Source organism: Macaca fascicularis, chromosome 7, assembly GCF_037993035.2.
Source record: "Macaca fascicularis isolate 582-1 chromosome 7, T2T-MFA8v1.1".
Classification (NCBI taxonomy): domain Eukaryota; kingdom Metazoa; phylum Chordata; class Mammalia; order Primates; family Cercopithecidae; genus Macaca; species Macaca fascicularis.
Window position 1 is genome coordinate 93958948 of NC_088381.1, and position 72089 is coordinate 94031036.

Sequence of the window (72089 nt, forward strand, 5' to 3'; positions counted from 1 at the left end):
TTGATTGTTTCCTTTGGTGGATAGAAGCTTTTTAGTTTGACACAATTTTATTTGGTGATTCCCTGCTTCTCTTGACCATGCTTTTGGAATCATGTCAAAAAATATTGTTGTTCAGACCAATGCCATGGAATTTTCCTCTATGTTTACTTCTAGTAGTTTTACAGGTTCATATGTTACATTTAAGTCTTTTATCCATTTTGAGTTGATTTTTGTATATCAAGTGATATAATGGCCTAATTTCATTCTTCTACATGTGGATATCCAGTGTTCCCACCACAATTTATTGCCCTTTCTTCATTGTGTGTTCTTGGTGACCTTGTTGCAAATCAGATGACCACAAACTTCTGGATTTATTTATCGATCAACTATTTTGTTCCACTGGTCTCCGTGTTTCTTTTTTCGGTCAGTACCATGTTCTTGTGATTACTTTATCTCTATAGTAAATTTTGAGATCAGGTAGTATGATTCCTCCACCTTTACTCTTTTTATAAAAGACTGCTTTGGCTACTAAGGGTCTTTTGTAGTGCCATAGACATTTTAGGATTATTTTTTCTATATTTCTATTTTCCTTCAAATTTTGTTAAGGATTACACTGGATCTGTAGATCATTTTGGATTGTATGGACATTTAACCAACATTAACTCTTTCAATCAATGAACACATTATATCTTTGTATTTATTTCTTCTTCAGTTTATTAATTTTTAAAATAATTTCAACTTTTATTTTAGATTCAGGGAGTAGATGTGCAGGTTTTCTACGTGGGTACGTTGTGTGATGTTGATGTTTGGGATATGACAGATCCTGTAACTCATGTAGCGAGCGTAGTACGCAATAGTGAGATTTTCAACACTTGTCACTCTCCCTCCCTTCCCAATCTAGGAGGTCCCAGTGTGCATTGTTGCCATCTTTCTGTCCATGTTTTCCCAATGTTTAGCTTCCACTTATAAGTCAGGCCATGCAGCATTTTGGTTTCTTTTCCTGCATTAATTCACTTGGGATGCATCCATGTTCCACTCCAGCTGTGTCCACGTTGCATCAAAGAACATGATTTCATTCTTTTTTATGGCTGTGTGGTATTTAATAGTTTATATGTACCACATTTTCTTTATCCACTCCACCATCGATGGGCACCTAGATTTATTCCGTGTCTTCGCTACTGTGAGTAGTGCTGCAATAAACATATGAATGCCTGTGTGTTTTGGTAGAATAATTTATTATTACTATTGGATATATACCCAGTAGTGGAATTGCTGGGTTGAATGGTAGTTCTGTTGTAACTTCTTTAAGAAATCTCCAAACTGCTTTTCACAGGGGCCAAACTAATTTATATTCCCACCAACAGTGTATAAACATTCCCTTTTCTCTACAGCCTCACCAACATCTGCTGTTTTTTAATGCTGGGTGATGCTGGTATCAGGCTTCATAGAATGATTTAGTAAGAAGTCCCTTCTTTATTTTCTGGAATAGTTTCAGTAGAATTGGTACCAGCTTCTCTTTGTACATCTCTACCAGACTTTGGCTATGATTTCATTTGGTCTAGTGCTTTTATTAGTTGGTAGGTCTTTTATTACTGATTCAATTTTGGAACTCAGTATTGGTCTATTCAGGGTTTCCATTTCTTCTCATTCAATCTTGGAAGATCGTGTGTTTCCAGGAATTTATTCATCTTTAGTTTGTGTGCATAGAGGTGTTCGTAATAGTTTCTGAGATTCTTTTTTGTTTCCGTGGAATCAGTTGTAATGTCACTTTTGTCATTCCTAATTGTGCTTATTTAGATTGATTTTTTCTTCTTTGTTATCTAGCTAGCAGTTTATCAATCTTGTTTATGCTTTAAAGGAACCAAGTTTTGGTTTCATTAATTCTTTTATGGATTTTGGGGTCTCAAATTCATTCTGTTCTGCTCTGATTTTAGTTATTTCTTTTCTTTCATTAGCTTTGGAGTTAGTTTGCTCTTGTTTTTCTAGTTCCTCTAGGCATGTTTTAGATTGTTAATTTGAGATCTTTCTAACTTTCTGAAGTGTGTGTTTAGTGCTACAAACTTTTTTCTTAACTTTGCTTTTGCTGCATCATAGAGATTTTGGTAGGTTGTGTCTCCATTTTTATTTATTTCAAATAATTTTTTGATTTCTGCTCTAACTTTGTTCTTTACCCAAAAGTCATTCAGGAACAAGTTGAGTTTTTTTGTGTGTGGGTTTTTTTTTTTTTTTTTTTTTTTTGAGAGATCTCTTTGGTATTGATTTCTATTTTTATTCCACTGTGGTGTAAGAGTATAATTTTGATTTTTCTGAATCTATTGAGATTTGCTTTATGGCTGAGCACGCAGTCAATCTTACAGTCTATTCTGTGTGCAGAAGGGAAGAATGTATATTCTGTGCTTGATGAATGGAGAGCTCTGTAGAAGTCTACTAGGTCTGATTGCTCAAGTGTCTAATTCAATCCCAAATATCTTTGTGGATTTTCTACCTTAATGATCTGTTTAATGCTCTCAACAATGTGTTGAAGTCCCCTACTTTTATTGTGTCACTATCTAAATATTTTCCTTGATCTGGAAGTACTTGTTTTTTGAATCTAGGTGCTCCAATGTAGGGTACATATATATTTAATATAATTAATCTTGTTGTTGAATTGAACCCTTTATTATTTAGTACTATTCTTTGTCCTTTTTTTACTGTTGTTGTTTTAACGTCTTTTATCTGATGTCAAAATAGTGATTCTATTCTTTTTTCCATTTGTATGATAGATCTTTCTTCAACTCTTTCCTTTGAATTAATGGGTGTCATTACACGTGAGATGAATCTCTTGAAGAGAGCAGACAAAAGGGTCTTGTCTATCATAACAAACTTGCCACTGTGTTTCTTTTATGTGGGGCATGTAGACCATTTATATTCAAGATTAATACTAATACGTGAGGTTTTGATCCTACCATGAAGTTGTTAGCTGGTTGCTTTGTAGCTTCTATTCTGCAGTCGCTTTATAAGGTTTGGGGGTTATATAATTAAGTGTGTTTTTGTGGTAGTGGGTATTGTTCCTGTTTCCATGTCTAGGACTCCCTTAAGGATCTCTTATAAGCCTCCCTTAGTGGTAACAAATTCCCTTAACACTTGCTTGTCTGGAAACAATTATTTTTTTCTCCTTTACTTTTGCAGCTTAACTTAGCAGTGTGTGAAATTGCTTATTGGAATTCCTTTTCTTAGAGAATGCTGGAAATAGGCCCCCAATCTGTCCTGGCCTGTAAGGTTTCTGCCAAGAAGGCTGATGTTGACCTTATGGGGTTCACTTTTTATGTGATCGAGCTACCTTTAAGATTTTTTCTTTAGCATCTATACTGGATTGTCTGGTAACTATAGGCCTTGGTGATACTCATTTTGTATAGTGTCTCACAGGTGTTGTCTGGATTTTTTGTATCTGGATATTTACCTCTCTAGCAAAAGTAGGGAATTTTTTTGAATTATTCCCTCAAATATGTTTTCTAGGTTCTTTACTTTTCTCTTTCTCTCTTAGTAGTGCCAATAATTCATAGGTTTGATCACTTTCCATAATCCCACATTTCTTGAAGATTGTGTTCATTTTTTTAAACTTTTTTTTTCTTTATTTTTATCTGACTGGGTTAGTTCAGAAGACCTTTCTTCAAGCTCTGAAATTCATTCTTCTACCTGGTCTAGTCCATTGATAAAGTTGTTTGTTTGTTTGTTTTTTGAGACAGGGTCTCCACTCTGTTGCCCAGGCTGATGTGCAGTGGCATGATCACAGCCCACTGCAGCCTTGACCTAACCTCCCTGACCTCCCAGGATCAGGTGATTCTGCCACCTTAGTCACTCGAGTAGCTGGGACCACAGGCATATGCCACCAGTCCTAGCTATTTTTTTTTTTTTTTTTTTTTTGTAGAGACAAGGTTTTGTCATGTTACTAAGGCTAGTCTCAAACTCTTGAGCTCAAGCAGTACACCCACCTTCAACCTCCCAAAGTGTCGAGATTATAAGCCAATGTGCCTGGCCAATTGTATTTTGAAATTCCTTAAATGAGATTTTCAATTTCAGAAGCTCTGATTGATTTCTTTTTTAAGATGTTTATCTCTTCCTTCATCTTCTGGATTGCTTTGGAAGTTTCTTTGTGTTGATTTTCAACTTTGCACTGGATTTCGTTGAGCTTCTTTGCAATCCATGCTTTGAGTTCCTTATCTGTCATTTCCAAGTTTCCATTTTGGTTAGGGACCATTGCTGGAGAGCTAGTGTGATCCTTTGCTGGTGTCACTGCATTAAGATTTTTCATGGAGCCAGAATTCCTGTGCTGGTTCCTTCTCATCAGGAGATTCTGGCACTTCTAATTTTTGTAATTATTTTCCCGCAAGTATGATTTTTTTTTCCTTCTTTTCCAATAAAGTTTTTTTTTTTTTTTCTTTCCCTTCCCCTTTCCCCTCCTCTCTAGTGGGTGGGACTGTAGAGAATGTTTGGCAGGGTCTTTTGGCTTTGCTTATATAGCCTTACACACTTCTGTCAGCTTTATATTGGTCTGTGCAGTTTGACCTGCAAGCCACTAGATGGAGCTTAGAGGTAAGAGCCAGCTGTGGCCAATGGAACTGGGTATATACTTGATCCTTATTTACTGGGATAAGCTCTCTGTTGCCCCAGGCAATAAGCTGATCTGTGAAGTATACAGTGGTCTGAGCTCCCTGCTCAGCCCTAGCGGTTGGGGGACAAGGTGGGTGCTGCCAGATCAGGCAGATCCACCTCATGTCTCCATATGGCTAGCACAAGCACCAGTGCCAAGGGACAATCCAGTGCGTGGCCAGCAAGCACCCAGAGGTGTGCCTTGGTGTGAAGCTGAGAAACTGCTTCAGCCACGAGTTTTCTGCAAGGGGAAGGGAAGCAGCCTAAACTCCTAAACCAGCAGAGTGAGATGCCTGAAAATATGCCTGGGCATGGAGTATATTGAGCCCCATTACATCACAATCTCTGCACAGCAAGGGTTGGGTGGCTCAGGCTGCTGTTCCTAGTGAACAGGTGTTCTGGCTGCCTGGAGATCTGCCTGGGTGTGGAGTGTAGAGGGTCCAACTTCACCATGATCTCTACACAAAATGGGTAGAGTAGCTGAAGCTGCTGATCTGGGCAAGCAGACTTGCCGGGACTTCCCGGAGATCTGCCTGGACACAGAACATAGTGGGTCCCCCTGCACCAAGATCTCTGCACAGAACGGGTGGAGAAACTCAGGCTACTTGCCCAAGCAAGTAGATAGTCCAAAAGCCTGGAGTTCTGCCTGGGGATGGAGCAGAGAGGGCCTCTCTGTATGACAATCTTAGGGGAGCAGGCTGGGGTACTCAGCAGTGATACACACAAGACTAGTTCCAGGTTGTCAAACTAGCCCTGGCTGCTAGCCTCTTTGCCCAGGAGAAACCATAGCTCTAGGAGCTTTCCGCCTATCCTAGGCCTGCGGCTGGGGCGAGCAAAATTCCAGTGCCTATTGCTGAGGTACTTTCCCCCAGTTCTGGCTGTTGAGGTCCCTACTTTGCTCCAGAACAAACAGTCCAGCCTCTGGCCCAAGACTAAAATGCTTGTATGGCCCATGCTGCTAGGTCACCAGAGAATGACTGACTCTATATGTGCCCCAGTTATAAATGGTATCCTATCTCAGTCTCAGGTCTGGGATAGTTTTCCCCAGTGTCTTTCCCTCTCAGTGTCTCCAAGCCTCTCCCTAGATTAGTTCCAGGGCTTGGAAGAAACAAAGTGCAACTCCCTCTGGGTTGCTTGTATCGCCTGTGGAAAAGTGAGTCACAGAGGGAGGCTCTTTGTCTCTGACATGTACTGTTCTGTTACATATTTTGATGCTATGTTTGTAAGTGCATGCAAGTTATTGACTGTTATACCTACTCTTCAGGTTGTTCCTTTAAATGTCACATATAATACAACTTCCTTTTCATATTGTTTTTAACTTTAGTTTATTATTTCAAATTACAAATATTACAACATGCTTTATTTTGATTAATAAAGAAATAATAGAGCTTTTTAATCATTTAATTTGTCTTTTTCATAGTTTCTTTTCATATTTACCTTTACTTGAAACTCCTTTAGTATTTTGACTGTATTAATTTCTATTAAATTATTTTCCTCTCTCCTGATTTAGAAGCTATACAATTTAGCTACACTTACTTATGGTAATATTTTTTAAAAGTATACAGAGTTAACTATGAATTAATGTTACATTTGTCTACCTCTTTTCTGAATATAATAAGAAACTATGACAGGGCCTAACCTGTTATTGTACAAACTCATTCATGATCTTAATATTACTACTAGATATTAAATTTCTATTTAAAGGTGTTTGAAATTTCTTAATTAGTTTTCTTATATTACAGTATACAGTTAATTAAATTTACTAATTTTTAATCAAATATCTTGGTTCCCTATTTTTGTTATAAGTTCATATATTTAACAGCAATTATATTGAGAGTCTATAGTTGATAAAATTCTTACTTTTGTATATGTTATGGGTCTTTTTTCACCACATTGTATTGTTTTACATATATAGAAGTTATATAATGAAATGTGTACATTTTCAATTTGAATTTGATCTTGCAAAATCTAAGATGCTTTAAAAGGCAATCTGTCTTGGTCTAAATGTCACAATCATAATATATGGCATAAAAGTCTAGAAATGGATACAAAATTATTTTTCCCAAGGATATACTACTTATATTCTATGGCAATGGCAATTCTGATTTGAGCTATGGTTTATCAGTTGTAAAAATCTCCAAAGGAGACTCTTTTGGCTGATTTAAATAAATCTAAAGAGTATATGTATGAATATGAATGCAATATGTTTTCTACAGAAAATATCTAGAAAGTTTCTTGTTTTACCTCCAATATTGGATAGTAGTTGAGTATTAAAATATGTAACACACACACACACACAGAGACAGACACACGCATAAAATTTGTAAGTTATTTCTTCTCAGCCTGTTGAAGATTCTTTTTAATTGCCTTCTGATTTAGTTCATTTTAAACTGCAATAAATTAATATTTTTTAAAAATAAATCTCAATTTCTAAGTAGTTGCACTAGTCATATGTTGAGTACCCAACAGCCACATGTGGCTAGTGACACTAGGCAATGAAGACAAAACATGTTTGTTATTGCAGAAAATTCTATTAGACAATGTTTCTCTGGAAGCATTTAATATTTTTGATTTATTGTTGTTATTCTTTAGTTTCACTCTGTCTAGTGTGAACTTACCTTTATTTGTCTTAGTTTATCACACAAAATGTTCTCAGTGACGCATATCTTTAATTCACGGAAATTCTTGAAGCTTTTTTCAAAAAACATATATAAAAATGTCTTCATTCTCCTTTTTTGAAAACTCCAATTAGATGTTTGAGCTCCTCAGTCTAAACTTCATATTCTATAAATGGCCTTTTTTCCTCTTTGTCACTCAGTAGTGAAATTCATTTAAGTAGTCAGTCTTCAACTCTATTCAGTTTATAGTTTACACTTTATATAGGTTTCCAAAATTTTAAAATACTACGCTTTTTATTTTCAAGAATTATAATATTTTTCTCTCCTAATCTGTTTTATTTCTGCCTGCTTTGTTTTTAAAATGTCTTGTTTTTGCTTAATAAACTGTACCAGAATACCATACCCTGCATGGCTTATAAACAACACAAATGTATTTCTCACAGTTCTAAAGGCTGGGAAGTCTAGGATCAAGGCCCTTTAACGAGTGGTGAGGGCCCCTATTCTGTTTTGTAAATGTCTTCTTGCTATGTTCTCATATGAAGGAAGGGGCAAAGGGGCTGTCTGTGAAAGAGACCTTTCACAAAAGCATTTATTTCATTCATGAGGGCTCCACCCTCATAGCTTAATTACCTCCCTAGTGCCCCACCTCTAAATGCCATTATGTTGGGATTTAGGTTTAAATATGTTAAATTTGGGGGTACACAAAGGTTTAGTCCATGACAAGCATCCTAAGATAATAATTTTAAAGGCTTTGTCAGATTTTCAGAAATGTAATTTCATCAGAAGTTAATTGATTTTCCAAACTTTTACTTTCTCCCATGTCCTTGTTAACATTACATGCATTTGTAGATTCCACATATATTTTAGATGTTTGGGTTTCATTCATTTTATGTAGGATTCTAAAAAATTATTTGTATTTTTTATTAGAGTATTTAGCTATAACCATAATCATATTCAGTAATAAAATACCACAAACCTCAGTGGTTTAAAATGACAATTATTCATCATCTCTCACGGATCTACAGGTCAGAAGTTGGGTATCCAGAATCTAAAACGTGTTTGGGCTTAGCCTTATGCTGACATTTTTCTCCATGTCTACCTCACATTTCTTTCCTTTTCCTTGGACCAGCAGGTAAGACTACACATGTTCTCATGGCAATGATGGAAGCTCAAAGACAGTCCAACCTAACAAGCACAGTTCATATTGTTAATATTTCACGGGCCTAAAGAAAATCACAAAGCCATGCCCTATATGTAGATGGTGGGGAGGTGAGGAAATATATTTCTTAAATGTTGTGAGAAAGATAGTAAATATTATTAAAGAATAATGTAGTCTGCCAGTTCATTTGGTTCCTCTTTTTGTTTATCTTTTCCTTCAGATCTGTAGTTTTGTGATTGCCTGATACATTGGGCTCCCACTTCCTACTCAAGTTTTACAATGGCATTTTGGGGTTCCTGTTTTTGGTAGTATTGGTAATATTAGCAGAACCAGTCAGTAAGCCATTGATTGACTTGAATCAGTTTGTCATCCTGAGGCTCTTTCTCTTTCTGCCTCCCTAAGCCTAAAGCTTTCCATAAAGCCCTAACTACAAGCAGTAAGTCAGCAATTTCTTAGCCTTCTTTCATAAGCAGGAGTGCATTTCAGGCTCCAGAGTCTACTTACTCTGGCACATTTTGCACCTACTAAACTTCCAGCTGCTGCTCCCTTCATCTATACCAGAGGGCCTACGATTCACCCTACTCACCACTTTATATGTATTTGATACTGAATTGCTTATGACATTTTAAGGCAAGCTATGAATTTGCAGTTTTATCCTTATTATTTCATCTAGTATTATTATGTGTCTAAAGAATGGGGGAGGGGAATTGTATTTACGATAAATTATGTTATCCTCATTGAAACTCCAACTTAAAAAGAAAACCCTAATCTTACTTGATTTACTACTTACAGGTCTCCCTAGGACAGAGATGATCAGTGTGAACAACAGGGTTACTAAGTAGAGAGAATCTGACACCACGATCCAAGTGTTGAGGCCAAGGAAAATCAGATAAGTTTATGTCTCCTTATAATTTGACTTCATCACCAACACAATGCCAATCCTCCTAGTTGACTTAATTTTCTATTATCAATTGAAAATTATCCTGCAATGAAGTGTAATATTTCTCAAAATATAATCTTTAATAATATTTAAAAATGTGTGACTTGATTTTAATAATAATCATAAAAGTTAAAATAAGTATACTCTGAATTATACAACTGCTTACTTTATAATTAAATACCACCATGTGATTCCAATGGACATGTTTGCAGGTATGTGTACAATTGTATATGTGTGCCAAGGAAAGTCTAAATGAAGTTGGACTAAATTTCTAAAGTAATTTGGATAAAAGAATTTGTAGAATAATTGAAGTATCACAGGCATATAGTTTTGTCAACATGCCAAGATCAAAAGGACCTGCACATAGGACAATTAATCTTATTCTTGTAATTACCAACAATTCATTAGCACTTAGAATAGTGCTAACTACTAAGTAAATGTATGCTTCATTTCTGTTTCTGATACTACAAATAAAGTAGAACTTTATCAAATGTTATTTTCAATAATGCTCAAAGATCACCATATCTTCACATGAATGAGAATGCTTTACAACATTATCAAGTGATACATCATCAAAACTACTATGCAAGAATCTCTCAAAGATGAATTTAAATGGTACTGAAATATCCCTCTCCCTATGCCTTCTGTCTCAGTCCATGTGTGTTGCTATAAAGGAATATCTGAGACTGAGTAATTTATAAAGAAAATAGGTTTATTTGGCTCATAATTCTGCAGGCTGTACAAGAAGCATGGTACCAGCATCTGAGGACCTGAGAAAGCTTCCACTCACAGTGGAAGGGGAAGGAGAGCTGACAAGTAGAGATCACATGGCAAGAGAGGTAGCCAGAAAGACAGAAGTGGGACGTGACAGGCTCTTTTTAACAACCAGCTCTCCTGGGAACTGGGAGTGAGAATTTACCCACCCTCCCTGCAGTAAGGGCATTAATCTTCTCATGAGGGATCTCCTCATGACCCAAACACATTTCACTAGACCCTGCCTCCAACACTGGGGATCCAATTTCAACATGAGGTTTGGAGGGGCAAATATCCGAACTACAGCATCTTCCCACAAAAATGCATAAAGTCCAGATCATTACACATATGGAGTTCACCAAAATCTACAAGAAAGAGATACTTCCTATCTTAAAATGTTCTAGATAATATAAGAAAGAAAGCTACAAAAGTTATTAATGAGGTTAATATATCCTTAATATTGAAACAACAGAAGGAAGAACAGTATAGGAATAGGAAACAAAAAGCCAATCTTATTCATGAGTATAGATGCAAAAATCTCAAATAAATTATTAGCAAAGTAATTCTAATAAGAGATTGAAAGTTAATAACATATATGCATATAATCTATATGCATACATACATACATATACTTTATAATTTAAAAACAGTGGGTCATTTGTGTAACCTGATAAAAATATTTATCAAAACCTTAAAGCAAACTTTATACAAACTGATGAAGCATTAGAAGCATTCCCATTAAAGTTGAACACGAAACAGCTATATTCATTTCCACTACTAATATTCAAGAAACTGATAAAATTAGAACTATACAATGAAGATAAAATTTATACTATTAAGTATAACATTACTGCTTTACATTCAATGAGACAAAAATATTTCAATTTTAATTACTGTTATTGATTTTATTACTCTTTTGCACAATTTGTAAATTTTTTGCTTTATATATGTATAATTGTTGTACATATAAATGTGTTTGCCTATACCTACCTAATCAATAATTATAAAAACTTAAGTAAATGCTAAGGATAAATAATTTTTTATCTTAAAAATGTTAGTTTAATCATTAAGTTTAACAAACATCATTCTAGAGGGATCATATTTAGTAATATTCCCCAGATGCCTATCTTTTTCATATTCTGTTAGATAATTGTATCAATATTTAATATTCATGAATAATTTAGATGGAGACATGAAAATCATCTTGATCACATTTACGTATACTCTAAAGTTGGTAGGGAGAGCTAAGGCTAAATGAAGAAATGAGAATTTTAAAAATCTCTTTTAGCTAGAATTCTGAATTTGAATCTCCACAATGAAAATAACAAATGTAATTTTCAAATTCTCTGTTAAGGTTAAAATAACCTTAAAAATATAACACTTGAATTGAAAGCAGTTTCTGTGCAAAGACTTTTAAGTGAACTGAACATATGCTCAATAATATTTAATAAGAATCTCAGCTTGTGAAGGACCCAAAAACCGTATCACAAATAACAGCTGATCATGTCTTAACCTGAGCAAGAAAACTTAGAAAGGAATATGCTAGCTCTTGTCATATATTTAAAGAACCTCTTATGAAACAGGTTTTTAAACAATGTTATAAATACCATTCACAAGAATAAATCATTGACTCATATGTCTTGAGGCTGGAGGAAATCATACTGAACCTCATGCATGTTAACCAATAAATTGGGTTTTCTTTTCTATGCTCTTATCAGAATGTGCTATAGATAGAAACTGGATCTACTGTTTTGACTGAATTGAAATATCAATTCATAAAATTTGAGAGTTTAAGACCTTATTAATTTTCACCACTTACAAAAATTCAGCAGCTATAATAAGACAATCCATCCAATCTTTGAAAACACTTATGAAAAAGGTATTCTTATCATTAAAGGAGGGAAAAAATACCTCAATGTAATAGTCAGTTCATTCAGATAATCAGATTATCAAATAGTAACTTATTAGTGTTTGATTTTTTGACTAGTCAGTTTGATTCACATGGTTAAATTGCTTGGGACTTGTAAGAAAATGTTGTAGACAGCTAGCTGTGGAACTGTATTCCCTTAACCAAGAGATTCAGGGAACACTAGACTAAGGAGGGGAAGATCACCTCTTTCTGAGGGTTGAAAGAGAAATACTTAGGGTATAACATTGCCAGGTTCAATGCAAATTTTGTAGCCAAAAAAAAAATATGGCACAAATTGCATAATTTTTGTCAACTGGTCTCCTGGCTGACATCAATCAAAAAAAAGGAAAGAAGATATTTTAGGAAACGAGGGGGTAGAGGAGCACTCTCTAAATGTCTTCTTCTCTAGATATTCAAGAGCAGAATAAAGCATTCCTTTCCTAACAAACAAAACATCACTGTTCTTATAGCATGTTGTCTCTCAGATTACTTAGAAAGTAAAGGCCACAGTTCAGGACCTGCACTTAACATTCTGTGACCAGTAAATGCAGTCATTTCCATATTCCATTTTCTTTCTAATGCAAGGTGGCTAAGAAGAAAGCATGCCATCAAGCCTGGAGCACACAATCTACCACCCTTCATTCTCATCCTATTAGCTAGGTAATGGTGTTTGTTATGTTACTTTTATGATCCTACATGCTTTATTCTTCCCATTCCATCATATAAAATTGAGGTAATTACTGTACTTACATTTTTTATCTCATTTTTCTCATTATTAGGTTGGTGCAAAAGTAATTGTGGTTTTTTTCCATTACTTTAAATGGCAAGAACAGCAATTACTTTTGCACCAACCTAATAGATATTATAAATGTTCCCATTGGGATAACAACTAGATTTTGAGGCCTATTGAAGAATTTTGTCCTTTTCTGTGACCTGATTGGAAGATGGGAGATGAAAGGATGCTGATTTGAAAGAGAGCAATGCACCTGGTATGCAAAAAGAAGAAAGGGGGGAAAAGTACTTTTTGTTAAAAAAATATATATATATTGTTCTGTTCTTGTGCTTGTCTTTGCTGTCCAGCATGCTACACGCAAAAATCATATAAAACAAAGTATCTCCAAAACACCAGTCTCCATTGCCCACGTGACTCTTCATGGCAGTTCTTAAAAAATTAGACTTTAATGGAGAATAAAATACTTCACTTTGCAATGCATGAGGTAGAGTGTAGATGGACTGAGTAAAGATGTAATAAATCTGTGTAATTTGTTCTGCCCTTGGAAGGAAAGCTCTCTATTGAAAGTAGAAGATATTAAGTCCCTAATCTCAGAGAAACTTCACTATTTTTCATCAAGAACAAAGATATGTAAAGGACAAAGTAGGGTGCTTACATCAAGAGATGGACTATTTGTTCCTTGTTAATTGTATTGCTCATTCCATCAGCATAATTAGGCACCTTTCAAAATGCTGTGGCTGAGCCTGTTTTGGTCTCATGATGACCGAAAGGAAAATATGGAAAGAAAAGGCTGAGGGAGAAGATAGAATTGCTATGTCAAGCTGGAGAGAGAGAATGAGAATGATACCATGATTTCAAGATATTGAGCACTGATTATTTTTTAATATTCCAGGTCATTTGGCAACACTTGTCCTAGCACTACCAATTGGCTGCTGCTACCTTGCTTTTATTAAATAGTAGCTATATAGAGGGAAGTTCTTAAAGAGAGATGCAATGGATCCTAGCATATTACATACCATGCAGTGCCTAACATCATCGGAGAGCATTATCCTCCAAACAAAACACATTCCTAGACATGTCACTTTGCATGTGGAGAACTTGATTTTGTTATTTTTAATGGAGTAAAATTTTGATAATGAAGTTACCTCTCTCATATTCATCTGCTTGCTATTTTCCTTTTGTTTTGAAGCTTTTAAGTGAACTTTTTCTTTTTGTAGAATCTTATCAAAGTGGAAAATATGGCAGTGAAGGAGTCAGAAGATATGGGTCTGAACGGGGCAACATGCACCGAAATCTCTTCATGATGGAGAATTTCCCTCCCCGTTGAAGTTACTTCCCACTAATAAAAGAAAGGAGGATGTAAGGTCATTGAAAAGTTGATTCACAAGAAAACATTTTACTTTTAGTCACTACCACATGGGTCACACGAAGAAGTGGAAGAAGAAAGTCTGCATTCCCTGAGTGCCCTATAACTTTCACAGAACTGTTTTCCAAGTGTCTGTTATGTAAATAAACTCAAATTAACTAAATTGATCCAATGATGCATATATCATAAACAGAAAGAGTACAGGAAAATGTCCCATTCTGTGCCCTGTGTTTCCCCATCTCGGAGGCCAAACTTTGCCCTTGAATGAGCACAAACACCTCATATCTAAATGACTCACTGTCAGATGCTGGCTCCAAGTCTATTAGATTATCATCATGTCGTCTTTGTTTTTGGCAGTGTTTGAAAGCACCTCTAGCAGCTTTATTTGAACACTGTTTTCATACCTAAAAGCTTGAATCTATAAAACAAACACACAAACATTTATAGACATCTTTATATCACTTCAAATTGTTGTGATTAGTGTACACACTTTGAATATTATTACTTAACCTCCAGCTGATGTTTAAAAAGTAACACTTTGGAACAAGGCATTCTCCAAATGTTCTATTAAGGATGCTGTTTATTTATATCAGTGTATAGAAAAGTACAGCTGTACAAAACATAAATCAATGTCAAAAGTAAAAGGCATTAAAATTCATAAGGTTCATTTTCCGACATCCAGAGCAAACTGTAGCTGAGAGTTTGTCACAGACTTAACATCAGCAATAAAATTATATAACTGCTGATGTCACATTCTTTGAGGTACACTCAAAGGCATCTAAAATTTTATAGCTTAGTTTTGCTTATTTTAAAAATGAACATATATTACTCTCAATTTTGTTTCTTATGATACCTAGAAGACCTGAATATAAAAACAGCATCAGAGGAGAAATAATTTGCAGTCCACAGAGTTTTAACCAACATTAAAAAAATACATACATATGCATCCATTTTGCTATTGATCAGCAAACCACAGGAATTAGTGTTGGTTTAACATCTATTAAGGGAAACAGTACTTTCTATCGCCAAATTAAGAAGGGTTATTACTGAGTAAGGAAGAACTAAAAATGAGTCTTGCAGCTACTGATATACACTCTTGGTTAGCTAATATTTTGTGTTGGCTTTCAGTTAGGAAAGCTAGTGCCATTTGCCTCGTGATTTCTGAGATCTTGATTTCTTTTTAAATATTTCTCTTGTTTGGGAGGGTATTTGTTTTTCCTGTTATCTGAAAATGTTATTTTTTCCCTTCAGGTTCAAATTTCCTTGAAGGCAAGGACCATATAGCCACATCTGCATGTTCCCAAGAACCTGGAACACACTTGTTATTGTTTTCTTAAGAGGTGGAATGCTGACATTTGAACAAACACAGACAGTGAATAACAGTGAGCTGTTACTGTGGAGGTAGTCTAAGGTATATCAGCACATTTTCGAGTTCAAAAAAAATAGCCACCACTGCTTACACTGTCACTGTGGACCAGATACTGTTCAAAACAAGTTACTCATGGAAACTCTAACCATCTCAGCAGTTTTACAAGGTAGGGACTATTATAATTCCCATTTTACAGAAGCAGAAACTGAAGCAGAAGGAGCTTTTGTAGCTTGTCCAAGCCACACCGCTGGTATGTGGTGCAGCTGGGATTTGAGCCAGACATTGTGGTTCAAGAGTTCATTCTCTTAAGCACCACTTTATATTACCTTGCTCAAAGATTCACGAGTGTCCAATATGAGGCAGGAATTAAGCATTTTGATCTCCAATGTCTTTTCCTAAGACAAAAATCTAGCATACATTTTGTAATATACTAAAAAGTATATGTTCTTGCACTGGAAAGAACTGCAGAATAATTTTTCCTTTGGAAGATGCACATACTATACCCATTTCCTTTTCTCATGGGACTGTTAATATTTTTGTGAGAGGTTTTATGTAAACACATTATACACATACTTGAAAAGCTATATTTCAGTGGCAAAAACTTCGACTTTATGTGTGAAATTACTAAGGCCTCACAAAGAACCTGAATTCAAACGCCTTTCTTAAGCACGTAAGAGAGACAATAGAATTTTGGAGGAGAGAGAGGCAATTCACCCACAGTCATTACATAATTAGCCAAAGCAGGTTTCAGTTTTTTGTTTCCTCCATTTACTATGTAGCATTCACAACATACAGCTCTGTGATTATTAATGTAGTCATAACGCTCCGTTTCTTATTCTCCTTGGCTCACATCTTCATAAAAATGACAACGAAGGAAGACTGCACAAAGCACAATTCCCTTGTACTAGGGCGCATCCTGCGGCTGCATCCTGCGCAGGAGATGGACATGAAGGGAACTCAGCTCCACCAAGATCCGCCTGCATGACCAGACCCCGATGCGGGCATTAGAGACGCGTCCGTGGAATGCAGCCTAGTCTGACTGAGAACAACGCTGTGAATACAAATGTGTCTAAAATGGCTGACTCTGTACAAGAGTAAATAAGAACCTTTCCAGCTTTTCATTTAGTCACAAGATCAGGAGGTCTCGTCACCCCAAACAGAGTAGAGAATTGAGGTAGTTTTCCAGCTGAGCCAGGCAAAGTAGGAAGATGGGGGAAGGTGACTTTCCCAGCAAAGACCTTCCTTTTTAATGTTCTTTTTAAAAGAATAGAGCTCAGACTGAACTAATCCCCCGTGAATATATGCCTTAGGAAATAGTTTTTATTAATAGCTGAATATTTTTACTTTCCTACCCAGGCACCCAAATATTAGGCTTATGGTATTTAGTTGCATGCATATATCATTGTGTCAAAGAAAAGGGGGGAATCCAGCCGTAATAAAAAATAATTTATTAACTTTTCCAGGTCCTATAAATGTAATAAGCTACGGGTTTCTGCTCTCATTGCAGATTTCTTTTAGAAGTATATTTATAAATATGAGCTTATAATATTTGTGAATAGTTTATCGGTAAATACAAAACAAAACATCTCTGATGCACATAATCCACAGAAACATGGTTCGGGTGACTACATGTCAGTTAGCCATGCTATTTGTTTTGTATCATTTTACTCTCAACCAGTTCATTTCTTTCCCCAAGAGAAATAGCTGAAGCTGGTTTATACTGCTCCATAAATGTTAAGCATTGATGTATTCATTTTCTGAACACAAAATAACAATGATTTTTTGTCACCCTCCTTTTAAATCATACTCCCTGTTCTTAACAGTATGTTTTATGTTGTTGTTGTTGTTGTTAGGATGCAAGCTTATTTTATTCTTTTTCTCAATAATAATAACCACAAAGTATAATCTCTGTATAAATATAATATTTCTTCTCCATAATTGCGCATAAACTCTATCCTACCTGGAAACTGCAGCAAGCAGAAGAATCACTATAAATGCTGGCCTCAGGGAATCTACGATTTCTACAAGATTTAAGGTAGAAATATTCAGAGGCCACGTTACTCAAACAAGACCAACCATTTTTTTGTTAGTTTTTTATTTTTCTTTTCTGCAAAATATTACCTAAAGGTAGCTCTAAGCACTAAGGGATTGAGGTTTCTATTTAGTCTACAACTGAACTAACAGGTTTTTGCTACCTGTGGGTATCAATTTGGGATTTCAGTTAGTTAAGCAGTTTTGGATCTAAAATAAAACACTTAAAGGACCAGTGAAAATGTAGATGGCAAGAAATCTGCAGACTGTGGACCTTATTTATTTATTTATAAAATTTACTTTTATTAGAACAATTTTAGGCTTACAGAAAAACTGTCAAGATAGTATAGAGAATTCCCATATATTCTGTACTTAGTTTCCCCTTCCTGTCTGGCTCAAACCCTATCTGTGTCCCTCCTTTTACATAAATGTAATAAAACCTAGACATTGTTATATTTCCGTGTTTCCTACTGTGTCTATAGGTGCTCATTGATGCTATGCCCTAACAATTATATATGTATTCTATATATATACACATTACATGCATAATATACATGTATATATTACATGTATGTATGTGAATGTGTTGTAGATATGAAAATTGATATTTTGTATTTTAAACTGGGGAATAGAAATCTATAGCACTGCCCTAATAATGCCATCCCACTTGGCTTAAGAAACCAAGAACGGCTTTGAGAGGTGAGAGAGCCCAAGGAAAGCTGGAATCTGTCCAACTTCTGATGAAATTTGACCCTCTAGGGGGAACCACTGATAGGGTAAAGGATACCACCTCTACTATGAAACCTACACTACAGGCTGCTCTCTTTGCATTAATTCTGTACGTATTTCTAAGGATCAAGGATAGTGGAGCATGGTAGAAAGAATTTTATGATATTATGAAATGTTTCAGCCTCTTATCTTTGAAATATAGGGCGGGGACTAAATAATCTTTAAAGTCCCTTCTCAGTCATAATATCGTATGGGGCAGAGGTAAAAGGAGTGCTTTATATGGATAAAGAAAAATTCTCATCAATCTGGATCCTTTTGTCCTGTGCATTATCAAAAGAAAGACAAAAATATAGAATTTGCTCTAAGCCATGTTGATTCTAAGCTAATATAAAATTGAGAAGTTTGATTAAAAATCAAACATGTTGAAAATACTTAAAAGTATAATGGGCTGTGGAGAAACATTAGAGATTTTTTCCTTAAAAAGAGATAAAAGTCTTTGAATAACATTTACTTAATAAATGATTTGATGTTTCTTTCATCAAAATTATTGTTTACGCAATTGTCTTTTCACTATGCTGTTCTTATATTTCTTCAAACATTTTTTGCCTATTGAGGCACTTTAATACGAAACGTCTTTGAAGACTTTTCTGAAAACATCATGGTTTATATGCAAGAGACAAATTTAAACATTTTCTTGCCTTTTCTTCAACCTTACTGAAGACAATAGCTCTGAGTAATATCAGCCAGAGGGTGTTCTATTTCTCCCTCACCATTTGTCTGTGTTATTTTCCTATTAGGAAAATAAACAAATTCCAAAACTTTTGTTTCTGTGTCCAAGACCCTGACTGTGCAACAGGGAGCGTTAAAAAAATAATTAAAAAACAAACAAACAAACAAAAACAAAAAACCTAACTGACAAACAAAGTTACCCTGAGGATGTTTGCCCACTTTTATTTTGTCCTTAGTCTGGTTTTACGGATCTGTAGTCTGAGCTTCCACAATATAGTTAGAGGCAGCAGAGGTACTATATGCATGATTTTTACTTGTACCTATTTCCCAATTCCAACTGTTTTTAATATATTCTCTTGATAAAAGTTTATCCCTTCTTTTCAGTCAGGCTTTTGCCTGATTTGATAGAGAGTCCCTCTGGCTCATGTTGAAATTGAAATGTATATCTTATTGTTTGCCTATATACCCAGATGTCCAGGCATCGAGTTTACTTTAATAAGTGAAATATTGAAAATAAACATAAAGCTTTGGGGATGCAGTTGCAAGGGACAGGATCAACATTACTACATTGGAAATGGTCAACATAGGACAGGAAATTGCTGTATCTCAGGAGCAGATCCATGGGCTTCCCTGAACACATCTCTAGTGATTTTTTTTTTTCTCATTTCATAAACTTTTGACAGGCTCTAGGCAGCAAATGTTCAGTATAATAAAGTAGCACAGCAGTGTTGTAAAGAAGAAAAAACGTAGACTTTGGGGTCAGATTTGAATTTTAATTCAGGTTCTGCCATTTGTAAGACTTTGTGATTTAACCTCCCTGAACTTAACTTTTCTTACCTGAATTTTAATGTGCACCTTGTGGAAACATGGTAAACATGAAACCAAACAACGCACTGCGGAGATATTAGTAAGATGCAGGCAATATGGTAGGCCTTAGGACTCTAACAATGAGTAAGAAAGACACTGTCTCTGTCTTCGTGGTATTACAGTCCAATGGGGGGGTTATAATTCATAAACAGGCAATTATACATTGTGATCTACAGGAGCTGAGGTAGGAGTATATGGGAACGTAAAATAGGGTTAACTAACCCAGACCTGAGTGATTAGCAAGGTTTGTTGAATGCAGGCAGTGATAGCTAAGCTGCTAATTAAGAGAAAGTAAGAAATACCCATGTATTTATATAAAGTCCAGCATTGTACTTGGTTCATTATAATAGTTCCATTGACATTTCTCTTTACCTTCCCTTTTTCTATGTTCCCTGAAGCCCTCTTAACAGATCCTACATAATGAGTTCCATTCATTGATTTTAAAAATATTTGTTGAGCACCAATCTACTGAGCCTAGTACTAGTGACTAGGGATGTGCCTGTAGACAAGGAAGCAATGCTGCCCTTTGGGAGTTTACTATCTGATGGAGTCAATACACCAAACCCTAGAGACAATTACCATTCATCTGGAATGTGTAAATAAGGTTAATCTACTGGGTTCCTTAGAAAGTACCCAAAGACATCCATAATTTGAGAGCCACTCTAAGAACCACCAGTGATGGAACATGACTTAATGCACTGACAACAAAGATTTTGATCTATGTTTTAAAAATATCTATTCTAATTTTTTTAAAGAACAATGTTAGAAGGCTTAGAAATAGTAGCATCCTATACTTCATTGCTTTCTTGGCAAACATGGGTACAATTCAGCCATTTCCTGGAATCATACTCATTTTAAGGGGAAAGTTAAAAATAAAATTAGGGTAGTGGGTAATTTTTTATTATAGAACCTTTTTTTTTTTTTGTACAGATACAGCTAAAAAAGGAAAGAAAGACTATTTTCTTTCTTTTTTTTTTTTTTGAGGAATAACTATTCTGATTTTCTAGGTATATTAATTTGCTGCAATTCACTGCAGAAGCTAATTTTTATTTTTTGGAATTAATTGAGCTGAAAGCTGGACTCATGACAGCCTATCCCCTCAGTGGCCAGCACAGAAGCTGAGGACAGACGGCCATTTCAACTTTACTAGCCTGACATCCTGCATAATCAATGCATGTCAGCCACAAAGACTGGCTGCCTATGCTTCTGCCCATTTGCAAGTTGGCTGAATGCCCACTCACAAATTGGGATGCCAGTTCCACTAGGGCACAAGTGTCAACAAAAGATCACTTCAGACAAGAAGCCTGCTCAGTTTTGCCAGAGCCATCATTTTGTTTAGGAAACAAAGAAAAAGATTTAAGGTGGTTAATCCCATATTGCTGACAAATGGCTATACACATCCCATCATACCTTTGGCCTTAAGGGACGTTTTATTTAATGACTTAATGTAATCTTCTATATCCTTTAAATTTGATTTTCAATGTCTGCATTTCAAACGAGGCAAGAAGGAGACAGTATGTCAATCCTGAGAGTCTTTGGCAATGTCCATTTTCTTTATTCCCATTATATGCATTAGAGATAGAAAGAGTAAGCAAAGCATTATTACATGCAAAATGTCTCTAGACACTAATTAGAATGGTGAATAGTGCACCTAACAAAATGCAAATATATTCTTTAATATTCAATTAATACAGCAAATATTAGTAAAGTGCCAGGCACTCAGTAGGGATTGGTGTCTCTGCCTAGAATCTCTTCTCTTCCAATCAAGCCTGCACACTTGCTGTCTTATTAATCAGTCTCACTAAAGCATGGTTTCCATAGTATTAAACCCACACTCAAAATACTTTCAAGGTTTGCCACTGACTATGAAATAATTTCAAACATTTGACAGAGAAGTAAAGACCCCTTGTTGAAGACCCCTCATATTCTGGCCGAAATCAAAGTGTTTATTTTCATAAATTCTTGTAGGCTCCCATAAAACTAAACTGATTATTCCAAAATTTTCTCCATCTGTGTCTTGACCTCATTGCATCTTTGTATTACCCTATCCTCTCTCTAAATGTCGAAATTCTTATCATCTTGGCAAAGATCAAAAGTCCCCTCAGCTTCCCCTAAGTTTTTTTCAAGTTATATTACGAGGCAGCACCAACCAGGTGCTTTTACAAAAGTTTCCTTATTTAATCCTCAATTAAAACTAAAAAAGTAGACATTATTATCCTTAATTTTCATATAAGCAACCAAATACTGAGAGAAGCAGAGGACTCACAAGGTATCCAATTGATCATTGGCCATGTTTATGCCTGAACACAGGTTGTCAGAGTTCTGTGATCTTCCACTATCAGGCTTCCATCTTCCTTACGGAGCCTTCCCTATCTTCATCCCCTACAACATGTCCTTCTTCTGAACATTTATAAGATTTAATTCATGCCATTCTTGAGATTTTAATTGCTTTATAACTTGTATTATTCAACAGTTCATTAAAGATTTAGTGAGCAACTCAATCATTTTAATGGAAACTGAGGATGATAATAATGGCAAGAAAAAAAAAGAGAAGGGAAAGGAAGAGAAGAACAGCTAGTCGTTTCTCATCTCAATATATGTGTCAGAGCTGTACTGAGTACTTTCATAGACTGTCACCTTGTATCAGTATAACAAACCTCAAAGAAGGTATTATTATCTTCAAAATAAATATGAGTTGCTGCCTTATACTAGAAGTGGAAAAAAATTAGTTGGAGCTGAGGGAACTTTCCAACTTTACCAAGATGATAAGAATTTCAGCATTTAGAGAGAGGATAGAGAAATATAGAGATGCAATGAGATCAAAGCATAGATGGAGAAAATTTTGAGTAATCAGGTTAGCTTTTATGAGATAAGAAAACTGAGGCTCAACAAGGACAAGCAAATTTCCCGTTTGTGTAAGTCACATAGTTATTGGGTGATGATTCAAATCTATTCATTCTTTAATTCATTCAACAAAATATCTGACTGCCTGCTCTGTGTCAGGCTCTCTTCTAAGTGCTCAGTACCCAAAAGTGAACAAAATAAGCAAAACTCAGTCTTAACGAGGAAAGTGATCCTAGTAGGGAGGATCAGCCAGTGAAATTGAATATACAGTATGCAAAATGACGAGAGGGGGCATAAAAGTTGAGCAGAGTAAGTGAAGTCAGAGGTGGAGATTGGATTTGCAGTTCTAAATGTCATGGTCATTGAAGGCTTCACTGAAAAATGAAGTTTGAGAAAAGATATGAGGAACTAAGTGTAAAAAGGAGAAGGGCATTCAAGCAGAAGGAAGAGTCACTACAAAGGCACAAGGTGGGAGCAAATTCACCAAAAGTAAAATGGATAAAAATAACACAACCTGGAAATGTATTAATTTGCATGAGGAACAGGTTTCCTCAGCATCCAAAAACCAACAAACAGACAAACAAAAGCTTGCTAAAATGTTAAATACTATTTGACAGCTATGTGTCAAGTACTCTTATAAGGGATTGACATGTATTTATGTTTAAGGCTTACAAGAAACAATGAGGGAGGTACTATTATTATTACCACTTGGGATGAGAAAATGTGGTAAGGCACGATTAAGTAGCTTACTCTTGGTCACACAAGTTTTACAAGCTGGAGGTGAAATGCAGATGGAGTTTATTTTGCATATTGATCAATATATAAATATATTGCTTATATATTGATCAATATATAAACATATTGATTGTATTTATATTGATCAGTATACAAACATATTGATTATATATTGATCAATATATAAACATTGATTATATATTGATCAATACATAAAACCTATTGATAATATTGATTATATAAGATATAATTATCAGTACATGTTTATACATGAACACATAACTAAATGCATATTTTATGTATATACATTTTAATAACCTTTTATTACATTTACATTGCCAAGTCATATCTAAATTTACATGTAAATACTTATACCCATATATATAAATGTAAAGGAGCTGTAGCAAATTGATTATAAAAATTGTCCCAATAGTCCACCCTTCCCTTTGCAATATGACTTCAGAACTTCTACCAACAATAAGGAAAGTCGAGCTTTCCTGCTCTTTGGTACGTGCTTTGATAAACATAATTCAGTGAAATTGACATTGTGCTATTTCCAAGTCTAGAACTCAGGAGACCTTACACACTTTTCCTTTGTCTCTTGGAATGCTGGTTCTGATATGAGAAGAATAAACTTTGGTTAGCTTGCTGCAATATGAGAGATCATGAGAAATGAGACAAGTCATCCAATCGGAGGTCATCCTAGACCAGCCAGGCTACAGGAAGCTGACCCCAAAAGCCCTGTCCATTAAGGACAGATACAAAAATTAGCTAAGCCCTGCTCACATGAGAAGTATTGTTTCATTGTTGGAAAATGAGATCAGCCAAGTCCAGCGCACATGAGAAGTATTGTTCAGTTGTTCTGTAGACCCATAAACATGAATAAATTATTATGTTTATGTCATTAGATTTTGAGAGGTTAGCAAGAACTAATTAATATAGGAATTTTTTTGAATATTGGAATTAGAGGGATTTTAGCATCATATCTGTTTTTTTATTTGCTTATATTTTCATCAATGAACATTTATTATATCTCTGAGAAAAGCTGAATAAAATTCCACAGATACGTTCCAGTGGTGGGAACAATAAATAATTTCTTAAAATATACTTTAAATAAATATGTACTATTTTGAAAATATATTCACATCTCTACAAATATTAATCATGCAGCTTCTATGCACAAGCATTATGCTAAATGATGGGACTAAATAGTTAAAAAACAGCTCCCTGAAAAATTATTATCATGGCAATGAGTGTAACCACAAAAATACACGTTTCTTCCCCCCCACCACCACCCCCACAAAAAGAAAAGTCACCTTATAAGAAACCCAACCCAGTCTTGGGGATTCCGATTTAAAAATTAATTTTTAAAAAATATGTGTGGTGGGAATAGTGAGGTGATGGTGTCTTAGAGAATGTTGATGGAGAGGCTACTGTAAAACAAACAAACAAAAACAAAGAAACAGGGAGTGGGTAAGGATGGAAAAAAAACTTTGAGTAGACAGTAGGATATTTGGAGGAATTCATTTCAGATGACATAGATTTCAATAAAAATCTTCAGGGTGCAGAACTTCAAAAACAGCATATTAATAACAGTATCTGAAGAAGAAAAGAGAATGTGGAAGGATGGTATTTGACTAGAACTCTAGATCAAAATGTTGACAGATATTTTATGTGATTTTGTCAGTATGGCTAGAAACTTTTGCCAAAAAAAAAAAAAAAAGCGTACAAGCTCAGACCATCTCTCAGACAGACCAGACCAGGAATGCACTTGAGTCCAGACTTTGGTACAATCATTCCCTGGTACCACCTTTCCCACATTATAGAGCCCTTTCATCGAGTGTCCAGCAGTCCTCTTGGTCTCTTTTCTTCTTTCTTTTCTTCCACCTCACCCTTCCCAGTGTCTCAGCTTCAGCCTGATGCTGTATGTACCATGTGCAGACATTCAGTTTCTACTTCATGCTGCTGGCCCTTGAATTCAAGTTAGTTAATCATATTAGTACTATATCTTCCTTCACATTTTCCCAAGGAATGGAGTTTGCAGGGGGCAGTTTCCTCTTCCTACTGTTATGTGCTACTGCTAGCATACTTCTGAAGCAATGTTACAACATTCGCATCACACTTGGAGAGAGAGTAATGACGGGGAAGGGTGACAATAGAAGCAGAGAAACAAGTATTATTCCTCTTGTGGGAATGATTAAAGTGGTCAACAGAGAAGAGCACCCTATCTTTCCATGCCTATTAAAGGAAGACTTGGGACATGTCCTCTCCTGGTTATGGGTGAATCCTATACATTTTTATTTGCTTCTCCTTTTTGTGCCCACATACAACATTATGAAAACGGGCGAATCTCCTTTGAGTAAATCATTGTTTATATTATTGGTATCCAAAAACTGGTCTAGAACTAGAGTGGAGCGAATTCACTTTCCCAGGTGCATAGCAAATAATACTTATACTAATTTTTTTTTCAGCTTGCGTTTTATCTTTCACCGTTTTCCCCTCTGTAACGCAGTAGTGAGAGTAATAATGGAGTGTGCCTACTCAAGATTATGTCAGGGACTATTCAGAGCTAAACACAGACAGTGGGTGCTATGGTTTGACTACGTCCTAGCCAAAATTCATGTTGAAATTTAATACCCAATACAACAGTATTAAGAGGGGGTGCCTTGATTAGGATTAGGCCATGATTGGGATTAGCACCTCGAAAAAGACCTAGAAAGAACTAGCTAAGCCTTTTTTGCCCTTCCACCTTCTACCATGGGAAAGCGCAGCAACAAGAAACTATCTTGGCAGCAGAGAGCCTTCAACAGACATCAGTCTGCCAGCACTTTTATCATGGATTTCCCAGCCTCCAAAACTGTGAGAAAAAAAATTTCTGATCTTTATAAATTACCCAGTCTCTGGTATTTCATTATAGCAGCACCAACAAACTTTAAACAAGTCACTAAACTGGGTTAACCTCAGATTCATGTGAACAGAAGGAGAGAAGCAGAATGCATATGAACAGCAAGAGAAAATGGACATCTGGACCACTTCTACTGTGGTGAGTAACCTCTGGTGATAACTGGATGCCACAGATTTAAAATAGCCAGAAGCTCCATTGGCATGTGTAAACTCTAAGCTGCCATAAGGCACAAAAGAGTTGTACCAACCAGACAACAACAATCAAATGGGGGTTGGAGGTGGAACAACTGAAAGCGACTGGAAGATCACTTTTATTAAGAGCTGGGTGGCCACGAAGAAGGAATCTAATTAGTGGTGATGGATTCACTTCTTTTAGGGCTGTTTGATGGGAAAGAAGCTTCTAAAGAACTCTTGAAAACTTACAATTATACAGTAAGATGGACAAATATGAAGGTTTGGATGGAGTGGCTCATTCTTGTAATCTCAGCACTTTGGGAGGCTGAGGTGGGGAAACCGTTTGAATCCAGGAGTTTGAGACCAGCCTGGGCAATATAGTGAGACTCAGTCTCACTATTAATTAGCCAGGTATGGTAGTGAATGCCTGTAGTCCCAGCTACTCAGGAGGCTGAGTGAGCCCAGGAGGTTTAGGCTGCAGTGAACCATGTTTGTAACACTGCACTTCAGCCTAGGCAACAGAGAGAGGACCTTTCTCAAAAAAAAAAAAAAAAAAAGACAAATATTAGATTCAATCCCACTGGCAAAATTAGATCCTAAGTGCAAGTACATGCAGTTTCATTTTACTATTCTCTCTACTCTCTTGTGTGTTTGAAAGTTTTCACAAAATGTAAATGAAAAATAAACAAATTATTAATCAATAGTAGCTAACAATAGCAAAGAAAATCTGTCAGTTTCAAAATGTTCTCAGTGGGGCATCAAGTGGACAGATGTACTCCTCAAATCCCCACCGAAGTGGTATTTTTTTCTTAAAATAATATTCATTGAGAAATACAAAAGCAGCCCCCATTTTGAGTGGACCCACTTCTATAATAGAGTATTGCTGCTTTTTCTGTTAAACTGGAGGGTTTTTTATACATTTTAGCATATTCTCTGCAAATATATTCATAATTTTTTCATAAAGAAATAGCATGAGCAATACTGGTTTTCAGATGAGCTATCTATGGAATTAATCTCTCAGCCTTTTAGAAACCTATCGTGAGAGGCCTGCTTCCTCTTTTTAATTTGTGATCTTTCCTGAGACTCTTATACAGAATGTAACTCACTTGTGTACACTTATATGGAGTGATAAAGAAAGGATTGTTACACAACTAGATATAATTTTGCATCCACTAAGTCAAAAGGTGAGACATTTCAGATTGCTGGCAAATTTATCATTGCTCCTGACATTGTACATAGTTTGAATAAGAAGGCTCTTTTTGCTTCAAACTGTTTAAAAAATGAAAAAGGAGTTAGCAAGACCAAAGCAAATATTAATTCTTTTCTGTTTCAAATCTTTTTCAGGCATGTATTGATTCTAAACCAACTCAGCAATTTAATTAGAAATACAAGATTTTCTCTTTCCCTTAGGTTCAGATCAAATTTACCATTTTTTCCCTTATATTTTCTTATGCTGAAACTATAAACATCAGCAAAGGCCTGAACTCCCAGGTATCCTTTAATTTAATTCTGGTGTAGTTATGATCTAAATATCAGAGATGATAACCCAGCTACTTTGCTCCACCTCAACTTGCCCCAGGGCAAATGATTGGTGAGAATGTGTGCACAAGGGGAATAAATAAAGCTGAAACCCCACAGACTCCACAACCATCGCCACTCCCAGTCATTTACCGGTATTTTCTTAGAAAATCTACCTGGGGAATGATGAATGAAGGCATTTAGAATAATTTCTATTCATCAGTCCCAATAGATCATTTTTGTTTCTTTGTAAACACAATTCAATTTTTTTTAGAACTCTTAATTAACAGAAAAAGAAAGGAAAAAAGTTGATGAAATGAATTCAAACAGATATTCAATTTTGAAGCAAAATATAAAAACATACTTGATTGTATTTGGGGGTGCTCTAACTAAAGCTGGGCTAATTACTGTGGGTTTTTGTTCAAAGGCAAAACATTTTATTTATCATAGCCTAGGAATTCATAAATAGTAGAGCAGGGAACATATTTATCTAGTGACTTGAAATGGCAGAAGGAACTCATGGTCAAGGAAGGCAAGGGACTCTTGGGTTGCTGCCAATAGGAGGCTGTGAAAGGCCGGAAAATACATTGGTAACTGGGCGTTTGCATCCCCTGGATTCAACACGACCAGATAAAAGCATATGACTATCCACAGCAGTCAGGCCAAGAGACCGGAAAAGGGGAAGAAGGTTCCAAGTACAAATTGTACTCATTTATTTAATCCAGTAAGCCAATCAGACTATAATATGTAGTGCATCTTTATTACTTCCAGATGTGCATGTATTCTTCCCCACGTTGTCAACATGATGTCAGATCACAGAGGATTCCAGTCTAGTGACTGCTTCTTGCTTGTAGTAAACAGTAACTGCATAAGACTGTTTCACCAGCAAGTACAAAGAGGAGAAAAGGACATTGCTCAGAATCCTACAACACATTAAATATTAATCCTATAGCCTCACGGTTAAGAAAGCAGACTCTGAAACCACATTTCCTGGTCCCACGTCAGAACTCCAAAATGTCCTACACTTAAGCAAGTTAACCAAGGTCTCTTTGTCTCAGCCTCCTCATCCGTACAGCAGGAAAAGTCCTACGAATACACCAACAGGACTGTTCTGTGGGTTGAATGAGCTGTTACAAACAAGGCCCTTAGAAGTGCCTGACTTACAGTGAAATTTCAATAATCGTCTTTATGGTTATTGCAAATCCTCCTCATCACTTTTGTTCTCCTGCCTCTTCCTTTCAGATATCAAACTAGGGAGGTGAAATGCATGAGACCTCCTTCCCCAGCAAAGATGAATTTCACAAACTTTAAAACATCTAAGTAGATATTATGGTTCTCCAGGATTAGGCATAAAGAAAAAGAGCCTAAGAAATAATAGAGACTTGAAAAAGCACAAAGAAAGCCTCAGGGAGCAGAGAAGCCTGGAGGCAGAGAGAGAGAGACATCCTGAATGCCAGCAGGAATTAGAAAATAATATAAGGAGAGAAACAACTGCCTAACCAGGAGCAATGTGGAAGGAAACCTGAACCATCCGCATGGCACCAAAGCAAAGGCAGTTGTTATTTTTGCTTGTTTATTTTGAAGACAGTTTTTTTTTTTTTAAGTATGAGTGAGAATGGGAAGGGGTGAAGTAAATTACTAACTTTTGGGTTTTTTCTTACTCTTATTTATTTCTGTTTGAGAATTTGCTCCCCATTATAATTTTTCAGGAAAATAATGGCCACCCTCCAAAAAAACCCAAACAAACAATTCCCAAACCTGAAGAATGTTTGCAATTGACATATGGACAAGACAATAGAAGAAACAGCACAGGAGGTCACAAAGCTGGAATTTCTCTCTTATTAAGCCATAACTTAAAAAGTAAATGAAAATTGAGCTCACATTGCTCTTCCTCTATTAGTTATTTTCTGGAAAGCACTAGGGCAGGAAATTTTAGCAACTAGTTTTTTTTCTATGTCAGAGAATATTCAAAAAAGTTTATTATTACTTGCTTTACTTCTCTGTTGAACAATAACCAATGATATTTACATCCTTCCAAATAATTACCAAATATCTCACAGAACATCTGGAATTCTGCAAAACATGACAAAATGAACGATAAACTCAGAAAACTTCCCTAAAATGAATCAAGCCCCTCCACTCCTGTCACAACTGTTTACAAAATCTGACTTTCCACCAGACATAGCATCTCTTTTCATTTTGTTTTCCTTAAAAGAAGAATTTTAGAATACCTTTAGCCAGTGTGTTTTCCATGTTTTGAAACAGAATTCCAAATAAATTTCTCATGAACTAGAACCTTTATCAGGCACTTGTAAACACTCCACGTGTTGACTGATCTAGTAATTCACCCATGACTGATGGGCCGTTCTCTACAGTTCATTTGTAGCTTTTCTATAGTTAAATTAATACTAACTACAAACTTAGCAGTTACTTGTAATGCACGTTATCTTTTCTCTACTATGCCCTCAATACCTTTGAAAATCTCACACACGGGATAGAATTATATAAGAGGTTCAGGACTGTAACTCCAGAAAGTATGCATTCAATTGTCTGAATTATGCCCTAATTCTCTTTCTTTCCTAATGCTCTATAAATACTACATCCCTGTGAAACCAATCATTTTTTAAAATACAAATGAAAAGACATGTGAGGAATGTTTTGTATTTGTGTACTTAAATAAAATATTTCTCCTTATCATCCTGCATTCTTTCATCAAGAAAAGTATTTAGTCAAAATAAAATTTTACATCACTAACTCCCTCAGCAAATAAACTACTTTTAGATCCCCAAAGTGACTTTTACTACCTATTTTTAAAAATACTCTTTGACGTGATAAAAACTGTATCTCAAAGGAGCAAGGGCAAATTAGCCTTTGATTAGAAAGCAAATAAATCATCATTCTTTCTTTAAATCCTCGTCCGTAAGTAAAAATTGATGTATAAATTAAGATTTTTAATGTATTTTTCTTGAAAATAATAACAATAATGTGAAACATATATTTTATAGTTATGTTTATCCATTGAATCCACTGTGTCCCAAACACTGTATGAGGCATGGAGTCTCAAGAAATGAATAAGATCCAGTTCTAGGCACTGGTGAGTTTCCAGTATCACAGGAGAGAGAAAGAAAATCAACCATCACCATATGGTTTGATTAATTCTGTGCTAGGGGAACATGTGGGACATCATAGAAGTGGGGCACTCAGTTCAGCTTCAGGAAGAATTGGGGGTGATTCAGACCAGTTATACAGTCAACAATTACTCAGCACTTACTGAAATATTTTCCTGGAAACAGGAAAATGTTCTTTAAGCAGAGCCCAGCAGGCTTTTATTTAGTTATCTACATAAAAGGTAACTATATTGATAATGAGGGAGTACAGAGATTGAGAGAAAATTATATGCAAAGGCATAGAGGAGAGAATATGCAATGTTTAGGAGACTCTAAAAATATTATCATGGCTGGATAATAAAGTGGTATATACAAGAAGAGTCACTGTATGCATGTTCTTTGATGTCATCCTAAGGATTCTGAAGTTCATCTTGAAGGAGAAGGTCCAGATAAGCCACTTATCAATTTATTGCTGTTCAGCTCCAAATCCACCCTTCTTTTCCCTGCTTGTGATATTGGAGCATTTTTCTTATGCTTTATTACTAGAGGATGCTAGAGGGTGATAAAGGGACCCCGTTCCCACATTCTGGTGTACATTTTTATGGCAGGATTCTGACTACTTCCGAGAATGGCTGTCTGTAGAGTCCAGCCAGAACATCTCAGTGAACTTCTCTGTCATGCAGTGGCCCAAGTTCACACCCTTCTCAGTGAAGACTGAATATCAGTCATGGTAGGGGCACAGGAGCTCTTCCAGATTTGTTCTTATTCTACTTGAATCTTCTTAGCAGTGGCCACTCCCTATCCTCTCTAGATATCCTAGTCCAATAACTCTAATCCTCTGTTATGGTTAATAAGTCTTAATATTGGACTATTTTTGTTCAAATTACTGTATTTATGTTTCCTAATTAGTTTCTGAATTGACTCAGAATTGGTACTGAGAGAGGTCCCAGGAGATAGATCTGCAAGGATATGATCTGGGAATTGGTTTGGTTTTGCCTCTGGTCTTGAGCTGAGTGCTGAGCTCCTCAACAATGGGAAGTGGATGTTACTAATCTACGGCATGCAGTGGCATCACAAGTACTCAAGTTGTCACCTGTGGTTGCTTGTGATGAGGTGCCAACTGAAGCATGTGCATTGGGAGTCCAAATAACTGCAGCACTTGACCCTATGACAGTAATCCAAGGATTACTAAAGAATTAGGGTGTGTGATGAATTCTCCTGAGTGCACTAGAGTGCTTAGAGAAAGACAATGACAAGCTCAGGTCCTTTAACTGTCAGTCAAGGTTTGCGAACCAGAATCCCTTCTTAATTATAGGTATTAGATGCTATCACTGAAAATCAAAGGTAACATTTATTTGTGTATGGTTTTATTAATATTATTTACAACAACAGTTGAATTCACAATATCACAAATTTCTTTTGTGAATGTTAGGATATTGGTTGGGAAAGCATGAGACCTTAAAAGTCTGACTTGTGATATATGGTTGGACTCAAATGAAACTGACATTCTCTAATCCCAAATCGCTTTGAATCTTCTTTGCCGGTGAAAGTAATTGCCCTACCTCGTCAGAGGAGACTAGCTTTTCTGTGCTTAAAAGTCCTGTGATCATCCCACCTGGATCAGATATATTAAAAGGGGATACTCATTCTCCTAAATACCCTCCACCTTGCAAATTTCTCATGCTGCCACTGGACCCACAAGTAGGTTGAAATCTCAGCATGCTCAAGGTGGGAGAGGTACATGCTATGATTGAGGATAAAATAGCTTACAAACCAAATATGTTACTAGACTTTGCTTACATATATTGGCAGAAACCTGAAGAGTATGGGAGTAGATTCTAAGGGTGTTAGAAAAGACCAAGGAGAGTGAAAGGTAATGCTAGATCTAACTGAATTAATTGATATATCTGTACTTACTAGAGACTATGGATTTAATGTGTTAGCTCTCAAGCTGAAGATGGCTCTAACAGCTTAATTGGCTGGTTAGCTAAAATTTGGACTCAATGATGACCAGCTGTTAATGAGCTCAGACTGCTCTGGTATAAAGTATAGGAGGGAATCTAAAGTCTTGAAGATACATGTGCAACCTGCATACCCATCGGCAGCTACATTCCACAAGAAGACCCGGGAAACATTTCTTCATTGAAGCATTGAGAAATACATTAGAAAAGAGAGAATCTGCATCATGTAGAACTCTATGGATGTTCTTTTTTATAGAATAGGTATGACCCTAAGGGTGGGACTCTGATTAATCCCTCAAGTTTGAGGGAAGATATTGGTGTAAGAATGTAGGATAGAATGTAAGTGGTAAGAATAGAAAGAAATCAAATAGTAAGTTAGGCCTGTAATGCAAGTGAAAAATTTACAAAAGCTTAAACTAAGGTAGGAAAAGTGAGGATGGAAAGAAAGAAATGGATGCAGAAAGTAATTGGTCAGTAGACTACATACTACTTAGACTTCCATCTAACATAGGAATGAGAAAGAATGAGTCCAATCTACTTCCACTTTTCTCATTGTCATTAGATGATGATGGGAATCATGTTATGATTCAGAATAATTTGAAACAAAAGAAGCAGAGTGTTTTAGAAGAAAATTTGTTTTGGGATATTTTGAGCTTACAAATTTAGGTAGAGTTGGGCAATTGTATATGCAGATCTGGACATGAGAGAAATCTGAGCTCAAAAAAGAGTTGTAAGCATAACTACTGTGTAAGTCAAAGCCTTAAATAGATGTGAGATCATTTGGATAGACTGTGTAGAAAGGACAGAAGAGAGGGCAGAGAAGAAACACCAAGGAAACTTGTATTTAGCGGGTGGGTAGAGAACAAGAAAACCAAGAAACACGGAGAAGGGGCAACCAGAAATGCAACTGAAGAAACACGAGAGAGCTCAACATGGGGTCACCAACAGTGAAAGCACCACAGAGATGCCTTGAAAGAATATTGATGACCTTAGCAGGTCACAGAGGACAGGGGACTAAAGACAGATTTTACTGGGTGAGAAGTGACCAAAAGGTGAAGAAGTAGAAATGCTGTGGTAGACACCGTGCCCACACTAAAACTATTCTCAACCTTCTTCTCCCTTACCCATCTCCACACTATAAGCTATAACACCAAATATCTACTCTCAGAATCTCCTTTGCAAATAGGGATCATTGCTTATAGGCAATAAACTCTAAAGAGAAATCTGCTGTGAGTCTTTAGGGATATTTATTTTTTCTCTTAAAGATAGTCACTGAAGAGGAAAGGGGACAAGGTATGGAGGGTGAAGAGCACTGGCTATATTCCTACTTGTGTATTTGAATTCAGCTGTGATGTTGATGCTGTGGCAGCCGTGTAGCATTATGAGGTAACAAATTTACATAGTAAACGAATCATGTTAAGGATGGCAAAATTGTAAGATGGAAAAAGAGTGTCAATCCTTAAGGACACAAGAGGCCAATACAAGCAAAAATTTAACTCCAGATTTTTTGGTTTGTGAAAAGGTAATAAATCCTTATTTGTTTTGCCTTGGCTGTTCAGGTTTTTGACAATTTGCAGTACAAAGCATTCCTAGAGACCCTCTTAAAAATCTTTTTTTGTGAGAGTAAACAGGACAGTAACTGGGACATAGGACTTGAAATTATGGGAAGGTGTTTTGCCTTTTTTGTTTGAAGATTTGGGTATTTGTTTACATTTTATTTTTTATTTTAGGAAGAAATGTATCTGGGCTAACTTGTAAGCTGAAGAGAAGAAATCAACAGAGAGGAAGAAAATGAATGTATAGGAAAGCAAGATAATGCATGATGGAGAAAAGTCTCAGATAAGACTAAGTGATGGACAGTAAAGGTAAAGAGATTAGCCTCATATAGATGGAGAGAAACATCTCTTCCTCTAGGGTACAGAGATAAATTTGGGGAAAAAGTAGGAAAGAAAGGCAAAGGGAAGCTGAGAGAATTGTCATTTTATTACCCTGTAATAGTTCCCAGATCAGCCAACCTTGCTATTCAGTTCTACTCACCCTGCCTAGAAAGTCTTTTCCACTCTGCCCAGGATCCAAACCAGTTCCAAAAAATCAAAGCTCAGTTAGACTAGGGATGGATTAATTTCTCACACCTCCCTCCTCCCCACAAGCTACTTTGCAGTTTAGTACAGGATTTAGTACAAAAGAATAAATCTACTAGTAGAAATGAAGGCAGGCATTGGGAAAAGTAATTTCAAGGACCTTCAATCCAGGCCTATAATAGGCAGTGACCTACTTACCCTGCAGGTAAGACGAGTCCTGCCAAAAGACTCAGCATGTGCTTCTGTACTGTCCAGGAATTTAGAAAGGTGATGTGAGATCCCTGGGCAAAAGATGCAGTGTCAGAACAAGTTTGACTTTCATTATTTGTATCTCTGGGTTATCTTTGGCTGCAGTGATTTAGTATTCTAAAATGAAACCTCAGTAGGACTATGTAAAAATAAAACAAAATTTAAAAAACCTGACTTTTTGTCTACAATGAATGTGGGAGCAAAAAGTCAGCTACTGCTGAACTTTGCTGCTCACCTCAATTGAGTCACTAAGTTTGCACACTACTTATTGACCTTGAGGTTTAGCAATTGCAAAGGCTGATTTGATCAAAGATGGAACAAACTGTCTTATATTCTGACCTCTAGTAGTCACTTTGTCTCTTTCTAGATTTTTAGCATCATAGCAAATGACCCAGTCTTTCACATAGCTGGTAAGTTCTCCATTGTAATTCTCAGGAGCAGGTTTAAAAACAATGCAAAGCTTCAAGCCTCTCCTCTTGGCTGGTAAAGAACTTTCAGGGAACCAGAATCACTGCTACCATTCACCCTCCTATCCCTGGAATTGGCTTCAAAGGACTCTGTAGCCTCACATTAAACAGGTCTTAATACACAGCTCTTGCAAGAGGGTTCACATGATCTTATGAATTATTATTCATGGATGGGCTGTTTCTAAGCCAATTCAAGGGCATACTGTACTTTACAAAGCCAAAGCTCACACCCTAAGCGTCTACCCATTCCATTCAATTCTAAGCATTATTCAGTGCTTATAAAGAGGAAAAAAAAGTAGTGATGACTCTTTATACCCTTATTATAGACTCCAAGGAATAAGTGGGTGTTTAGCCCCATTTTAAGAAGGCAAAGAGAAAGCTGTTAAGTGCCAATTAGTAAGTTAACTTTCTCAGATATAGTGCCAGAGCCATCACAACCTCCCCTGTGCAAAAAGGAGAAAGTCAGAAAGCCAAGCATGTGATATGAGAAAGTTTTCCTGAAAGGAGATGTGGATATTACTAAGGACTGACAATGTTGAATTCTGTCTGAGCCCTGTGCTCTTGGAAAATAGCTACAGTCAAGAAGTGCTCCCACGCTTTTGTGTTCTAGGAAATGGCTTCCTCTAAAGAAACACCCTTTCCAGGATGACTTGGAGAAGACTCTCACAGATGACCACCTTGTTTACCAATGACAAGGATAGACACAGACCCTCCAAATTCCCATTCATATTACCTGAACTGTTTGTCCTCACTGGCCAATCTGGACAAAATACCCAGTAGCCTAATTCATTCCAACTTCCAGGCTTCTCTCCTCTCCTCAGGACCCTGAACTTTGAGCGACCTTCAGCCTGTGCCTGCATGGGAATGTGGAACAGTGCCTCCTCAAAGACCCCCTCCCAAAAATTAACTCACTCTAAATGCATTCTCTCATCAACTGTACAGTCACACTACCTACTTGTCCCACGTCCCCCCGTCATAGTTCTTCCTAGCCTTGTTTATTTCTCCCTATAAAAAGTCCTTGAACACATGACCTTCGAGATGCTTAGAGACCTTCTTGATTGAGCATTTTCCCTATTGCTTAAGCCCCTCCTGCTTTTGCAAAGGTCCTTCTCCCGCATTGCAATAATTGTTTCAAATAGTCTCTTCTTACCTACGTCTAGATTTGTCTTTATTTGGCAAGACTTAGTTTAGTTGGCTTCATGTCTTTCTTCATAGAGAGCAGGTTAATCTGCAACCATGTTGCTAAACTAAAATCAAGGCCCAGAAAGGTGAATAATCTGAGGGAGCATACTCTACCTGAAAACTCAAAGAACTTTGCTGTCTGATACAATTTGTGACTAACTTTGTACTGAAAAAGATAGTACGATATAACCTGTGCATGTTATGAAGCTGTCACATAATACAAAGCAGGGGGAGTGAGGAGACAGTGTGATAAAGTGTGTCACTTAGCAGGGCAGCATGATATAGAGAGAACCATCCGTGGCCTGCAGATCAGGCACCCCACGTTCCTGTCCCACCTCTACGAAATGACCTTTGGAAGATGACTTATTCTCTTTGGGGCCTCTGTAATTTTATCTGGAAAATGAGGGGATTGAACTTCATGATCTCTAACCTCCCTTCCAGCTCTAGAAGTCTATGATTCTAAAACAATTTAGAGTAAATCATAAAGATAAACCTTCAGGCAGTCAGATCAGCAAAGGTGACTGCAAAGAGGGCTACATGGTGTTATGGCCAGGGCCGTAATGAGATTTGTAATTAAATATAACAACATGGGGTCATAATCAGATCTCATGCTTCAGAAACCACATTAATCATGATAGGGATCAGGCAGGTCACTCTCCCCGGAACGCAATGGGGACCTTGAAAAGGAAGTGAAATGTCCCTTTCCCTCTCTAGCACCAAGCACTATGCTTTAGAGGGAGAAAACCCAGGCCGGGCCAGGGGACTCAAGCTTTAATTCTGCATTGCACTTTAGTTTCCACCTCAGTATATGAGAAATTTAGATCTATGCTCTCCAACTTTCCAAAAGTATCTCTAAAACATAGAGGAAGCTACTGCCCCGAAGCCTGCCAAAACATGTCAAGTTTTTATTTTCTTAAAAAATGAGTTAAGTATTTACTCCTACTCCATATTCTATTTGAGTCTGTCTCAAACTTAAAATATTTAAAATAATTTATCACACTATAAAACTAATAACCCATAAAGACTCTAAACTTTGGCTTGCAACTTCAAGACACCGAACTGAGATGGGTGGTAGGTATCTGCAAAGAGCAGATGTAGGTGTACCCCGGCTAGACCCTTGTAGAATTGATATTCTATGATTCTTAGAAATATTCTTACTTTTGTACTGATCTATCTTTTATTAGATCATAAACTTTGGTATGTGTGGCGGGGGGTTCAGTGAGAGGGCATTGGGAAAACCGCTATTGGTTAGGATGATAAAAAGGGAGCAACCCTGGAAGAGTGAATGCCAGAAAGAAGCCCTTTATAATGAAAATGTTGATTCCTAGGAGAAGGGAAAAAGAAGGAAAAGCAGACATAGTGAAGCTTCAGACTCCTTGGGGCTCAGATCAAATGCAGCAGATCCGCCAAGCCTGAGGCCAGCTCTGAAGGACAGAGACAATAAGATGGCGCAGCCTAATAAATGTCACAAACCCCGCTCTGTCTGATTCAAAACTAGCATTTTACACAATGCAGTTCCATCTATATTTAAAATGATGTGATTTAGACACATTTAGTTCACACATTCCCCTACTCATACCATTAATAAGGCCACTTTGATGGCTCACAACGAGCTACAGCTAAGATCTAGCCCTGCAACTACCTAGGTCTGTACCCATGTATTGAAAGACCCTGTTACGAAAGTGAAGTGGTTGATAATTGAGCTGCCCTTCCATGGGTCATCTCAGTGTACCCTATGATTATCTGAACCAGTTCTCCCTGCCTTCAAGATTATTACATCATCTACCCCTCCGAATTAAAACTTACTTAGGACCCACCTTAAGATAGGGAAATGAAGTTTAACAAGGCACAGTTCCTGTCCTCTAGTAAAATACAGAAAGTTGAACAGCTGATTACAAGCAGTTCAATTTAATAGAGGTATAAACTCCTTCTACTCTTGCCTTAACTCTGGAGCAGAATTAGCAAAAACAAGATCCTTCTGGATGCTTGCTTCTGTGAGAAGGTGGATGCTAGCTTAGATTCAACCTGAAGCTCCTGGGGTGACCCTGGTACCTTATAACTGTGGAATCTACTTCAAACTGCCACAAACTAGACATCATAGAGATACTTGGGAGCATTGCAGTCTACCAATAATTTGATATTCATTGGTTGAAATATTTTAAATAATCCTGGTACTACTTGAATGTGTACAGTATTGTTCAGGAATTGGTTCAGTATAAAAATTGATATAATGTCACCTCTGTCTCCCAGATTTTAAGGTCAGGATTCAGCAAATTCAACCTTCCAGAAGAGCCTTTAAGTTTGAAGAGAAAATGCTACCAAATCCAGTGAAAACAGCTATTGCAAAGATTATAGTCTCCTGAGATACAGATGCATTGATATAATTTTACATACTGTATTGGATAATCTTGGTATTTTCCTAGGTGGAGCAGACAGAATAATGCTCCCCCAAAGATACCGATATCTTAATCCTTGTAACTTGTGAATATACTATGATACTTGGCAAAGGGGAATGGAGATGACAGAGGCAATTAAAGTTGCTAATCAGCTAACCTTGAGATAGAGTGGTTATCCTAGATTATCTGCTGAGACCATCATAATTACAATGTATAAGTGGAAGAGGGAGGCAGAAAAAGGAGAACTAAAGAAATAGAAGCATGAAAAGCCAATATTGCTGGCTTTGAAAGTGGAAATGGAAGATAAAGAATCAAGTAATGGGGGTGGCTCCCAGAAGCCGAGGAGTAGATTATTCCCCAGTGCCTCCAGAAAAGAATACAACCCCCACACAATTTGACTTTAGCTCAGGAGACCCATCCAAACTTCTTAGCTCCAGAACTGTGAGTTAGTAAATTTGTGTTATTTAAAGCCATTAAGTGTGTAGTACCTTGTTACAGTAGCCACACAAAACAAATATACTAGTTACATTGAATAGAGAGAAAAGCAATTGAAGCAGCCAACAACAGCCCAGGTAGAGAATAGGGAGTCATAGAAACCAGAAGCAGACCCACAGATGGCTGAAAAGATTGCCTAAAGAGAGAAGGGACTAAAACCACCAATTAGGAGAAAATCATACTGTGGGGAGACCACAAACCACAATAGCCCTGAGAGAGAGAAGAATGTGGAACCACAAAGTAGTCAACCACAGAGCAATGGGAGTTCGTTAAAAACTAAACCAGTCCTGGCCTACAACAGCTGCCTCCGAAGGCAAAATTTAATTCTAAGGTTTACTGTCTTATGTTCCTAAAACTGATCAAGTCAGCATGAAAATGTTAAACTGCATTCTCTATGTTCTTAGAAGGAAGGAAACTGTAGATTATTTAGAGTTATTTTCTCTTAGTTGCCAGAACCAGCAGTGTTTCTATGTCTTATGTATGTTAGCCTGACTATGATTCTCAACATTTTATCTGACCATAAGCCATTTGCATGCATAAAAACCAAACATTAACAATAAGTTATTCTTAGTGTGGGGACCCACTAGAAAAAAAAAAAAAAGTAAATTCAAATGTCTGTGAAGGCAAGGGCATGTATAGCTTGAAAAATATCTTTGGTTTCCACGACATCACTTTTTCTTAGTCATCTCTTTCCCACACTGGCCATGTCTCATTTTTCTTCCCCAATTTCCTTTACTCATTACATTTAGGTTCTCCCAAGTTTCCTATCTCCAGATTTTTTCTTCCTTCTTCTCGCTATATGCTATGTAAAATCTACCAAGCTGGTGGCTTGGTAGCCACCTGTACATGACGACTACCTGTACTTCACTACCCCATACATGACGATGTTCCCAAGCCTTCTCCCTAACTCAGAATTTTCTTCTGAGTTGCTGATCTGCATTTCAAGCATTTGAATGCCCAGTAGCATGAAAAACTAAAAATGTGCCTAAATAAAGCTTATAATTTCTACCCTCATTTCCCTTAAAATTCTATCTAGTCCTTTATTCTTTACTTCATTTAATTGGAACACCAGCCATTCATTTGCTCAATTCTAAGAGCTGGACAGTACTTCTCTTTGAGCTGCACAGTCCTGGCATTGAAACTACTGGTAGCAGAGCCCTTTTCTTAGGACTTACATGCACTTTATGATGGCACTGTTGTGACTATTATCACTGCTTAACAAACATTTTAAAACCAAGTGACAAAAAGCAACATTGTATTATGGCCATCTATTCTTTGGATTGGGAATCTGGAAAGAGGACAGTAAAGACTGTTTGTCTGTCCTTCATGGTATGTATGGCTTCAGGAAGATTCAGAGGCTGGGGATAACTTAATAGCCCTGTGCTGGCACCATCACGAGGCATCTTCATTCACACTGTAGCTATCTTTGGAAAGCATAATCCGCAACAAATATCACACTTTTATGAATCTTTACATACCTGTGGCATTTGTCACATTGAAATTGTTACAGAAATTTACACTCATCACAAATTTTAAATTATGGCAATTATTGGAGCCATTGCCAGGTCTTGTCAATTGATGCATTCATTTAAAAAATACATATATATTATACAGTTTGAAAAATATTTTGATAAATATTTTTTACTTTTTTTTTTTTTTTTTTTTTTTGAGACAGACTCTCACTCTGTTGTCCAGGCTGGAGTGCAGGGGCGTGGTCTCAGCTCACTGCAAACTCCACCTGGAGGATTCAAATGATTCTCCTGCCTCAGTCTCCCAAGTTGCTGAGATTACAGGCACCCGCCACCAGGCCCGGCTAATTTTGGTATTTTTAGTAGAGACAGGGTGTTGCCATATTGTCCAGTCTTAAACTCCTGACCTCAAGTGATCCACCAGCCTCGGCCTCCCAAAGTGCTTGGATTACAGGTATGAGCCACCATTCCTGGTTGGTAAATGTATTTTTGATGTGTTCATTGTAATCTTATGTAGGTTTTTTTTCTTTGTACTTAAAAACATTGTTTTTAGAAAGATTCCTCAGATAGCCAATGGAATTTAGGCACAATAAAATGTTAATTCTCAGTGTTACTTGAATGAGTGAATAAATGAATAGCAGAAATAAAATATTGCCATTTAAGTGGTAATTTCTAGTTAGGTAAATTTTTAAAACGCAGATCACTGCACTTCCCAAGAATGCTGAACAAAATGGTGATACTCTTTTGGGCTAAAAATGCATTTTATTTTGTCTGTTTGGGTTCATATTTCATTAGTGTTTAGGAAATCAGTAAGTATAATTAGGTAATAATTAAGCAATAATTAAAACAATATATTATGGTTTCTGTATTATAACACTCTGAGCAGGTCTGATTCCATGCATCGAAGCAAAATAAACAAACAAATGAACCTAGAGAATGCTCCTTTAGTCCTGCCTTTCCCATATGAGTTCTATAAAATGCTGGTTCTCTTATATATGAAAATAAAAGGAAAGAAGGAAGGAAGGGAAGGAGAGAGGAAAGAAAGGAAAAGAAAAATGTTGGGGTGTTTGCTGGTCAAATTAGATGGAGAAATACATGATTCAACCAAGCATAAAATATTTCTTTGTAACTGGACATTCATGTTGATGGTGGGTGTCTGAGAAGAGAGAAGACAGAGCACAGTGTTTTCCAAGCCTTCCTTCTCCTGAGCATCACATTTTATGGAAAGACTGGTCCAGTCCAGTTTCCTCATGATGCGCCTACAGAAACCAAGGTCCAGAAAGGCAAATGACATGCCCAAGGACAATCAGCTGTGAAGAGCAGGGCCAAAACTGGAATCTGTCTCCTGGTTTCCAGTCAAAAGCTGTTTCCACTTTCCCACCATGCCAAATAATTAACAGTGCAGGTGCCTCCTTGCATAGAACAGAGTAATATCGATAAATCAACAATGTCCATATGTCAGTTGCAGACTGATTGCTGGAATAAGTAATCTGAACGGGCAAGAATGATGAGACAGAAGTAATCCTTCGTAGTTTTTCTGCCCAAGTAAGAGCTACTGGCTGACATATCTTAGGTATGTAGCCTCTCTTTGAGCAACATCTTCTTTTTTCCTTCCTCTATTCCTGAGATCCCTATAGGATTTGTGGTGGGATGAGATTTGGGGGCTTCAAGCATGTCACTTGGCAAGATGCAGAGCAGACAGCCAGTTATATGGCTGCACAGAAAGCGAGCAGTGGTAATGAGTTTCTCCTCTGCCTTCTGAGAAGTCAAAGATGAGAATATGACCTGAACAGCTGACTTGGAGTACCATCCTGCAAGATTCATTACCTTTAGGTGTGAAGTGTTGCTTTGTTTTGTTTTTCATTCACATCTACAGATTGCAAAGATTTTCTTCTCCTTTCTCCTCTTGAAATAATCACTTCTGTCCAGGTGCGGTGGTTCACACCTATAATCCCAGCACTTTGGGAGGCTGGGGTGGGCGGATCACTTGAGGTCAGGAGGGAGACCAGGCTGGACAACATCGTGAAACCCCATATCTACTAAAAATAATACAAAAATTAGCTACATGTGGTGGCATGTGCCTGTAATCCCAGCTACTCAGGAGACTGAGGCAGGAGAAACGCTTGAATCCAGGAGGTGGAGGTTTCAGTGAGCCAAGATCACGCCACTGCACTCCAGCCTGGGCGACAGAGCGAGATTGCCTCAAGGAAGAGAAAAAAAAAGAGAGAAAAGAAAAAGAAATACCAATTTTAACATAGTAAAGCACAGAAGAAACCTATGGGATTGTTAATTTGACTTGTGGACAGTCTGTATATTTTAAAAATTGCACATCCTGACATCCCGAGGGCAGCCTCCTTCCCTTCTTTTTTTTTTTTTTTTTTTTTTTTGAGACAGAGTTTTACTCAGTCACCCAGGCTGGAGTGCAATCTTTGCTCAATGCAACCTCAGCCTGCTGGATTCAAGCGATTCTCCTGCCTCAGCCTACCGGGGTAGCTGAGGTTACAGGCACCCTCCATCATGCCCAACTAATTTTTCTTTTTTTTGAGACGGTGTCTCCCTCTGTCACCCAGGCTGGAGTGCAGTGGTGCAGTCTCGGCTAACTACAAGCTCCACCTCCCGGGTTCACGCCATTCTCCTGCCTCAGGCTCCCAAGTAACTAGGATTACAGGTGCCCGCCACTACGCCTGGCTAATTTTTTGTAATTTTAGTCGAGAAGGGGTTTCACCATGTTGGCCAGTCTGATCTTGAACTCCTGACAGGTGATCCACCCGTCTTGGCCTCCCAAAGTGCTGGGATTACAGGCGTGAGCCACCCCGCTGGCCCCTTTTCTTCTATACCCCCTGAATCTAACTTATGCATAGCTAGTAAGAGCTTAAGAACTGAGAACTAGCTAAAGAAAATGAGGCTTCTAGGTAAGGTACAAAAGAGGATCAAAGATTCAGAGGCCATGAGAGAAGAAGAGAAACAGGTGGTCCAACAGAGAATCTCCACAGCCCTGAGACAGTGGAGGCAGCCAAGAGTAAGGGAAATAGGGTGGAGGGTCAAGGGAGGGAGCTGAAGAAAGGTGGCATGCAGACTGTTTGAGGCCTACGTGTACACACTTGAATGACTAACAAAATAGGCCATTTGGGTTACGAATTGCATCGCCCCTTCCTTCCAATTATGAAGCACAGTGTTAGAATGACGGTATCTTGTCAAGGAAATGGTATGACAGTTTTCAGATACTGCAGTCATCTCATTCAATCTGTTCCATTCTTTGCTTCTACTGCAGCCACTTTTCTTCAAACTTTAATAGTAAAGGAGTATGTGATTGGACTGCAAGGTAATTGTCAAGGGACTCTTAGCAATTCTCCTCAGAGATAATACAAAATAGTCGACCATATCCCAACAGAAATACCAATTTTGAAAAAGATGTGTGGAGAGGAGGATAGTGAGACAATTTGAAAAATAAGCTAAATTAACTGACAAGTTTCCTGGCCCCAAAGAAAAGGAAGAAAAAAAAATACACACACACACACACACACACACACACACACACACACACACACACACACACTCCCCATCTAAAAAGAACATAATCCCTAAATGTGAAAGCCATCCAGCCCACACTGCCGGGGTGAAGGGGAAACATATTAGCAAAAACAATAAAGAAAACGATTCTGAAGTGCTGACTGTTCCATAAAGTAAGTGAAAGCAGAAAGCAATTCAGGTATAATTTTCTTGAACAGGAAACAACAGCCAAATTTTTATTCAGAGATAATCCGGTCTCTACGAATTCCTTCTTTCACAAAATCTTCTTTTCCCCACCTTTTAAAATGGGTGACTGGGAACTATCCTTCTGGAGAAACTCAGCAAGATTTTTCGTTTTGCCTTTTTACAAAGGAAGTCAGCTAGCTCAGAAACCGCCCCGTCACTGACGAGGAGGCAAAGGACTCCCGGCGGCCAGGCCCTGCAGCTGCATTGGTGGGTCTCCATTTAGTTTGTCCTTCAAAGTCCGGAGAATGATTATTCCATAATTCTCTCACCTGATTAATTCTTAACTATGAACATAATTACACTCTCCAGAAGGTAAATCGGTCTTATAAATCAGTCGTCGCTGACAGTTCAGTATGCGCAGCGCGAACGCCCGGGGTTGGGGAGCTGAGCTGAGGGTGGGTGTTCGCCAAGTCGCCGGTCCCCTGCGCCCCCGCCCGCCGGTCCCTTCTCCGACCCGAGACCCCCGCCCGCCGCAGCCCGACTCTGGGGCGTTCGGGAGGCGGGCCTGAGGTTTGCCTAGGACTCGAGTTCTTTTCAAAGGAAGGCGAGAGGGAGATGGGGAGAAGGAGACTTGGCGATTTCTCTATTAAAGTCGCGCTGAACTCTAGCCTTCTGGCAAGCCGCGGCAAGCCGCCAATTTGAAGTGTGTGAGCTTTAATCTGCTCCTGGCCTGATGGGCTCCCGTGTCCACAGGGAGCTGGGAGGCATCCATTACGCCGGACCAAGGAGATGGAGCGTCTAGGAAATATGTTAATGCCGGAGCCCTCCCCGCCGGCCCGCCCCTGCCCTTGCCAGTCTGACAGCCTCGGAGAAAGTGACATTTCGGGAGAGTGTCACTCCTAGCAGGGCTCCCAAAATTCACTCCTATTCATTGCATTAAACATATGTTTTAAGACTTCAGTGATCCATTCATTTGTTTAAAATGTGAGGTTCTTTTTGTTTTGTTTGTATTTGTAAGTCCAGGATGGGTGGGTTTTGTGCACAGAAAAACCCACTTAACTTCGTAAACAATGGCTTCTAAATTAACACATGAAATATTAAAGTTATACATTTTAAAATTAGCTTTTCTTAAACATCTGATTTCTACATATAAATCTTCTATTCAAAGTATAGCACATTCAGCAACAATTTTTTAGGAAGGCTGGCTAATATTTGGTCCTATTTAAAAACTTTTTTTAAACCTCTTCAAACATTTTAAACCGAATTTATCAATTGAGTATATCCTATTGCCTATTTAAGTTTCTCAACTATCTGATGGACAAACTTTCCTAGCTACTTTAGTATAATAGCTTTTACAAATTAATTACATAGCATGGTGAACCCCCAATTCTATCAAATGTCCAAACTGAAAGTACAGTTGGTAACATGTGAACTAAAATGACAAGTATGAATCAATTACCCAATTAACACGTTTAACTGGAATGACAGATTTACCTGTTATTCTAATAGGTCCAATTCTCTTCCATACCATGATACTTAAAGTATAAAATATACTCATATTTCTTAATAATAAAATATCGATATTACATATTTGATTTCCTTAAATATTTCTACACTTATTTCTAAATCTTCCTCAAGCTAACAAAACATCTTTTTCGTTAAGAAAACTAAATATAGTTTGGTGATTGTCTTTCTAAAACGATGGCGTCAGCTTGCTGAGATTTCTTAAATAACGAAAGGATAACAGTCATACTTAATGGTCTGCAATCCTGATAGGAAATAAGGAGTGCTATTTATAGTAGCTATAGCAATAATTCCAAAATCTAAAGAAGATGGCACATAGCCCACATCCTTTGGTCTTGAATCATAGCATTACCTAATTTTCAAATTAGTTTAGTTTGCATTTACATTCAAACTGACTATAATACTCAAGTGAATACTTTCATATATTTTACTTCTAAGTTATGTATGCCTTCCAGTTGTTTAAAAGTTTAGCCTAAAGCTACCTCCTTACATATTTTAAGTTTGGCCTAAAGGCTTCTCCATACATAGTGAACTGTAACCTAAGTGGAGATGTAAGCAGACTGATACCTACTCTTTTGTCAATCACTGAGTTTCATCCAGTCAAAGGTGGCTAACAGTTCAAGCCCATATTCAAATAAGGCAAATGTCTAGGTGTGCCAAATCTGTTTCTATATCTCACTGCCATTTTCTGTACCTAACTTTCCTTTTTACTGTTAAAAAATGTTTTTTCTACCACGTGGTAGCGCCAGAGTCTCTCTGAACCTATTCTAGTTCTGGAGCTGTCTGATATGGGAATTGTTCTCTGCTCCATTAAACTATTAAACTTAATTTGTCCAAGTTTTTTCTTTTAATGCAGTCTAAACCTATAGTTTTTAAAAGACATTTTAAAAAGGCTTTTTAAAAAAATTATAAAGAACTTCAAACATACACAAAATAAACAACATATTATAATGAAACCCTGATTTCTCCATGTGTCAATCACTGTGTTCCAATAACCATGGTGAATCCTGCCCCATTCATACATTTATCCACTTTCCCCTGCGCTGCTTTATTAGGAAGCAAATCTTAAGTACTTTATCCTTTTATCTGCAAATGAATAATGAGGATTGCTTTTTAACACAATCAGTTACCATCACCACACCTAAGAAAACTGACAAATTTAATATTATAAGATATCCAGTGTTGAAATTTCTGATTCTTTCATAAATGTGAGAAAATTTGTTGTACAGTTTATGTGAATCAAGATCTGGACAAAAAAATCCACACCTTGAAATGGTTGATGTTTTTTAAAATCTCTTCTAATCTGTAAGAACCTCGTCTAACCACTTTTTCTTGAATTTGTTTATTGAAGAAATTAACGGTTTGTTCCGTAGTTTCCCTCATTCTGGATTTTGCTGATTGAATCACATTGGGGTAGATTTACATATTCTTCATTCTCTATCTTCTACAAATTACAGTTTTCATAAGACGACTTTATAAATATTGTATCCATCCAAATAGAAGTGCATAATGCCTACCTCTTTGTTCCTCTCTCTGTTCCCCTCTCTCTCTCTCAATTTCTATGTTACTAGAAACCACAAATGACCAGTGCCTAGATCCATTAATTCTTCTGTGAAAAAAATTACTCCTCATCCACTATTTGGTTACCTAGTGGTATAGTTTGCATAAGAAAACAAGATAAGCCTTTAAATTGTTACTTTATTTACCAATTTTCAAACTATTGACTCAGTATAGTAACATCCTCCAATGATGATCAATTAATTTTGTGTTTGCTTTTTCAATATGAATAAATGAATTTAAAAATAAAAGACCTGCACGCTGGGCCGGACACACAGGACATGCTTCCGGCAGAGCTGGCTGTGATGCATGTTCTGTTCCATTCAGCATGTGTGTGTGTGCAGGACCTGGCTCGCTTCGCGCTGAGATGGCTGAGCAGTCAGACAAGGGCATAAAATACTACACCCTGGGAGAGATTAAGAAGCACAATCACAGCAAAAGCACCAGGGTGATCTTGCACCACAAGGTATGTGATATGACCAGACTTCTTCATGAGCATTTCTGTGGGGAAGAAGTCTTCAGGGAACAAACTGTAGGTGATGCTCCTGAAAACTCAGGATATCATGCACTCTACAGATGCTAGAGAATTGTGTAAAGCATGTATCATTGGGGGGCTTTATCCAGATGACAGATCAATCACAAATCTTTCAGAAATTCTTTTTACTACTGTTGATTCTCACGCTAGTTAGTGGACCAATTGGGTGATCCTGACCATCTCAGCACTCACCGTAGCCCTGAGATATCACCTCTACATGGCCATATCTCAGAAGCCCATGAAAGAAAAGACTGCTTTGGACAAAGGAGAAAAAAAGCCAATGTTAACTACTTCGACCGAGAGAAAACTTTACCTGAAATAATAATTTTAATATGTCTGTTTCCCTTTCCTCTTACATTAAAAACAAAAGAAAAAGAACTGTTTTATTCTTTCCACTCTTGAATAAGTGTGCCTTCTTACTCATCAACTTTATTTTGATCTTTCTTCACTACGTAATTTACTTATCATAAGTATGATCTTTTAAAAATATATCTGGCTTTAAAAATACACAAAATACGTAAAAATGAAAGAGGTACATAGCCCTGCTTTCAGGTGGCTTGTTCTCCAGTGAAAAGTCATAACTTCAAGTTTGTGCAGCCCATCGTTCTATGCTTCCAAAGTCCTGATTTTAGGAGATGGTTAACAGGAAGACATCGAGGGAAATAACCTTTATGAAACTTTCATATCTTGTGCTGTAGAAAATTTTTAGAAATATATTTAAGATTGTTGTGTTTGGGTAAATAAATGACAATTTCATTGGTGATTGTTATGTGTCAGCATTGGCTCAAAGTATTTTAATTGTATTACACATATTAACTCATTTAGTTCTTATATTGCTGTATCATCCCCATCTTACGGATAAAGATACTGAGGCACAGTGTAGTTAAATAATATGACCACTTTCATCTACTGTATAAGTAGAGAAGTTGAGCTTAAGATTCAGAGACTGAGCCCATAACAACATGTTTTGCTATTGAAACTTACTTCGGTGTAGAAATTTCAAAAATGAAGTAATTCATCTATATTTTGAATAGCAAGGAACTTAAATCCCTGCACAGCTTTGAAAAAACAAATAAAGCAATTCACACAGACCAAGTACCAGACCAATCAAAGAAATTATTTCTAGCAAAAGAGAAAATATGAGATTATTTAGACATAAAATATGGAACTTTGACTTTCGAAGGTACAGAACTAAAACATTAAGAACTTTCTGAACGCAAAGACATTTGGAAACCAGCAAGGTAGGGTGGAAAGTTCAGTCAGAATCAAACATACCTAGATACAAATCCAGCCTTAACCACTTACTAGCAATGCATCCTTGGCTCTTACTAACAACCCCAAACCTGTTTTCTTTCCCTGTAAAATGAGAAACACAATAATCTTAAATCTTAATATCAATCTCTTCAGTTATTTAGTAAATTGCTAAATGGCTTCCTATAGGCATTCAATGAATGCTCATTTCTGATTCTTTAACTTATTCAGTGTTTTAATATTTCATTTTACATATTTTTCAGTTAACCACTTTTTTAAAACTCTTCTGTGTAAAATTAAATGAACTTGAATGAGTCCCTGGATGTAAGCTTTGCTTCTTTTAACCAAAGAATAATTATTTTTGTCATCTTAACCTGGGCTAATTCTTTCAATTTCTGCTGAATCTCCTAGGAAATAGGTAGGGGAAAAATACTAGGCAATATAACTTTCATTAGATGACAATTTGGTGTGACTATAGGGAGTACTGAGCAAAGGGGGAAAACTAATTGTATAGAGAAGTCTAATTCAGAGAAAAGAGGCCTGTTTCGAGTCCCTTCATCAAAATTATGCAGTGATACAAGAAGAAACTTCCATGTTTCAAAGCAGAAAAAATGGAAATGTAAGTTTTGACACAGTCAATAACAGAGTTACCAAATTCACTGGCCAGTGGTACACATGTGCAATTTATATTTCTTAAATCACATACACATTGCTATCATTGGTGGATGTATCTGTCCCTCCAAAATTCCTGTGTTGGAACCTGATATCCAATGTGATAGTATGAAGAGATGGGGCCTTTGGGGAAGTGATAGAGTCATGATGGCTTCGTCCTCCTATATGGATTAGTGCTCTTATAACAGAGGTTGAAGAGCGCACTCCCCACCCTGCTCCTTTACCCACACCTTCCACCATATAAGGATGCAGCAAGAGGAGCCATCCAGAAGCAGAGAGCAGCCTTCACCAGACACTGAATCTACTGGCAGCTTGATCTTGGACTTCCCAGCCTCCAGAACTGTGATAAATAAATTTATATTGCTAACAAATTATCCACTCTTAGTGTTTTGTTTTAGCAGCATGAATGGGCTGAGATACACTGAGACGCACACATACATGGCATACTCATTTGCAGTGCTCTATCCTCTAAGTAATGGCTAGTATTAGAATGTTGACCCTTTGCTCCCTGTGCTAGTCCTATGCACTTACCATGGGCCACTGGTAGCAATAGCAGTCCTTAATGCATTTTCAAGCCAAACATGGCAAGTCCTTAATGCACTTTCAAGCCAAAAATCCAGAATATATGAACATTGGGCATGAAATAGTAGGATGAGACCAGGATGGACACTGTGCCTACTGAAGATAATAATAAGGATTTGCTCAAAACACTCAGGTGCAAGAAATGACACATCTTCTCTATTAAAAAAATAAATCAAACTTTGTGTGACTCTATGCTTCCTGTTGCTCAGTTACAAGATACTTAATTCCTGCCAGAAAGCTTGAAGAGAAGGTTTTTATTCTGAAGTCCAGGGTTTCTACTGAGATTCCAATTGTCCATGTCAATAATGACAATAGTCAATTTAGATGAAGGAGACTCTACTCCTTATTTGTCTAGTTTGGGCTGAGGAGATTTGTCATTATTCATTCATTTAATGGATATTTACGGAGCACATACGATGTGCTAGGCACCATCTTGGAGATGAGTATTTAATAAAACAGACAAAAATCTCTTCTCCCATAGAGATTGTCTTTATTCTCTATTTCCCTCTGTTCCCCCCACCCCAACCCTGCACCTCTAGAAATTAAGTAAAGAATAATCAATGCTAAGGGGAGGTAGTGAAGCAGGGAAGACACACAGAATCAGAGTGAGAGGTTGACATTTTAGAATGAATGACCAGGGAAGGCCTCACATAGCAGGTAAATAAGACTGAAGGAAGTCAGGGAATTAGCCATGTGGCTCTAGGGGAAGAGCAGCCTGTACAGAAGAAGCATAGAGCTTGAAGGCTATGAAGAGGGAGCAAGCCTGACTGTCAAGTACTTGGGAGGCTGGTGTGGCTGAAGGGAGTGAAAGAGGGGAAAAGTGATAGGAGGTAAAATCGGATTTTAAAAGCATTGGATAAGAGAGAGTCATGCAGTCTCTAGGCAGGGACCCTTAAGGTTCTGGAATGAAAGTGGGATGTAAGTCTCAGTCACCCACTCACTCTCCACCCCCAACAGTCTCCCCATTCCAGCAGTTCTGCCTGAAGCTCTCCTTCTTTCTCATGGGTCAGCTTCTCCACTCAAAGTACCTAGTCCATTCTTGCTCCCACAGGGAAGGCAGGGCTCAATCTCAGTTAATCAGGCTAGAACCCTAAAGAAATCCTCTGTGAAGTGCCAGATTCCTCTGTTTTCTGCATGAAGGGAAAGGGCCATTTAAAATGGCCCAAAGCAAAGAAGATTAGATACCCAGACCTAATCCCAAAGGAAAAGGAAGGGGAGGTAAACATTACTCTCTGTGGAAGTGAGCACACAGAAATCAGCATCTCACCAAATTTTTCTAGGGCCCCGGGTACACGGCGGACTCTGAGGACAGTGTCTGCTATACAGAACGTCACTGACCATGGCCTATGGTAACTACTGATTTACTCTCTATGTCACCATCTTTGAACTGTCAACTCTATGGGGGAAAAGACTGAGCTTTATTTAATTTTCCATCTCTCACTACTGAGACATAACTTGCAAGGTCAGTGCTCACCAAATGGTTGTTAAATAAGTGAAATAAATGAATGACAGGAATAATCAATAAATATTCATGTGCTTTGTAAAAGAACTGATTGCTCATGAAAGCCAATGCAAAAGAGAAGGCAGCCTGATATGGCACAGCCCAGCTTGAATGACCACCTCCAAAGTATCATAAGGGGTACTGTGTCAGAAACTACTGGTTGTTCCCCAGTATCCATTTTCTTCTTCTTATAAAGTCATATAATTTTTAGCAGGGCCCAGGAACACTCAGAAAAAAAAAGTATTCTCAGCATCCCTGGCATCTTAGTGTGGCCTGTGGCCATGTTCTGGCCAAAAGGATATTTGGATGGATGTGAAAAGTATGTGTGTCCTTCAAGTAAGGAAAGTGTAGCACTTCACAGTGGTTGGGATGAGGATATGCCATGAGCCACTTTGGACCATGCTGAATGAATAGTACCCTATGGCTGACAAAGCAAAGGGAGAGGAGACTGTATCTCTAATACAGTGAAGTCTTTAAACCAGCATTGGACTTCTTATGCCTAGACTGTAAATAATCATTATTATGTTGGATCTCAATTACAGAAAGTGAGTCCATATCCTTATGAACATTGATGATTATTCAGTTTCCTACTTCATTAAGATTGAACCCCCAAGCAGAGCTTCTTGCTAAGGTAAGCTGAAAATAAACATTGAGAAAGTTTAAAAGAATTTTAAAGCCATCAAAATGAATAATGATTTAGAAGAGATTCTGATGCTTTCGTCCTTAATTTGCCACAAGAGAACTGGAAAAATATAAACTCTGAGTTCTGTCTCATATGAATTAAAATACACTACCGATTATACATTCTGCAATTCTTCTTCAATTTGGCAAGATTTGTTGAGTTCATAAAAAGCAATGTCCATTTCCCCACTCTACCTCCTATTTGCTTTTATTAAACAGGCCTGTGGATTTGTGTTGACACAGCAAACAAAGGCAAGGTCAAACATTATGTGGTAAACTTAATCAGTATGAAAAACCAGGATAACTCTGAGTCTGGTAGATTCCATAGTCTAAATATTTTTCCCAATTTATTTCTCCTCTGCCACCCCACTGCCAGTGCCTCTTAGTTTCCTTAAAGTAAATTTATTGCCTCTAATCCCAGCTCCTTCCAATTAAGCCATTGAAAATCAGAGTGCTTTTTACAAAATGGAAACCTGACGATATACTTTTGCTGCTCAAACATATTCTAAAGATCCCTAAAATCTTCAAGATAGGGCTCCAAATCCAGAAAGAACAGACTTTTGTGATCTGGTCTCTGTCCCCTCATCTCCTACCCTATTGATATACTCAGTATTCCACAAATTTCTTACCGTTATTTCCATCTTCATGTTTTTATGTGTGCTCTTCCAATTGACATGAGCAGTATCTCTCCCAGTATGTCTTATGATAATTTCCTATTCTTCATCCCCTTTAAAATGTTTCTCAGATTTTCCCATGGTAATCATTCTTCTAGCCTGCTCTCAATGCATCCTCTCAATACCTATGCAATGGAATTTAAACCGTACTGTTTGTTTCCTCTTCACTAGCTTTTACTTGCTCTTGAGGGAAAGTGTCATGGGTCTATATCTCTCCATCTCTGGCATCTCGCATCCTTCCTGCCATAGAGTAGCCACTAGGTAAATGCCAGATAAATGAATGAAACCTAATTATACAACCTTTTCCCCATCTCAAAAATATCTTCCATTTTTCAAGTTTGTATTTTGACTTGAAATATGTGGAAAATTGACTCAACTCTCCCTTTTAACTCAACACTGTTAAGTCAAACCAGGACAGTTCCAGAAAGGACAGAAGGCATCTACAAAGGGTCCCTGCCAACACTGATCACTTAACCAACTGAGAAGGGTGCCTGTTTGAAGGCAGAGCCATTGCCTTTACTATTACAGAAACCCAAATTGGAACAGAAGGATTTATGTGAGCTCAGAATTCATAATAATGACTGTTAATAACGCAGCAGAGGAATACAATCAAAATTGTCATAGTTACATGCAAAATAACAACTTTAATTGGCAAAATTAAACTTCTAATAGCCAAAGCTCTAGCAAGGTGGCTGAACTCCTTTTGGAGCCAAAGTGACTTGGATAATAGAAACTACATCTGATGTATTTTAAGGTCTTCTGTTACCATATGTGCTCCACTCGCTGTGACAGATGGGTATTGATATTTTTTTCTCAACTGCACAAAAGCTAGCTGAAGCATATGCAAAACTCTTAATGGCATTAAAGTTTTGCCAATTAAAAACATGTTCAAGCATTTGATACAGTACTTGATACCATGTTTTGCAAGTTCCATTCTGAATTTTAAATCATGATTTTTATTACATTGTTTGTCAAGCTAGTGTGACTAAAACAATTATCACATGGGTCATTTTTTAGCCATTTTACCATTTTGGCACCTGTCAGAATTAATGATGAAAAAGTAGTAGAGTCACTAAAGAGTTACAGAAAAAATAAAATATTGTTACAAATAATGTATATGAAAAGCAACCATGTTGCATGTTTTCAATGTGTCTCATATATTACTAGAGGTAAGCAGATTTGAGGGGGATACAACTACACCATTAACATAAAGGTAGCTCTCTCAACTGATTATTCAAAGTTATTTCTCTCTTCCAAGTAACCACAAAATTCAGAGCAATTTCTATTGGATGAAATGATTTTAAGACATTGAAGTTTTCTATATTGTCTTAGTTAATCAGTTTCTGTTTTCTGTTTGTTTGTTTCATATCAGCATTTTAAGGGACTTTTAATTTGCTCCCTGCTCCTTCAGCTGGGCTGTAGATATAGTTCTCTCTCTGGATGTTTGAGATCTTGAGAAAGACATTTTACCTTTTGATCATACTGTTTTTGCAGTATCTATGAGTATGTATTTATATGAGTCAGTGGACTTTCTCCTAAAGATAGTGGAAACTTTCAAATGGGTACACTTGCTTATGTCAATATGGGTGCTTGTGTTTTTGTTAATTGATTTCATAAACTTCCCTTTACCAATCTGCTACCTCTTTTGTAATGAAGTCAAGCAGATACTAGTAGAAAGGAGGTAAAGGAGAGGAAAAACAAATCAATAAGGAAGTTTCAAAATGAGTTAGTATTAGATTGATTTTAAATTCCTCCAGAATCAATCAGGTACACTTATTGAAGAGATGCTTGGAGTTAATTCAGTTAAGGAAACATGATACCCCAAAGAGGTTACATCCATAGTTGCCTCAGAAACAACGGACAGACTCCAGGATTAGAACTGCCTACTGATTCCTATAGTGGAAATAGTGCCTTTTTTCACTACAGTACAGGACACTACACAGCACTGCCTGATGGACACTGCTATTCTGCCTTCCAAATGGCACAATCGCTTTCTGGATCTATACAATGCCTATCTGTTACCTGGGGGCAGATAATCCTGATGATAGGACCCAAAAGCCATCTAAATCCAACAACAACAACTATAAGAAGGGGGCATAAAAGTATCTGGTTAAAAAAAGATTGAACTTTCCAGACTGGGACGTCACACTGTTCTCTGAGTAGGTTTGGTGATGTTTAACATTTGTTAGGGGGAACAAGTGGCTACCCTCCAAAATCCGTTTACTGCAATGATTAGACATGAGCAGAACAAGAGAGGGAAAAGGGGAACAAAGTTTCGTGTTCTCCAGTCTCGTACCAGTTTTGCAGGCAATGTAGACTCAGTACCTCACTCTCTGCTCCACGATGCACATCACTGAGTTGGTAAGCTAGAGTTTTTATAAAGATCAAGAGAAATTTTCATTTCATTCTAGCCATGGAAATGCCGCCAAAATCTGAAAGCCTGAACTCTGCAGGAATGAGAGAACAGTTGGCTTCTGCATCTGAAATAGACTCTGGCAATGGTGTGAGCATGTAGCTAGGTCGCATTTTGCAAAATAGAAGCCATTATCTTTAGCATATCAACCAGACAGAATTAAATTGTAATTACATGGAGACATCCAAAAGCAAGCTATTTTGTCTTCAGTTAAATTCAAAGAAGTGTAATCGAGATTACCAATTTGAAAAGAAGTTTAGACAGGCAATAAATGTGGCTAGAAGAAACATGGAATTAGAAATTTAAAAACCACAGTCTGAATTTTAAAGACTGGTAAATAATATTTCGGAAACCCAAGTAATGCGCTATATCAAATTTTTACATCCCTAGATTACGGAAAAGAGATGTGAATTTTCTGCAAGTTTCACTGATTTGTTAACCAACTTCTTTCCTTATCACAGAGTTTCATTTGCTTTTTAAGAAGTAAATATGAAGATACTCATATTCCTAAAATGTTGTAAAGAGTCATATACTGTTAGAAAATCGCTTACCCAAAGAAACAGATTAATGCCACTTTACTCTGCAGTCCTCTTTAATATGGGAATTAGGCCTCTGCTGTGGGAGAAAAATATTTTTAGAATAGATAAAAATCGGGTCAGTTACTGAGGAGACTGAAAAAAATAGCCTGTATCTATTTAAGATGGCCAAGAAAAAAAGGTAAAGAAAAGTTCACCCACGAGCACATTTCCCAATAATCAAATCATTCCTGAGGGAAACTTCAGTGGTTTTCTGTTTCACAACCACTTGATTAGATTCTGATCAAAGGAGCTAATAGCTAGTTAACTTTTAAATCTTAGTTTAAAATTATGACCCACCAGACTTGAAAGTAAACTGCAAATTAGGGATTTTTGTTTTGTTTTGTTGTGTTTTGTTTCCACCTCTTTCAGCAATCTGATGAAGTGGTCGTTCTGGCCAAGCTAAAAGGGGAATCAGCAATTCCCCTTCAGAGAAGCCCTTTTTCTCCTTTCAGTGCTGAAGATGAGCAGCCTGGCTTCTTCCCAAGGTGCGTTGCAACAATAAAATATGGTGGCAAAGGCATTTTCATGAAGATTCTTTACGAAGTCCAGTTAAATATGTGTAACATACATACATGAATATAAACTAGTTAGTCGAGACACAGAAACTAAATTCACCTTGAAAAACAAATGAAATCAGGTAATATGAAATATGAAAGATTCCAGAGTAATTCTAGAGTAATTTTAAATGCCGTGTTATTCATTGTATGGCTAATATGAACTTCATATCCAGAAGAAATTGGGGTCTAATGATTTCCATACATATTTATTTTTGTAAATGTCACAAATACGGCAATGGACAGAGCAATGTCTGAACAATGTGCTGACATTTTCTCCTAGTTCAGGTGCCTCTCAGCATCCTCCACTTTAGTAGCCTCTGTCCAGAGCCTTTTAAATCCAACTGTACAAATGAAGAATTTGAATATGTTATTTCTATCAAAGAGCTTGAAATCTAAGAACAAATACCTCCCTTTCTGCCACTTAGGTTACACAGAGACATATACTTGGCAACACTTTGATAGATCCAGGCACCGTTTTCCTTACAGATAAATAACCCTAACCTCCCCTTGACTAACCTTTTATAATTCATGTTTTTTTTTCTTCTATTTATTCCTCAGTTTCCATTTGCACTCCATAGCAAATCCAAGTTACTAAATGCAGCCAGAAGGCCTTCCATTTATCACCTCTACCAGGTCAGTCTGAATGTGTGACAATTTATAATGCTACCTTTAACTAAACAGTGAACATTTGAAAAAGATAAGGCAGCTGCCAAAGCTGGCCATTATCCAAGATAGTGAGATAGTCAGTAGGAGAAACTTGGGTTTGAGAGTATCTTCCAGGAGCAAAATTTCCTATAAGCACCGGAAAGAAAAACCCATGAGATGTGTATGTCAGTTCACCATGACTATGTAAGCCTTTCTGAAAACAAACCAAGCAGGGAACTAAAAGCAGCCAGTTTTTTATTTTTATTTTTTGTTCATATTCGTAAGTCTATCAAATAGCTTAGCTAACAAATGCATCAACTCATCCTCTGGCTTGGGTTTGCATTACATTTGGCCTTCACAAATACTGTCCAGATGTTGGCTAAATTGTGTCTGCTTTCAACAGAAGGTCAATAAACTGAGAAAACTGGCTTTGTGTTTTCTACAAATTTATTGATCCAAATCCTAGTAATGAAATTAAACCACAGTAGGGATAACCAAGGCTTGAGATGGAGGAAAAGAGCCAAATATTTTTCTCTTGTCTACTCCAAGCATAACTATAATCTCTCCACAAATTAATTTACATTTTGGAGAGGGCCAATGGTTGTTAAGGAAGAGAAGAGGAAGAAGAAAATGATGGTGGGGAGATAAGGGTGAGAAAAGAACAAAGAGAAGGAAGTGTGAGAGGCCAATAAAAGGATGAGATGCAAGGTAAAACTAGAACAGGCTAAATAATAGTGGCTACTCACCCTCAAAACAATTACATAGGAGTTCCACTGCTCCTCATGCCCCACTGTCGCACATGTACACACTCTATAAGGTGTAAGACTGCAATTGATGTAAGTAAAGTCCTGTATAAGTGCCTGTGTTCCATTTTCTTAACTCCTATAGAAATAATCAGGTGTTTCTCTCACCTACGATCTCAGTGCTTAGGATTCTAAAGCTTGGTCAATGAGTCAGAGAGATGTAGTATCGCAAGACATCTTTGGGCGTCATGTAATTATCATTAAAACTGTCCTGATTCTTTCAGATTACCAAGGAGTTATTCAATATATACTATCTTATTATGCCAAATGTCATCTTGCAAAGAGAAATGTACCATGATGTAATAACTAAGACACTAAGAACATCTGACTTGGCTTGAATTTGGTTTTTAAAGACTTATAAAATACATACAAAAATGGAAAAATATTCAAATTATTCACAGATAGTCATACTTTGTAATGACTTTCTTAATGTAAAATATATATGATGTAAGTTGCACCAGGCTTAAAGAGATAGTATGTGGAAAAGATGATAAAAGTGTTATTTTATATTTGATTTATTTGAAGATCAGTCTACCACAAATTTCATTATCCTGAACAGAGATTGAAACCAGAATTACATGAAGAAAACCTTTCAGCTCAACTAAAGGAGTCATAAAATGCAAGATTTTACTCATAAAAACGTCTTGAAGCCAAGAGATTGCATTCGCTCAGAATTGCTTGAAACACATGACAGCCAATTAGAAGCAGGAAAAACCCACAAACTGATAGAAATGAGAAATAGCTGTTTAAAGAGAGACCTAAGGGGAGAAAAGAAGGAATAAAACTATAATCTGGGCTTCTCTGGAGGAGAAGAAAATAACCTCAAGACCCTTAAAGGTTTCTGAAGAATAATGGTTTTTAGTGCATTTTGACAATATTGAATGATGAAGAAAATATTTGATATTATCAGTTATATTAAAGGAAAGATGACATTTTGAAAATAGTTTTATTTTAAAAACTATCAAAATACACTGTTGATGCTTAAATGGGTGAAAATAGTGAGATAATATGAATAGGTATGAAAGAAAAGGAAATGAAAAGAGCAATCAATCAATCAGATATTAGAGGATTACAGGTACCCAATACAATAAGTGAATCCAAAAATGCCTCTTCTCTTGTTTCACTGAGAAGAGAACGTCCTGATGGAGGCAATCTTAAGTACAATATCGCTTTGTATATAAAGCACACATTGAATCCAGGGAGGAAGATCAAAAATGAAAGTGGGAAGAGAATGCATCTTTACTCTGTTGAAAAAAATTATTATCCCCTCCACAAGAGAAGGAATGCCTGGTTGAAAACAACAGTAGACTAGAGGAGAGTGCAAAAAGTTTGGAGTGGTATGAGATGAAGCCTGAGATGCCAAGTAGACACAAGACCTTGCAGAGTCTTCTGGGCATATTAAGGGCATTTAATCTTAATCTCCTAAGTAAAAGGAACTCACCAAAGTGTTTTAAACGGGGAAGTGACATGACTAAATATGAATTTAAAAAGGCTTATTCTGGAAGTAGAATAGAAAGGGGTATGGGATTCTGGGAAAGAATCCAGGAACAAATGGATGGTTATGGTGGCAATGGAATGGCAATATGGAAAGTGATGGTGAAGGATTGAATAATGTAGCTTAAGTGCAGAGAAGAGTTAAGAATGTGCTTATGTTCTGAGGTAGTAAGTAGTGCCTCGTATTAAAATAGTGGACATAGAGATGAAGTGAATGTCATGGGTTTAGTTTTGGATGTGATGAGTTTAAGGAAGCTTTAAGACATCCACGAACTAATGTAGGCTGTTGGACAGACAAGTCTAGAGCTTAGAGAATGAGTTTGGGATAGATAGATAAATGTGTTCTAGATACAGAACCACAGAAATATTGACTATGGTTTTTCTTAGGATGACTCTTTTCCTTCTGTACCATAATTCAGTCACAGTCCAAAAGGATAGTAGTATTTTAGCAGTCTGCTTAGAACTGGCAGCTGCTATTACATGAAACAATCAGAAAATCCTCTAAACTGAAATAAGAATTCACCAGGATGAAATGCATCTCCATTCTGATGAATTTTAGGTTATATTGCAACTGGGAATCTATAGACCTGTGAGAAAATTTATTTTTTTGGAATCTGATATGGTACTTTATTATCTCTTTTGGGCCCAGTCTTACATGTCCTATAGCAGAAACCACTGTTTGTTGACCCAAGGATTTCTTATCCTTCTTTGTTAATAGAACCAACTTATTTCTATCTTCCGGGGAAGGAGACTCCCTCTCTACTTCTTGCTTAGTCTAAGGCAGTAATTGGCTTAATAATGCTTTTTTAAACTCCTAATATTTTTTACCATAACTAATGAAAATAAAAACCACTCAACAAGCTTATCGTTACATATTCTTAATGTATATTAATTCAAGAAACACTGTGTTCACTTTGTTCCTAGTGTGAGATAAGTGTATAGTAAGCCCCATGAGGCAGGACTGTGCTGTATTGGCCAATGGCCCTCAATAGGCACTCAGTGATTGCTACCTGAAAAGAGAATGACCAAGTGGGATTTCTGCGTAAGAAAACTGAGGCTTGTCATTCACTTTAGAAAAGAATCTGAAGGCTTCTGGAAAATATTTTCTTTCCCTTGAGAAGCAGGTACCAGTAAAAACTATCTGCATTTTATATTTCTGGACAATGCTGTGTCTGTATTGACACCAAAAACTGCTGCATTTATTAAGTTCTAGCCTGAAGATAAAGGTGACACAAGGAAGCAGAGTTAAGAGAGTCACAAAGAAGGGAGCTGGAGCCCCAGCTTGGAGTCCCATACCTGTGTAAGCTGCCCAAGTGAGATAATAAATTTCATTATTGTTCAGGTCAAGTTGAACTAGTATCCTGTTATTTGTAGCCTTAGGCATTCTATCTTACAAAGTACCATTTCTACTTGAAAATAACACACTGTTAGGCATGACTAACTTTGTGAATATGTCAGATGACATCTGGTTCATGAAACTTATCCCAAAGTTTTGGAGAGAGTATTCCAGTGTGCTTTAAACTATTAAAACCAAAGAGCCACAGTAAACTGGAAGAGATAGGAATTCTGTGTCTTATCAGACTTTTCTTTCATCATTTTTACACATATGATTTATCAAAACAGTTGAAGGAACTTTCAGGGTTTTTTTTCCTGCAAGGATTATCAGAATTAGCATCATTATTATAGTAAACCTGCATGATGTACATTATCATGATGTACACTAGTAAGATGAGGTGGTCAAGGTCCCTATAAATCAAATTATGTCACAGACCCCATCATAGAGTATATTTCTCCATTGGAAGCACAGTAATAGTATTCATCTGCCCTGCCAAGTGAAGGCAAATTTTGAGGATTGATAGACACACAAATAAAGGGGTTAGTGAAATCAATAACTATGTCCCAAGTGTCATGATTTTTATTAATTTAGAGTTAAGGAAATTATTTCCAGAATAGAAGGAGCATTAAGGTCAACCTTGATTACTATACTTGTAATCCATGGCTGTTCCTAGATGCCATCAAGCTTTCTGTATTAGCCAACATGAATTTAATGGGAAGGTGATAGAAATCACTATGTGCAACAGATTTATTTTTTAATGGACCCTGTACTCCACCCCTCTCTGTAGCCACACTCTTTGCCATATGACTTCATAATTCTTATTAAAGATACATAGTTGCTTTTCCCACTCTTTAGCTCTGGGATGGTCTTATGACTTGCTTTAGCCAAAAGAATGAGGCAGAAATTATGGTATGTCAGCTCTGAATGTAGGTCTCAAGAGAACATGTATATCTCTGCTTGCTTTCTCTGTTGGTCCTTTCCATTAAAATATGTTTGTGCTAGCCAGGTGGAGGATGAGACACATGGAACAGAGTTGAGTTGCTCCAGTCAACATCCCAGCCTAAGCTATTTTAGATCAGTCCCAGACATGTGAGTGACCATAGCCCAAATCAAGAGTCACCGAGCTGATCCATACATTTTCTTGAGCTATGCAAGCTGACATCAGCTGAACTCAACCAGGGCAATTGAATCTCAGATTCATGAACAAAATAAGTTACGATTATTACTTGGCACTGAGATGTTGGTGGTCATTTATTATAGGGCATTATTTTGCCAAAGGTTAATGATACTCCATGCTTCCCTTTGCAAGCCTTTTATGTTAGTGATGATTTCCACAATACACCATGATTATAGAATTTGTTGTTTTTGATTCTATAATGTAGTACTCTACTTGTTATGCATGGAGATCTTGAAGATCCTTCTGTTGAATCTTCTTACTGTAATAGCCCTTATCTTAGAGGTCAGTTTGTTAGAGGAGATTCTGGTAGTTGCCTTTAATTTCCAATCTCAACTCTCTCCGTACTGCATAAGGCCTACAACCTACTGATTGTGGCAAAGGTATCTCAACTCAACATGTCTGTAACTATATTCATGATTTTTTAAGTAAACTTGTTTCTTATCCCTTATTCCCTGTCTCAACAAGTGTCACTACCATCCTTGCATCCTTTGCTCAAGCCTGGAAATGAGTATCATTTGAACTCTTCATCCATCTCGAAATCTAGTTAATCATAAAATGTTATGGATCATCAAAAAACAAACAAAAACCAAAAATCTCTTTGCCTCTCTCCACATTGAATGCACTACCCTAGTCTGAATAACTTTAACCCATTTGAGTTACTACAACAGTCTCCTAACTCACTAACTAATGCAAATAGGTAATTCAGTGGAAGGATGTGGCCTCACCACTCAAAATCAAAGGCAACATTTCAGATACTAGCTCAGGAATGACAGGAACCAGAGCAGCTCTGGAGATCCAGGCAGTAGACATAGCAGTGACTTGTCTTTGGGTAGCACAATAATGATATTCATCTGCTCTGCCATTTTTACTTCTTCTTGTTACTCTATTCAAAATATGAAGCTAAGACAGAGAGTCTGACTGACTTATCTTAGGACACATGCTCACCACTGCCTAGAAGAATGCAAGGCACCTAAACTGACTATTCCACCTAAAAGGAAACTAAAACCCTATTAACAAAAGAACAAGAGACCAAATGCTGCATGACCAAACAACAATATTGCCAATTCCTCTGGTAAATCTGATTTTTCTCAAATCTTCTCATTTTGTCAGAATTTCTGTAAAACTGTGTTTATACCTTTATCACAGAAACCTGGCACTACAAGAAAGCTGCAAATGGGTGTCGCAACTTGACATCTTCCAAGATCATTTTCTAGTCTTATAAACAGTTTCTGCATGTTGACTGCAGAAAGACTCCCTCCTGCCTCAAGGTCATATGATGACTCTGTTTCCTAATGTACATCTAACCAGGACTAAGATTTTATCCAGCCTCACTTACATCCCCATAATTTTCCTAGTGAGCAGCGTTGCCTCTGTATAGCATGGATTGTTAGCTTCCCATTCTGGAATATGGAATGGAGTCTTGTTCATAAAAATCTGATAATCAGTTCTCAACATCCTACACATTCTATGCAGGTTTATGGAAACTCTTTCTGTTATAGGTAAAGAAAATGTGTTGCAAGAAATGGAAGCCCAACTCAAAAGTAGCTCAAAGGAGAATGCAGCAGATATGTGTGGATGTAAGAGTTAGAGGAAAGATTATTGTAAGAATAGATATATGATTTCTCATGGAAATGCTGAGTAATCCGAGTTCAGAAAGTGAGCATCAAGCCAGCCCGTTGGATCTCAGCAGCAAAAATGTATAAACTCATTCGTGTGCTTCACTAATATATCTCAGATGCTCCACACATGTGTGCCAATTTCATCTTCTATCAACTGAGGCAGACCTTGATGTCCCTTTCCAAATTACTTAAAGATAAATTTGGCTGGTTCAGGGTTTTTTGTTTTTTATTTCTCTTTTGTGTTTCCTTCCAAGGTGTTACACAGTCTATAGATGAACCACTTCAGGACAAGTGTCTATACCTGATTTAGTCTACCAGATGTACAGCATAGGCAGAAACACTTCACAGAGCTCTAGGAGGTGCAACTATGGTAGACACTGGTGATTGCCTTCTCAACAGCCATTTCTTTACTAACAGTCAATGTGCCCCAAACAGGAAATTTTGCTTGAACTAAGCTAATCACAGTGTACTTTGACAGTAGCTAGCTTGGGCATGTGATCCAGTTCTGCCCAATGAGATGTAAGGGGAAGTCTTCCAAGACGACTGAAGAAGATGTTCTGTGATACAAGGAGATCCTAATAAAGAATTATCTCTTTGTTCTTTAACTACATGTCGCAAAAACTGTAAGATCTACGGCCAAAAAGGGAGAAGTCTGAGGACTAAAGTGATATTTCGATCATATTGAACAGAGCTTGATTTTTGATAATGTTTCCTATTTACTGACTTAATCTACAAGTCTTCTACCAGGACACTTCTTGTTATATAAGACAATAGTCCCTATGTTTAGCTACTTTTAATTGCATATTCTATTTCTTATAGTTTAAAAATCTTGTTACAGCAGAATTTCTGTTTTCTAGGAGCCTGGATAGGAATGGAGCCCTACGACATGTCTAATGCAGCAGGATTAAAAAACGGTGCTTTGTTGTATGTCTACCTAATTATGATTATCTCCACCTCTTTGGAGATGCATGCACACCAACATTTTGGATTTTTTAATAGGGGCTGTAAATGATTAAACCATTCATTAAGATGAAAATCATTAAACATAATTATTAATGTCTTCTAAAACTTAATCCCTAATCTTTACCTTCATTTCCTAACTCACTTCTCTTATTACTATAAGTGAAGGATATGTACTAAATGTGATATTCTACAAAGTCTAAATATTAGATGCTGACAAATTCTGCTGTTGAATTTGTTTTATCCAGTAGCCTTTGAGATCACCTATATTTTTTGTCCAGATTCAGAATGCTAGTGAGCATCAGAATCATTAAGAGAAGATTCTTATGGAAATATAGGAGGTTATCATGTCCTCCTTAAAATGGTTACCTTCTTTAAGACAGTATCTTCACATTTGTACAGGAGTTATAGCAAATTTTAAATTATATTAAAAAATTAAAGTGCAAAAATAAGAAAACATTGATTATCTTTTCTGTCTTATAAATGGAGAAAATGACATTTTAAAAAAGTTATTTTTCTGAAGTATACAAGTGAATTTTCAGAACCTCTTTATCTTATAATGTTTTGCAATGAATATTTTCTGAAGTAATGTATAGTGGTAGATAATTGCAGATGAGTCCCATTAGTTTTTATTTTTCATTTTTTGGTCCAGGTTTAGGAGCATTGCAAATATATTTTGATTCTCCGATTTTTATTTATTTCTACCAATTCACCATCCTCCTCACTACTTCCCTACTACCACACAGAGAGGTATCTTTTTAACTTACATAAATTTATCTGTAAAAAACCATTTTTTAACCAAATGTGTTTTCTGCTCTGATAGGGGTGTGGCCATTGCCTAGTTTACTTATTTAGAACCATATACATACATGGAATTGATGAGTGAAAATAAGTATCCCGAGTTAAAAATCCACTTTAGTAATTTGATCAAATTTTTACTAATATGGTAGCCCCACCTCCCACTGTAAATAAATAGAAAACTGTATAAATAAATATTAAATGCAATATTAAAGTTGCTTTTTCTATATAACTAATAAAAAGCAAACAGGCACAACACAATGTCAGGGCTATACCTGAACCCCCTGTATACAGAATAAAACAGAGAAGAAGTGCTTTTTTTGTGGAAAAGGTAATTACAACATTTCTACCCAGTATCTGAAATGGCCCAGGTAAGCTTGCCTAGAACCAAGGGTAGGGAAAATATAGCTTCCAAGAAATTAATACTGCAGACCAGCAGTGCACATAAGTCTGAGATTCAAATTTATTGTATCTACTTGATTTGGTCTGGCAAAGACTGCTTGGTAGTCACCCAGCATTCATTCTCCTCTTATTCCTTACAAAAAAACAAAAAAAACAAAAACAAAAACAAAAAAACACCTATGTTAATGGGGTTGGGAGTGTTCTCAGTTAATATATAAATTTTTCAGATTCCCTTTCGTCTAGATAAGTTCTTATCACTTATACTTATCATTTATCACCTGATAACTTACCACTTGCTAAGTTCTGGCTAATTATCTATAGTCAGATGTCTTTGAAGTCTTCTTAAATGGCAGGTAAATCTATTCTTTTTCCTCTCACTTTCTCCTGCTTCCACACTTAAGAACAGATGACATAGTTTGACCTTTAAGAGTCAAAGAATGTAAGCCGCGTATAAGGCTGGTGAAATGGAAAGAAAATAAGACCTGAGGACTTCAAGATGTAGAGTTAGCACAGACTTCCCACTTAGAGTCCTACTTACAAATGAATTTTATCAAAAAAAAAAAAAAAAAAAAAAACCTACCTTTATGTCTAGGTTCTCTAATAATAGCAGCAAAATCAGTTACCAATTATTTTATATTAGATTAATAAACTGAAAAATTTACATAAAAGTCATTCTTAGACCCTTACCAAAAGCAAAATAGAACAGCTTTATAGGAAAGCATTCACTATTCTGGACACCAAAAGTTTCTGAGCATGCACACACACACACACACACACACACACACACACACACACACGCAGAACAGAAGATCTACTAGGAGTCTACAGTCTACTAGGAGAGAGGGTCAGCAGGCAAAACAAATAAGAAATTGAGTACCCAAGACCTGATACTTATACAACAGTAAAATTATATAAAAATTTTAAAAGTTGTAATCATATAGAGGTTACAAACAGAATAAAAGCCATAATCGAAGAAAGCAACAGTATTATTTAAAAATGGAGAGTTTGAAACACAACCAAAGAAATTTGAAATGAAAAACTTAGCCACTGAAATAAGCATGCTTACACAACACACACACACACACACACACACACACACACACACACTAGAGAGGTTAAACAACCAACTAGTCAAAGCTAAAAGTATATTAGGAAAGGATTTGGCATGTAATACAAGCGATAAAGAACGGGGAACATGACAAAACCAGGAGGAGAAATAGAAGAAAAAATAAAAAGGTCCAACATATATTAATAGAGTTTTTGGAAAAAAATGGCTCAGGAGAATTATTGAGATGCAACATTTGAAGAAATATTTGTTAAGCAAGTTCTAGAATTAAAGCAAGACCTACCGAAGTGCTCAAAAAAAGCAACATGAAGACACAGTAGAAAAATGTAAAACTACCTAGCTATAATGTTGTGAAACAGCAGAACTTCAAAGACAAAAATAAAAATATTGAAAGCAACCATAGAAAAATGCAGAATACCTAAGTAAAAAATCAGTAAATCTTGGAATAATATCTTCTCCAAAGTACTGAGGAAAATAATTGTCAGTGTGGACTCCATTACTTAAAAACTATTCAAGAGGGTCGCACACGGTGGCTCGGACCTGTAAACCCAGCACTTTGGGAGGCCAAGGCCGGTAGATCACCTGAGGTCCGGAGTTTGAGACCAACCTGGCCAACATGATGAAACTCCATCTCTATTAAAAATACAAAAAATTAGCCAGGCATGGTGATGGGTGCCTGTAATCCCAGCTACTCAGGAGGCTGAGGCGGGAGAATCGCTTGAACCCAGGAAGTGGAGGTTGCAGTGAGCCAAGATCGCACCACTGCAGTCCAGCCTGGGCAACAAGAGTGAAACTCTGTCTCAAAAAAACAGAAAAAAAAAAAAAAAAACTATTCAAGAGGAAGAAAAAAAGTTAAAACATATTTAAATATAGACTAAGATATTTTACCATTCACAAACTTGATGAAATAAAAAACTTAGGAAAGAGATAATAGAAACTAGAGAGATAGCTGGTTGCAAGAAGCAAGGTAAGCAAACGTTGATTAAGCAAGATTGATAAGCATGTTAGTATATCTAAATAGCCATTGGATGTATTGCTACTGCTAATGACTAATTTGGTAACCTTGTAGGGAAAATGAAGATGTGAGATCCAAGCTGAAGCTATTTTTCAATTGCTTGGAAACAACCTAGAGATAAGAAATTTGGACATTTTAAAGTCTAGTATGATTACTTACAAATTTAAGAGTAAACACACACACACACGAAAGAAATATAAAAGCGTAATATCTATCTTCTAAATCAATAGAGAAAAAATATAAGGATAGAGAAAAAAATAAAATTCAGGCTGGGTGCAGTGGCTCGCACCTCTAATCTCAGCACTTTGGGAAGCCGAGGCAGAGAGATAGTTTGAACTCAGGAGTTCCGGACCAGCCTGGGCAACACAGGGAAACCCCGCCTCCACAAAAAAATATAAAAAGTAGCCAGACACAGTGGCGTGTGCCTGCAGCCCCATTCACTCCAGAGGCTGAAGAAGGAGAATCGCTCGAGCCCCGGAAGTGGAAGTTGCAGTGAGCCAAGATTGCGCCACTGCACTGCAGCTGGAGTGACAGAGCCAGACTCTGTCTCAAAAACATAAAAAATAAAAAGAAAGAAAGAAATCTAATTCATTAGAGGTCAAGAGAGAAATAAAAGAAGCAAAAAATTAAAAGCATGACAATATAAAAAATTATAAAATAAGATGAAATGGTAGAAATATTTCAAATACATCTACAAGCACAATAAATATTAATGGATTAAGCTTGTCTGTTAACAGATTCTCAACTTGAATAAAAATAATATGAATATTAAAATGTATTAATTTTATAATAGACACATAAAATAAATGACAAAAAAGATTGAGAGTAAAGATCAAGGAAAGAGATATACCAGAGAAATAGTACTTAGGAGAAAGATGATGTGGCACTATTAATATTGGAGAAAAATAGGCTTTAACATTAAAAAATTATTCTCAAATATGAAGGTGTTATTACTTAATAATAAAAGAACAATTTACCAGAAACATATATCAATTCGGAACTGTATGCAACTTACATTATAACTACAATATATATAAAATATTGATTGACAGAATTTTTAAATTAATTTTAAAAATTGACAAGTATAGCTTGAGCGATCACATTCAGGGCACTGACATACATGTCTGGGAAGAAATGAAGGGAATAAGACTGGAAAGAATACAAGGAGCCTTCAGTTCTAGTTTTAACTTTTACTTTAAAAAAGCGATCAGAGGCAGGGCATGGTGGCTCATGCCTGTCATCCCAGCACTTTGGGAGGCCGAGGCGGGTGGATCACGTGAGGTTGGGAGTTCGAGACTAGCCTGACCAACATGGAGAAACCCTGTCTCTACTAAAAATACAAAAAATTAGCCGGATGTGGTGGCACACACCTGTTATCCCAGCTACTTGGGAGGCTAAGGCAGGAGAATTGCTTGAACCTGGGAGGTGGAGGTTGCAGTGAGCCGAGATGGTGCCACTGCATTCCAGCCTGGGCAACAAGAGTAAAACTCCATCTCATAAAAAAAAAAAAAAAAAAAAAAAAAAAGGCGATCAGAAGCAATGTGGAAAATGCTAGCAGTTTAAAAACTCTGGATGGAATACATAAGTATGTGTTACATTGTTCTCTGTAGCTTTCTATGTTGGGAATACTTCACGTACTTCAAAATTGTATTCAAAATATAATGAAACTAAATATTGTTTTCAATATCACCCTCTGAATTGAATTTTTAGTCTTTTTTAAGTCTTATTTTCACACAATTGTAAAAATATATGCTACATTATAAAATAGTCTAGTATTCATCTCCTATGTTTTTTCCTTTTTCGTATACCTTCTTTAAAAAATGAGAACATAGCTCGCTACCTTTCCTTGGAACTTTAAAAATTGTTGTTCCTTTCTTTGCTCCCCTTTTCCTCCTCTTCTTCCTTGCTTTTCTTCTTCCTTTATCTCTTCCTCCCTCCCTTGCTTCTTTCTTTCTTTCCTTCCTTCCCTGCCTTTTCCAAAGGAATTACAAGAATTCAAACTCTAAATTTTTCCCTAATTCTTTTCATAATTGTTAGAGTTCCCAGATAAGGAACAAGAAGGCCAATTAAATTTGAATTTTAGATAAACAATAAATATGTCCCACCTATTGCATAGAATATACTTATAATGAAAAGTTATTTATTTTTTATCTAAATTTCAAATTAATTGAGAGTCCTAGGTTTTTATCTCAGAATTCTGTTAATCCTAAAGACTTTATCATAATTGTAGTTTATTTTCATGGATCATCTTTCTCACAAATATTCCCTAATTCTCAAATATAAATACAAAATAGATCTGATAGCAGGTCTTCTCATCTTAAATCTGATGAAAAAGGCTATCTATCAAGGTAGACACTATTAAGCTATATACTATCTATTAAGGATACTAGTATCCTCGTACCAGTACTGTTATTAAGGATGCAATTTTGACTGGTTTAGACACAAATTAATTGGATCTTAAGTACAAGATTGCCAGAGCTGGTTTTAGGTCCTTGTACCTTTGTTTGAAGCAAGTTGTACAAATACTGTAAATTTTACTTTTTAGTCTTTGCAAGTGAATTAATTATTTGGCTTTTCATCTAACTTGGCTTCAAATTTTCTCTAAAAGAATAATTTATTTCTCATTTGTTGAATTTGTCTTGTTTTGTCTCTTTCTCTAAGGAAATAAAAATCATATCTTAGATTATCTTTAAAACGTACCATGGTTGCATTTTCTTTCAGTCAGTTGATTTCAGAATGTGATCTTCCAAAGGTTCCTCCTTGGTCCCTTACCATCTATCTTCCTAGCTGAATTCTTTCCTTAACCAGTTCTCTTACAGAGATTCTTGGTTACTGAGCATCATGGAAAAGAAATATCACTGAAAGATTTGAATAAGAGCAACAGAATAGGGAATCATTACCAATTGATTCAATGAACTAAGGAAAGAACGATTCAAAGAACAGGTACAATAGTTGTCATATGAAGTATCAACAATTTGCAAAGAAAATAATAGCAGTCCTTAAATGGCTAAACAGAAGACAAAAAACTAGCTTTGGGGTTCTGTATCTCTCTTTCCAAGTGAATCATTTCACCTTATTTTTGTAGATGTGTCTTGTTATGTGCCTTTCTTAAAGAGTACCACTATTTGCTTTAAATTGCCTATAACTTAAGAAAAATAGA

At 36.8% G+C, this 72089-nt stretch overlaps 2 long non-coding RNA genes across 2 annotated transcripts; both read left to right on the top strand.

Moving 5' to 3' along the window:
- Positions 1 to 26352: 26352 nt before the first annotated feature.
- Positions 26353 to 36878, top strand: LOC135971946 (uncharacterized). Its single transcript, XR_010588376.2, has 3 exons — positions 26353 to 26433; positions 34785 to 34919; positions 36462 to 36878. It is a non-coding gene; the product is annotated as an uncharacterized lncRNA (long non-coding RNA).
- Positions 36879 to 52488: 15610 nt separating this feature from the next.
- LOC135971947 (uncharacterized) lies at positions 52489 to 58247 on the top strand. The gene is made up of 3 exons (XR_010588378.1): positions 52489 to 52559; positions 53254 to 53342; positions 58173 to 58247. It is a non-coding gene; the product is annotated as an uncharacterized lncRNA (long non-coding RNA).
- Positions 58248 to 72089: the final 13842 nt, after the last annotated feature.